We start from the raw sequence: 72,089 nt of genomic DNA on the forward strand, positions 1-72,089 counted from the left end.
CCGTGAATTCTAAAATCAAAAAGTATCATCAATCTACCAAATATCAACCTTCATATGTCCATAAGAAATATGATTCTGTCAGATATCAGGATTTACATTTTGAATTTGGTCTTACATATTTGCATTAGGGCTTCAAACCTCTTGCATTTAAGTGCAAAACTGCAAAACATTTTGTCTTATTTTGAAATATTGCCATTGATATATTTAAATATATAAGCAAAGGATGTATCCAAAAAGATATTTCTTAAAATATGTATTGTAAAAATGGTTATGTGTGTAAAATATCCTTTTTGGTAAGGTCTTTGATCATATTCATGTTGACCAAAACTATACGTGAAATTACCATATCAGGTTAAATACGTCAATTTCAACATGTTTATGACTTCATACGGACATCATATGTGAGCTATCTTCCACTATCAAGATTGTGTCTGTTAAATGAATAATAAAAGTTTCGTGACAATGTTTATCGCAAATATCCCATTTAACCTGAAATAAAGGAAACCACAGGTACAGTTAAGTCTGCTCAATGTCTTGATTTATACCTATAAATTCACAATGAATTTCCGAGTAATGAAATCCAAGCAGCGCATATATATATGGAGTATATATCTCCCAGTTGATACGATATTCCAGTGCTTGCGTTTTCTATCATTATTTTCCTTGATACATATTTGCTTCTTACAATGTTATCCCTTCGAAAAGTATAAGGACACCGTCATGATTTGTTTGACCGTTATGAAAGAACTGAAAAATAGATGACCACGGATATGTTCCACTTGTCGTAATCCGAATTTTAATGGTTGCCAATAGTGGAGCAGGAACTACTTACTCTTTCCTTTTTGTCCATGGTGTTGTCTGTTTTATTTGATATTTGTTTTTTGCTTACCCTTTTGGTGTCTTCTCCATCTTTATTTATGAATGACCATCTTTTGTCTGAAATGTAGTACAAATTGTATCAGCTGTTACCGTCTCTTTTAACTTATACTGATATCAATTATTTACATTAGTTTGGAGTCATAACTGCTGATAAAGGTAAAAAGAAGATAACTATTTCTGTGGATGAAATAATGGAATTGTTTAAAAATGATAAAATACCAAATTTTGTAGGTAAGTATGAACAAAAATGTATCTCTTAATTTTTTAATAAGACCATGCCACTGCTGGTGAACTAGACGTCCCCGACGGTATTGCTAACTGAGTAGCCTATATTTTTTTTTATATTGGGTTAATTTCATTCACTGACATATTCTATAATACGGGTCCAATTCTGACACAGGAAGTTAAATTACGGTGAGATATATATATATTGAAATCATAGTAGAGCAAACTGCAGTGAAACAGCAACACAGTGATACAAAAATCATAAGACATATTTAGGATCATTTGGTCACCAATAATAAACAAGAGTCTATATAAAATGTCAAGCTCTAAAATCCCCTCGAGTCTTAAAAATATATATTTCAAATTGCAGTAAACTAGCTTTTCTTCGTTTCTTAATCATTGATTTGTGTTTTATTCTAAGATCACTCACTGTATTGGTTCCGAAACTAATAATCGTTGTTCAAGGTTTCTAATTATGTGCACACATGTATAGATAATACAACTTTTAAATCGATGAATACAGACTACATGCTTGTATTTCTATAAAAAAATAGATTTGTTTAAATACAATTATCAATAAAACTGGATACAAATGTATGGAAGTGATATGATAGTTTTGAAACTATAACTGACTGCAAGTACATTTATGCTACATAATTGAAGTCTATTTGTATTGTTCTTTGTTGTTCTGCTACAGCGAACATTTTCCACATTGAAATTTTAATATAGAATATTAACATTTTGAATCTGAAGGAAAAACTATAAACACAAAACTTCGGCAGAAAATTTGAGCATCCCGATCTCCATTGAAACAAATGAGGTGAACAGTTTAACACTTAAGTCTGAGAGAACATGAATAATTTATTAGTTGTTTTTGTCTTAAAGTAGCGTTGGCGATCATACCACATCTTCTTTTTTATATTCAGTTACTGTTAGATCGGTAATGTGTGTCTTTTGTCTTTAACTCTGATAACTGTTTTATGTGCTTCGTGTCGATCTGATGAGTTAAGCCGCGAAACTGATTTTCACAGTTCGTTCTTATGCTTTATTTTGCTCTTGCACCATTATCCCAGGTTAGAGGGAGTGTTGAAATCTCACAAACACGTTTACCCCTGCCACATTTTACAGGTGCCTCTTTTCCAAGTCATGGGCCTGTAATTCAGTGGTTGTCGTTGGTTGATGTCTTTCGTATTTGTTCTACATTTATTGTTTTATCATAAATCAGGCCTTTGGTATTTTCGTTTAAATTGTTTTACATTTTGTATAGCTCACTATAGGTATGGGTTTTGCTCAGTGTTGTATGCCGTATTATGACCTATAATTGCTTAACTCCGCTTCATTTTAACTCTGTTGGATTGTTATCTCTTTGACTTATGTCTTTATTTTTATATAGTGTTTACACAGGATAATAAGTATTAACCGAGAAAAAATAAATCCATCAGACTAATCACTTTCAAACATTTATAGTTTTGCAAATCATAAAAGAATTATCATGTTTTAAAGGTAAACCTAAAATGTTCTTCATCCAAAGCTGTAGGGGAAAATCAATCCAGGATACTTTCGTTCAGCCAGATGATGACGACGATGACACGGTAGAGAGAATATCAGCACCAACTGATGCAGACATTCTTATTGCTTATGCAACTACTGAAGGTATAATGTGTATTGTATGATTATTCCACTTTGTAAATATATTTTGTCATTATTCCTTTGCACAACAGTAAAAAGATCTACATTGAACAAAAAAAAAAAAAATACAAGTCGAAGAAAGGAAGACAATACTATGGCAATAAAAAAATCAGAAAAATACAATCATTAGTCTACTAAAAGCAATACATTGAAATCTAAAGATAAGGCAACACACACAACCAAAAATTGAAGTTAACTCAAGTGCTCCGGAGTGTTGGCCAGTTCCTGTCCGATAATTGACATCCATAGTGGTACTCAAATTCCTAACATTTATGCATGGCCGATTTTGAAGTTTTCAAATGAAAAACATAGTTTTTCAGAGCAAATCATAGTTTTTCTGAGCAAATCATAGACAAGCATGTTAACAAAAGGAAACATCACATACATTAAAAAGAAAGTACAACATTGAAATCCAAAGCAAATACAATACCAACTCTACGATATATATAAATAGGGTTGAACTCAAGCATTAAGTTCCTATTCTAACGGGTAATGAAATCGAAAAATCAATAAAACTTCACCACTTTTAAATCGTCATAGGGATATCAGGATCGCTTTTTCTTATATAAGCATTTACTATGATAAAAGACAATAAAACGATGCATTTTGCGCAAAGAAATATTGTTTTATGGATTCACTTATTTCACATACAAATTGGTGTTTTGGTATATTCAAGCAAATTTAGAGTGCACATCAGCTACCTACTATTTTGAAAATAGATTGAATTCGGATACAGCGCTGTTTAAGCTCATGACGCTATATTAATTTTATCTTTCTTAGAATTATAAATGTAAGAAAATAAATAAACTACTTCATAATGTATATTTTCAGGTTATAAAGCTTTTCGACACAAGAATTTTGGTTCTATCTTTATCTATGAATGTATAAAGAAGTTCAAGGAACAATATAGTAAGACACATCTAGAAGAAATGATGATTGATGTCAAAGCAGCACTTGCGCTAGGCTCTGTAGATAAGACAAAGAAGCATGTACAAATGCCTTGCACATGGAGCACCCTTACAAAAAGATTTTTCTTTGTACCCACTGAGTCATAACCTAGAAAAATGCTTGTAACTAATTTAATTGATTAAAATATTTGTCTTTTTACGTAAGGACAAGGTTCGCTTTTGCCAAAATGTAACCTTGAATTAAAGGTTTTTCGTAAAATATAGAAAAAAAAAAACACTCACACTTTGTTTCTTTATCCTTTGTTTGATTAACTTCAAACTCTGTAAAATAATTGATCGTGATATGCAAACATTACCATGTGAAGTTTGTTTGATTCTGTTGATATTATCTAGAATAATGTTCAATGCTCATTTCGCTTTAAAAATGTTTACCCTTTCGGAGCCGACCTCTTCGTCGCAACTCCTCCTACATGAATTTATCGTATCTACAAGAAACTTAGTGCTTTGTTAGATCTTAATATGCAGATGTGCATTTGGGTTGTATGTTCCCGTCCGTTGACTTTTTTTTTTTAGAGTTATGCCCCTTTCAACTTTGAAATTTTGACCCTGTCCAGAACATATCTTTTATTCGCAACCCCGCCTTCATGTTTTATCTTATCTAAACGAAACTGTATATTGTTAAACTAGTATCATAATATACAGACATGCGTAAGGGTCCATTGAGTTTTCCCAGAATCATGTCTCTTTGAGCTTTGAAAAGTTTAGTTTTGCCCGACACCTACCTTGTCATCGAAAATCCTACTTTATGGTTTATTATATGTACATGGCAGTTGGAACATTGTTAGGTATGCTTATGTGGTAGGATATTCTAGTCTAATGAGGTTATGCCAAATAGAAAATATTTACCCTGTCAAAAATCTACCTAGTCATCGCAACTCCTCAAAGACGTTATTTTTTTTTAAATCATATATATAGGATACTTTATACATTGTTAGATCCTGATATGGAAATATGTATGTATGTAGGATGTACACATCAAAAGTAAGAACTAATAAGTCAAAATTTATGATATCAACTTTTTTTATTCCCCATTTTTCAGTCACTAGTATACTTAAACGCTGATCAATGATGCGGTGTATGTTAGTACGGCTTAGCATACAGTTATAGTGTGTACTGTGATATACCAAAAAGAAGCTGTTTCATATTATTCGTTATATCGCAACTATTTCTGCATTTGTAGTAATATGGACATATTGAAAAATCATAAGGCCAATTCTAACCCTGCGTGAATCTTCTCCTTAAATTGTACGAATATTGAATAACGAATTAATGTAGTAAGCTTCCAAATATATGCTAAAATATAAACACTAATGTAATTGATCAGCATTTTTACTGATTCCATCTGCAGTAATTAAGATAAAAAGTGGTATTTCACATCTACCTTAATTTATACGGTAATGTTGTTCATAATGCAACTTTAAGAATTGTCTTTCAAATATTTCGCTAAAGTTTATAATTATACTGTTGTGTTCATCCCTGCTTCTGGTATTTGTTTGTTTTTTGTATGTGTCTTTTTTTAATAAACATCAATTCGTAAATACTTTAAAATCATTTCCTTTGTTTATCTATAGTTTGTTTGGGCATTTCACATGTACAAGATCAAGTATTCATGTACTCTTCATAAAATTGTATGAAATATTTTATGTAGTACATCAACTGATATTAAGTGTAGGACGACATGATTTCACATCAGCAGGTTAAGTACTTTGAGCTCGCTTCTATTAACTACGAGCGTTGCTTATTATTTGTCGATTACTTTGTGTTTTGTTATCTATCCTATCGTTATTTTAGAGTAAAGCGTTCTGATTTTTGTTGCATGTTCTTTAAGTACGTTTTTTTAGTCCACTGGTCGATATTAAAGAAGGGGAGGGTTGAGACATAAACTTGTTTAACCCCGCTACATATTCATGTTCTGTTTTGTTGTTCGGAAAATTATGTTCAGTGGCGTAGCTTACAGTTAATTTCTAGTGAGGCAAACGAATTGATGCTTTAGAGTCACGGTTTCAGTTTTAAAAGAGGGGGGATGGGTTGTTTATGTTTCACTTTGCCATAGTCTGTGTGTACTTGTTTAAGTCGTGCAGGAAACTGTATATTAATTTGTTTTCATTTGTTGATGTCTGTCATATTTGTTTTTGTTTCACTAACATAAATCAGCCCAGTGGTTTTCTATTATGAATTATGTTACTATGTGTTATGATGTTTGCTTATTGCTTATTGTTGAAGGCCGTACAGTGACCAATAGTTGCTTACATTCCCTTTAATTTGGACACTGTTGGATAGTTTTCCCATGTTCAGTCATACCACATCTTCATATTCCCCATTTCCATTCTCAATTTTATTTATAGTAAAAACAGCAAATTTTAAATAAAAAATGAAAAATAGCAGGTGGTTAGGATCCGAGTTTTTCTTTACAAATACATTAATTAAATCATTGAATTATTAAAAACAAGATATGTGTATTTGCGGTGATATTTAATGAATAAGTTGGACATATATATTCTTTTACTCCGTCCGAGGAATATGTATGTATGGAGGCTTATTTCTGCTTTATTTCGACTTTAGGATGAGTTACCGAGATATTCTAAGTCGAATTGTCGAGATAAGTAAGTCGATTTAACGCAAAACGTAAGTCGACTTGTTGAGATATTATATCGGCAAGTCGACTTAATTATCTCGGCAACTCCACTTCACGACGGGAGAAATAAGCCTCCATATGTTTGCTACGGATCGAGAAGTCAAATTTTTGATGGAAGATATGATTTTTTGGTGTCTCACTTTATCCTTTTCTCATTGTCTTTTCTTCGTAAAATATCTAGTGAGATAGTTGCTTCATTGCCTCAATGGAATACATCTTTTTACTCTAAACCTGTGTAACTACCGTCGCAGATAGAAGAAAACGTAAACGTTGGAATGCGCGCATTCATAAACAAGGTATCGTGTGGTTTTCTTGTACTTATGCTGTGTTTTGTCATTTGTGATGTCGATATCGCAGAGGTTATTGCGTTTCAGAACATTTAAGATGTGTCTTTAAATGTATGCTTCTGATTGAGATACAAAAAAGGTTGATTAAAAAAAACTAGTTTGATGACATCGCTGCTGGTTAGTTTGTATATATATACCAAGTCAGTGATTGTCTAGATTATATCTAAATATAAATAAGAAGACGTGTTATGAGTGCCAATGAGACAACTCTCCATCCAAGTCACAATGTGTAATAAGTAAACAATTATAGGTCAAAGTACGGCCTTTAACACGGAACCTTGGCTCACACCGAACAGCAAGCTATAAAGGACCCCAAAATGACTAGTGTAAAACAATTCAAACAGGAAAACCAACGGTCTAATCTATATAAAAACGAGAAACACTTATAAACCACATCAACAAACGACAACCACTGAACAACAGGCTCCTGACTTTGGACAGGTGCATACAAATCCAACCTTCAACCTAACTTGAAACAGAAGTGTAACATTACAACATAAAAAGACACACTATAAAATATCAATTGAAATGGCTTAACTCGATCAAAAAGAAATTATATAAACAAAAACAGGTAAACATACACAGAACGATAAGTTTGATCTATGACACAACATACAATATTAATAAAAAAGTTGTAGAACAATATCAAAAAGACAACTCTAACCTGGGACAAAATGGCGTTGAATAAAATAACGTACACAGGTAAATTTAAATATAATAGGCAGGCAGTAGGATAGTTAGGAGTTAGATTTATTTAAAGTAAGTTTCTTTGGGTAAATTTCGGTAGTATATTTTGAGAACTGGATTATTTAACGAAAACATATCATCAGGATAACGGTAGGTATTGTTGATTGTGTCAACCAAATGTAACAATGACGTGTCTTTACTGCGTTTGGCCATTAACTGTGATTCATAGCAATACAGGAATAAATCTGCTATTAAAGGGGCGCAATTAGTGCCCATAGGAATACCTACTACCAGTCGATACACTTTATCGCCGAAACGTACATATAGGTTGTCCATGAGAAAATTTAAAGCTTCAATAATATCTTCACATTTCCAGTAAGTGTATCTAGCATACTTTCCTTTTTCGTTACAGAAAAAGGCTTTAAACGAGTTACAGCAAATAAATTTGCAATGAGATTTATCAAAAGACCATTTAATCAAAGATGAAAACTTTTGTCTTGATAAGATAGTGTGGAAGTGTAGTGTAGAGAGTAGAAAAATCATAACTGTCAACAAAATTAAAATGACCATCAAAAGCACGTATTTTATCTAAAACCTCTAAAGTATTTTTAACATTTCATTCCGCAACTAACAGTTATACGGACTTTTTTCTTAACGCCTTCACATATGGAGCTGATGTTTAGTATGTGAGTCTACTATGATGAGTTACAGATCAAGTTTACGTTTGGTTCCATTTCGCTGATTTTCTCCGAACTAACGGGCTTTGGACTTTCAAAATTTCGTGAAAATAACAGCTATACGGACTTTTTTTCTAAACGCCTTCACATAATGAGCCGATTTTTAGAATGTGAGTCTGCTATGGTGAGTTAGAGATCGAGTTTAGATTTGGTTCCACTCTGTTGATTTTTGCCGAAATTATGGGTTTTGGAATTTGAAAATTTTGTGAAAATAACAGTTATAAAAACTTTCATTCTCAAATTTCCCCCTGAAAATGGCTTCAAGCGTTTTTTCCAAGCGGGGCCATTCGTGTCGTTTCGACACATCTAGTTTTTTTTTAATACCATCCTATACAGTATAAATTTGTACCACACAAAAATAAGATATGACATGCCAAACCATTCAAAGAAGATGATTATTGTTCAGCTAGCGTCCAGTGGTAAATATAGTATGCATATTCAGGACGAGATCAAATTAACAAATGCAATGGATAGGTTCTATGAAGGGTGTTGACAGGGGGTGAAAGGCGGAATTTTCTTCTGACACAGGAATATGAGGGGAGATTTGACAAGAGCAAGAGGCTTCTGTGTAGTTTTTTTTTGTATGGATAGTACTTAAGATTATTGTTATCCGAGTTGATAAATTCACTCAAAACAAGGTAAGACCAGCATAGTAGTGTTAAGTATGTGGTATAAAACAGAAAATTTAATATTCAGTGCCAACAATGGGGAACATATCCAAATCCTGTACCCAAGCGCCTGCGAAACAAATAAAAGAAAAAAATGAATGAAAAAATGTTCACCTCAAAAACTGAAGAAAAAAACCCGATCCTCATAGAATAATTACAGCAATGTACTACACGGATATATAAAACATTTACGGCACTATAGTTACATTTAATTTTAAAGGTGCATTCATTCGATAATATGTTTCAGTATTTCGTATGCATTTTAGTCTAGACGCCATCTAATTAACCATCTAGATGACGGCCTCCGAAGACTGCCGACGGTCAAATAACCCGTTATTAACATAAATATAAATAGATAGCGAGCGCGTGCAATTGGATATTTCTATGTCTGTTTGATTTTATGTTATAGGTTAAAAATTATGTTAATCATCGTTTTCACCTGTATATAAGAATGTTTTTTTTTTGTGGATCGAAACAGTCAACGAAGTGGTTCATCCTTGTTTCACTTTCAATGTTGACATTTTTTTCCTTTTAATACTAGATGAACAGGCCTAGTACATGCGTGATCCATCTCCAGCTAAGAGGTTTAATTGAAGTTCACACAAACACAGATTCAATTGAGGTAGAATTATTCACTTGCAAGTCAATAATACACCAGCGATGTTTCTGAGCTTATTTTGACAAATTTCGGCAAAACTGACGGCTTACAACGAAATGTTATTTCAAAATAACCCTTTGATTAATACTTGAAACAAAAAGAATCATATTTTAATGCTTTGTCTAAATCGTAGCTAATGTCCATTTTAATTCTCAATAAGACGGATATTTGTCAAGTGTTCTCCGAAATTGACGTATGAGTACGTATTAGACTTCCGGTTGTGGAAAATCAAGAAAAGTAAAACTGTAAATAAACATTGGTTTGTAAAGTATTATGTGATTTCTGCAGAAAAGACATTACATCTGCAACTGTCCTATCTTAATAATGATTTATATGCATTTCATGTACACTGTTTCCTATATGTTATTTTATTTTTCGTTGATGCGCAAAAAATTCAGGTACAACTACAACATGTACAAGTCTGACTTAGTGCTGTCGGGTATAAAATTAAAATCAATATGTACTCTTTATTTACATTATGTACTAAGTTATCATCAACTACCTTATCCCATCTTGAAGCAGATGACCTGATAGAAATAGAAAAACAATCTCAAAATTTCTGTCACCAAATGAATAAGAAACGCACCGAAATACAAACACGATGATATATTAATTAGAGACTGAAGTGAAACTGCTGAAACATCCAGTTATTTCTCTTCAAGACACCCAACAATGTGAATTTACATTTAAACAACAACAATATTACTGTATCCAGCTCTACAAACTAACATAATGCATATACACAAAACAGGAAAGATGGACCAAGCAGTCTGCATGGAATGCCAAGCTAACTGCCTCCATCTACGACTAGATTAGCTGCTTACATCTAATTATATGCTTAGACCTTGGCAGGGGATCACCTTATATTAAAATTTTAAATGATAAATTTTTAGTTACTCATATATTTTATTTTTGGTAATCTCATCTAAAGCTGATACCATACTGACACAATTTAATCCCAATCTTTTTGTTTTGTTTTAATTAACTTATTTTTACCTTTTTATCCTTTTATTTCTATCCTTTTTCTTTCATATTTTAAATCCTTTAACTTATTAAACTTATGGTAGAAACATCCCATTGTCTCATGCATTAAAAGGAATCAAAATGGTACTTAAATCCACAGACACTTAAAAAATTACCTATATACATGTACCTTAATATAACACAAGGTACTTAACTCGCATTTTTGAAAAATGTCAGCCGGTCGCGAAATTCTGTTATATGCCGATTTTTTGGTTGTCAACCCCACTAAAACTTGTTATGTCGTAAATCTAAATTGATTTTTCTACACAATGGTGTATAACACGCCTACTTTTGTTGTCGGAATCATCTGTAGCAGGCCTACCCAAGTATGTCAATCGATATTATTTCGTGTACCGACGCCAGATTGGAAACACAAAACTCGCAGTAAATGATTAATTATAAAAATTATTTAAAAAAAACTTATTTAGTTTTTGTCTGAATAGAACTAATCACCCAGTAAGTAAAATTGTATAAGATACCGTGAATAAAAATCTAACAAGTGTTATTTGTGGTATGTCTAATAAGTTACGAGTTTCTTTTTTTAGACATAAATTTTCCCATTACGTCAATGTCATTCAGACTCTCTCTGGACTTTGCGTATGAAATGAAATAAGATCAGATAACTCCGAGAAACATTAAGACCTTCCCATAAAATTTGACCAATCGGAAACCAAGATATATAAAGAGAGTGGGAAGATACCTTTTACTGCGAGACGTATGTTTCCAATTTGGCGTCGGTAGACGAAATAATTACGATTGACATACTTGGGTAGGATTGCTACGGATGATTCCGAAAACAAAATTAGGCGTGTCATACACCATTGTGTAGAAAAGTCAATTTAGATTTACGACATGAAAGGGGTTAGTGGGGTTGTTAACCGAGAAATCGGCATATAACGGAATTTTGCGACCTGCTTACATTTTTCAAAAATGCGAGTTAAGTACCTTGTGTTATATTAAGGTATATAGGGGAAAAAAATTCTGAGACAAGTGCCTGTGCTTAAATCATAAACTTTAACCTAGGTAGATTTATAAATGATGTAAATAGCACATAATTTTAAACATGTTAAACACTTGTTTTTAGTGGTTATTGTTGATTGCTGTCTGCCATCTTTGTTTTTATTGGCTCACTGGCCAGGTGAGCGTTTGTCATCACTTGGGGTCTGTTTTCTGTCATCCTTCCCTCTGTAGTCTTAAACTTTAAAAAAAAATCTCCTCTGAAACGACTTGGCCAAATGATACCAAACTTTGCCTTAATTTTCCTTAGGGTATCTACTTTAAAAACTATATCTGGGAATTTGATCCATCAACAAACATGGCTGCTGTTGCTAAAAATACAACATAGGGGTAAGATGCAGTTTTTGTCTTATACATGCACATATATGTATCTCAAAAACTAAATAAAAATTGTTAGAGCAAATCTGATGTTGCAGGGGTTCAAATTAGCGGTGGTCTGAGGTCCATGACCTTTCACTGTTGCAATTGGACTTTCGTTTTGGTTACTAGCTACGCACGACGGACCTTCGATTTGAAAGAAAATAAAATTGCCGACCTTTTTAACCATCAGTATCGTCATTTCAAAGCCATATTATTATTGAAATTGAGATAATAAAATGTTTCATCCCTGACCTTGCTGACAAGTGATAAAAGTTATTTTTATATGACCGCAAAAAAATTTTTGTGGTTGTATATTGGTATGACGTTGGCGTCGCCGTCCGAAGACACATTAGTTTTCGCACTCTAACTTTAGTTGAAGTGAATGGATCTCAATGAAATTTTACCATAAGGTTCAATACCACAAAAGGAAGGTGGGGATTGATTTTGGGGGTTATGGTACCAACAGTTAAGGAATTAGGGGCCAAAAATAAGCATTTTTGTAACTTCCAGACATAACTTGTGTGTAAGTGTATGGATCTCTCTGACATTGTACCACAAGGTTCCATATCACAAAGGGAATGCTGGGATTGATTTTGGGGGTAATTGCCTCCAAATTTTAGGAATTAGGGGCCAAAAGGGCAAAAAACAAGCATTTTTCTAGTTTCTTGACAATAACTTGTGTGTAAGTCTATGGATCTCTCTGACATTGTATCACAAGGTTCCATATCACAAAAGGAATGCTGGGATTGATTTTGGGGGTAATTGCCTCCAAATTTTAGGAATTAGGGGCCAAAAGGGGCAAAAACAAGCATTTTTCTAGTTTCATGACAATAACTTGTGTGTAAGTGTATGGATCTTTATGAAATTGTACTACAAGCTTAAGGTTCCATATCACAAAGGGAAAGCTGGAATTGAGTTTGGGGGTAATTGCCCAAAAAGTTTAGGAAAAAGGGGCCAAAAAGGGGCCAAAAATAAGCATTTTTCTAGTTTCCAGACAATAACTTGTGTTCAAGTGTATGGATCTCTCTGAGTTTGTACTGCAAGGTACCATACCACAAAGGGAAGGCTGGGATTGATTTTGGGGGTAATTCCCTCAAAATTTTAGTAATTAGGGGCCATAAAAGGGCAAAAAAACAAGCATTTTTCTAGTTTTAGGACAATAACTTGTGTGTAAGTGTATGGATCTTTATGAAATTGTACTGCAAGGTTCCATATCACAAAGGGAAAGCTGGGTTTGAGTTTGGGGGTAATTGCCCTTAATGTTTAGGAATTTGGGGCCAAAAAGGGGCCAAAAAACAAGCATTTTTCTAGTTTCCAGACAATAACTTGTGTTCAAGTGTATGGATCTCTCTGAAATTGTACTGCAAGGTACCATACACAAAGGGAAGGCTGGGATTGAGTTTGGGGGTGATGAATCATAAGGGGGTTCAAAAAATTTGGGGGGGGATTTTTTTTCTTTAAAATTTTCCATTTTAAATTGGTTATTTCTGATTTATATATTTAAGCAAATAATAATGATATTTTTTGAATAGGTAAATTAAAAATTTTTAAGTTCTTAGACCACTTTCATTCTGTGTCAGAAACCTATGCTGTGTCAAATATTTAATTACAATCCAAATTCAGTGCTGTATCAAGCTTGAATGTTGTGTCCATACTTGCCCCAACTGTTCAGGGTTCGACCTCTGCGGTCGTATCAAGCTGCGCCCAAGCGGAGCATTTTATTAACCATGTATTTCTTGGAAACACAAGGTTATGAATAGTTGTGATAAGTCATGTGACAAATCATTTAGACATTTTTGAACAAAATGAGTCTGTTTCGCTTTGGTGTCATGTCTTCCAAGAGGAAGCCTGAAGATGATGAACGGGCTTCAACATCTTCCTTGGGAACAAAACAAAAGAAATCAAACGAAGATCTCACTATAGACCAAAAAAACAATCGTGAATAACGGGAACGGAAAATTAAGCCCAACTGGAAAATCGATGGACAGTGGCTATATTTTGATGAATAAACTGGTCTAATGTCGTGTACATACTGCCAGAAGTCCCGCCTCCACATTTAGAAAAGAAAGTGCACTTGTAAGGAACACAAAATCTTAAAATAGACCCAATAAAAATACACGAAGTGACACCCCAGCATTTATCTTGTTTAAAGCAGTGGATCCATGAAAGTGACCCAAATTTTAAGTCTTAAGATTTATTGTCAGACACTAAACTTGGACAATGTATTCCCTAGCAGCAATGTAAGCCTGGTCAGTTAAATAGATATAAGGTTCTCTTCAACACTGCATACAGTGTTGCAAAAACAGGGAAACCCTTCAGTGACTATGCATTTATTCTTGAAATCCAGAGCATAAATGGTAATGATGTTGGTAAGCAGTACTTCAATTATAATATTGAATTGAATTTCAAATACATCATACTTCTAAAATTAAAATCATAAACATATGGCCCGAGAACACAGTTATTATACCCCACACAACGAGTTGGGAGGGTATAATGTTTTTGACCCGTCTGTCCGTCCGTCCTCTGTCCGTCCGTCCGTCCGTCAGTCCTGTTTCTTGTCATCGCAACTCCTCTCAAACCACACAACAGAATTTCGTGAAACCTTTTCAGATAATAAGGACATACTACGTAGATGTGCATATCAACAGAAAATTACAATTCAATTTTTTTTTCAGGAGTTACGCCCCTTTGAACTTATTTGCTTCAATATACTACTGCAACGGTTTGTCATCGCAACTCCTCTGAAACCACTGAACAGAATTTCATGAAACCTTTTTAGATAATAAGGACATACTATGTAGATGTGCATATCAACGGAAATTATGATTCAATTTTTTTTCTAGGAGTTACGCCCCTTTGAACTTATTTGCTTCAATATACTACTGCAACAGTTTGTCATTGCAACTCCTCTGAAACCACACAGCAGAATTTCATGAAACTTTGTAGATAATAAGGACATACTATGTAGATGTGCATATCCACAGGAAATTAAGATTCAATTTTTTTTCTAGGAGTTACGCCCCTTTGAAATTATTTGCTTCAATATACTTCTGCAAGAGTTTGTCATCGCAACTCCTCTTAAACCACACAACAGAATTTCATGAAACTTGTAGATAATAAGGACATACTATGTAGATGTGCATATCGACAGGAAATTATGATTCAATTTTTTTTCTAGAAGTTACACCCCTTTGAACTTAATTGTTTCAATATACTACTGCAACAGTTTTTTCATCGCAACTCCTCTGAAACCACACAACAGAATTTCATGAAACTTTGTAGATAATAAGGACATACTATGTAGATGTGCATATCAACAGGAAATTATGATTCATTTCGTAGTGCATTTCTTTTAGACAATAAATTCAAATTAAAAAAATCGCACCTGCTCTATCTCAAAAAGATTTTTACAGTGTAGTGTACTACTATTGATACAAATAATATCAAAATTATAGAAACTTCTACCAGCTCTAACTCAAAATATTGACAATTCTGTGTTAAAGGGGGCTAAATTCAGTTTGACAGCTTCAGACGTTCTAATTTTTGACCTTCTTTAACTGGACCAAATCACTACTTAACATAAAGATTCAGCAACCAAATTTTGTTAACATGTAATTTCATCCCTTTACTGAATATTTCATGCATAAAATATCAAGAAATAAATTGGAAAAGTGTATCAAAAAAATATGCAAGTTATACACTGTTCACACTAGGGACTATATTCGTAGACAACGAAAACCTAAGGACGATAACTGTGTCCTTGGACCATATACAGTGAGAATCTAGAAATATGACAAGGACAAAAGATACAAGGCAAATACGCTTTTACATCAATAACAGATTATGATATAATTGTCAATGATTGAGAGAACACACTCACCCACAGTGGCACGTGCACCCTCCCCAATACAAAAAAAAAATTATTAGAATTCATAATATACAAGACAATTTAACATTTATTAATATACATGTTATACCACAGTGACACTGACAGTTTGGCACTATATATATGGTTGCCTGGCAATATATTTGTAAGCTTAACAAAACATTACATGCAGTTCAAATATGATGAAACAAGCTAAACTTACACCAAAAGCACATTAATTTTGTATCTTGATGAGTTATGAAATATTTCATGTAAAAGTAGGACCTTGGATTTAGGTTGTGGACCTTTCAGTTTTGAGTGTCAAAGGTCCTGGACCTTCCAGTACCAAATTTTAATTTGAACCCCTGTGTTGGAAAAAAATTTATCAGCAGGTCAAGGTGTATCTCTATGGCCTAATCTAGGATTTTGGAGAGGGAGAAGTTACTTCTCCTTCCATGAGAGAGTAGAGAAAAGTGAATTTCCATTACTGTTTCGATTGCGTTGTGTTTTGGTGCTTATCTATGACATATGCATGTACATTAAGGAAATTGTTTGATATATATAATATATATGCATATATAACATGTGTAAGGCTATATGCAAAAAAAATATACCTCCATTGTTTTTAATTGATACTGTGTATATTGAAAACCCTTCATAAAATAGTAATAGCAATTGAGTCATATTATTTGTACTGATAATTTGAATTTAAGTTTAAATAAAATGTGTTGGTATTATATCTCATGTGCATCTATCTCAATTTATTTTAAAAGTCAAGAAACAAAATACTCTCAGTTTGTTTCTGATGACTTGGTTTTTTTTTAATCAAGAACTGCATTAGAATGATTGAGCAATTTAGTTTATATCACCACTTGTCCTAATTTTGTTAAACATTATTGAATGTCCAAGACATCATGTCCATTATAACAGAGACATATATGTATCTCTGGCTGTAATATGAGATTCTCATGAATGATTGTAGACCTATAAATGAAGATATATGTCAATCACATATTAATGCGTTTGATCCATATCATTTCCATTACCAGAAATACTCTTTTACTATACTCTGATTTCTCACATCATTTAAACGTTTTATAGGCTAACTAGATCCCTGCATCTTTGAACTGATAAAATAATTGTGACTGCTTGACATTTTAGCAATTTTCAAATTTTTTTTGGCAATTAAAATCGTCATTTCGCCAGCAGGATTATGGCCTGTATCTCCTGCGAAATAAAACTTGGACTCACTACATGTATGTTATAGAGTTATTGCCCCTGAAATGTCATTTCTTTTGCAAATTTCATAGTTTTTGTTTATTTTCATTTAAACTATTACAGATGGAGAAAAATTTTAAACTGTCAAAATGACCAGAACGATAAGATCTATAAAATTAGTCAACATGGGCGAGTTGTCGGTTGACATAGAAGTTATTGCCCTTGGAAGACTTAATTTTTCTCATTTTTTGCAGTGTTTGTAGAAACTTTATATTAGAGAGAATTAGTAAGAAGCAAAAGTGTTCAGAAAACTTAGATCTTCAATTAAGTCATTATGGATTGATTGTCAATTAACCCCTTACAGGATTTATTGCCCTTGAAAGACTAATTTTACTAATTTTTTGCATTATTTTGTAGAAATTACAAATTTATAACAGATAGAAATTGTGAAGCAAAATAAGACCTACAAGTAAGTAAACACAATTGTCAATTGACTACTTATAGGAGCTATAGCCCTTAAAATGTGGTTTTTAACCGGATTTTCGAAGGAAATATTGGTTATTAAAATGGTGACATACAGCGGGCGGCTGGGCGGATCTACGGCGGCTGCCAAACAGCTTGTCAACAGAATAACATGAAAACGCTTAAACAAATTTTTTTCAAATTTAAATATGTTGTTTCCTGGGACTTAATGGAGGTCTGATTCAATTTTCAAGATATTAGTATATCTCCTTTGTGAGTTATTGCCATTTTTAATATCCAAAAGTGGAATTTTTAAATATTTTACTCTTGTTATCTTTTTTATGACTAAGCATAATGTCATATCTCACAAAAAAATATTGGAGTGACAGATTTATTTGAAAATTATCTATTTCTAAGTGGTAATGATTATAAGCTATATTATTAGACATTTTGAAGTTAATTATTAACCCCGAAACCATATATATTCTTGTATGGGACAATAAAACAAATCAAATGAAATACAAGGCGAGTCCCCTGGGGTCACCCCACCCCCTCTTCTTTTTGATAACTTGTAAACAGTCGAGATCCCCACCCCTTAACCATATAAATTCTTGAATGGAACAATAAAACAAATCAAATAAAATTGAGGGGAGTCCCTTGGGGTCGCCCCCACCCCCCTTTTTTTTGAAAACTTTGTAAACGGTCAAGATCCCCACCCCAAAACCATATATATTCTTGTATGGGACAATAAAACAAATCAAATGAAATACAAGGTGAGTCCCCTGGGGTCACCCCACCCCCTCTTCTTTTTGATAACTTGTAAACAGTCGAGATCCCCACCCCTAAACCATATATATTCTTGAATGGGACAATAAAACAAATCAAATGAAATTGAAGGGGAGTCCCCTGGGGTCACCCCCCACCCCCCCTTTTTTTTGAAAACTTGTAAACGGTCAAGATCCCCACCCCAAAACCAAATATATTCTTGTATGGGACAATAAAAAAAATCAAATGATATATAGGGGAAGTCCATGGGGGTCACCCCCACCACCTCATGTTTAAGAACTTGTAAACAGTCGAGGTCCCCACCCCTAAGCAATATATATTCTTGTATGGGACAATGACACAAATCAAATGAAATATAGGGGAAGTCCATGGGGGTCACCCCCACACCCTTTCTTTTTGAAAACTTGTAAACGGTCAAGATCCACACCCTGAAACTATATATATTCTTGTATGGGACAATAAAACAAATCAAATGAATTACAAGACGAGTCCCCTGGGGTCACCCCACCCCCTCTTCTTTTTGATAACTTGTAAACAGTCGAGATCCCCACCCCTAAACCATATATATTCTTGAATGGGACAATAAAACAAATCAAATGAAATTGAAGGGGAGTCCCCTGGGGTCACCCCCACCCCCCTTTTTTTTTGAAAACTTGATAACGGTCAAGATCCCCACCCCAAAACCATATATATTCTTGTATGGGACAATAAAACAAATCAAATGATATATAGGGGAAGTCCATGGGGGTCACCCCCACCCCCTCCTGTTTAAGAACTTGTAAACGGTCGAGGTCCCCACCCCTAAACTATATATATTCTTGTATTGGACAATAAAACAAATCAAATGAAATACAAGACGAGTCCCCTGTGGTCACCCCACCCCCTCTTCTTTTTGATAACTTGTAAACAGTCGAGATCCCCACCCCTAAACCATATATATTCTTGAATGGGACAATAAAACAAATCAAATGAAATATAGGGGAAGTCCTTGGGGGTCACCCCCACACCCTTTCTTTTTGAAAACTTGTAAACGGTCGAGATCCCCACCCCTAAACCATATATATTCTTGTATGGGACAATAAAACAAATCAAATGATATATAGGGGAAGTCCATGGGGGTCACCCCCACCCCCTCCTGTTTAAGAACTTGTAAACGGTCGAGGTCCCCACCCCTAAACAATATAAATTCTTGTATGGGACAATAAAACAAATCAAATGAAATATAGGGGAAGTCCTTGGGGGTCACCCCCACACCCTTTCTTTTTGAAAACTTGTAAACGGTCGAGATCCCCACCCCTAAACCATATATATTCTTGTATGGGACAATAAAACAAATCAAATGATATATAGGGGAAGTCCATGGGGGTCACCCCCACCCCCTCCTGTTTAAGAACTTGTAAACGGTCGAGGTCCCCACCCCTAAACAATATAAATTCTTGTATGGGACAATAACACAAATCAAATGAAATATAGGGGAAGTCCTTGGGGGTCACCCCCACACCCTTTCTTTTTGAAAACTTGTAAACGGTCGAGATCCCCACCCCTAAACCATATATATTCTTGTACGGGACAAAAAATCAAATCATATGAATAAAGGGAGAGTCCCCTGGGGATCACCCCCCCTTTTGAGAACTTGTTAACGGTCGAGATCTCCACCCCTTAACCATTTAAATTCCTGTTCGTAATTTCAAGAAGATTTGAATGACATACAGGGTATATCCATAGGCGTCACTAATGCATATCATAAACCAATTTGTACTGGACATTGCCCAATTTCAAGTGACAATGGGAATGACGAATTATTGGAGCTTTGTTTGGGAGACTTCATAACAGCATTCTGTTACAATTATTTCTTGTTACTGATAAGTTTTATAGATTTTGAAATGACATTGTATTAATGATAAATAAAATTTTGGATTTTTTTCTTCTTTTCTTTGGTAAATTGTTTGTAGAATTTTGTGGCAAGTTTGTTTGTTATTCTGTAAAAACTAATTTTCTGAATGCTATATATATTTTTTTTTATGAAGTAAACTCCTTTAAAAACTAAGCTTATATTGTCTATTAATAAACATAAATTTAGATTTCTGATTTTGGGCCCACTTTTCAAAGTTGGTCCAAATTGGGGTCCAAAATTAAACTGTGTTTGATTTCAACATAAATTGGATATATATAGGGTTCTTTGAAATGCTTAATCTAAACCTGTATTTCTTTTCATTATTAATAAGATAATACCACATTGAGGTCCAAAGGGTCCTAAATTACACTTTTGATTAATTTCATCAAAAATTGAATTCTTTGGTTCTTTGATATGCTGATTCTAACAATGTTTGAGTGTTAAATCATATCTAATTTTAGAGAACTTAGTCATCACTGGTTGTTGTTATTATATTATTGACTATAATTTGAAAAATTGCATCATATCCAGTTTGAGTTATTTCCCTTTGCACAGAAAATATTATGGATAAAATTAACCTGTGTTTCATTTCAACATAAATTAAATATATATAGGGTTCTTTCAAATGCTGAATCTAAACCTGATTTTAAATATTAGATTTTTGGGCCCAGTTTTCAAGTTGGTCCAAATCAGGGTCCAAAATTAAACTTTGTTTGATTCAACAAAAAAATAATTGATGGGGTTCTTTGAAATGCTGAATCTAACCATGTATTGAGAGATTTTGGATTGTGGGCTCCTTTATCAAATTGGTCAACATTGAGGTCCAAAGGGTCTTAAATTAAACTTTTGTCTGATTTCATCAAAAAGGTGAATTCTTGGGGTTCTTTGAATTGCTGATTCTAATATGTACTTAAATTTTTGATATTGGACCATAATAGGTATTTAAATGTCCAATTTCAAGTATTTCAGTTCTTAAACCACATTCATTTTGTGTCACAAACCTATGCTGTGTCAAATATTCAATCACAATCCAAATTCAGAGCTGTTTTAAGCTTAAATGTAGTGTCCATACTTGCTCAACTGTTCAGGGTTCGACCTCTGCAGGAAAATCCGGTTTGCTGTCACTCTGACAGCCTCTTGTTATCATTTTTTTTCATTTTTTGCAGAAATCATTATAGATAGAGAAAAGTTGAAATAGAAAAGATGTTGAGCAAATTAAAATGTACAAATAAGTCAATAAAAACATGGTGGAAACTGTCAACTGACTGCTTTTAGGAGATATTGCCTCTGAAAGATGATATTTTCCCATGTTTTCAGTTTTTGCAAAAACTATAAAAGATAGTGATAAACAGTAAAAAAACAAAATTGTTCAGCACAATAAAATCTACAAATCAGTCATCGTGGCTGACCTGTCAACAGACTCCTTATAGAAGTTATTTCCCCTAAATGATGATTTTTTTCCATTTTATGAATTTTTGACTTCAATGCAAACCTATTACATGTACTGGAATTAAATTTATACCTGGCATACCTCATTAAAGTACAATTTTAGACCCATCTTTTGCAACAATGAAAACATAGGATCAAGCAGCATTTTTGTGCTATTTGCATGGCCTTGTTTATAAACACTGCATATTTGCACTATATTCCTAAACTGACCCCCATTACTAGTCAACCCTATAGTAAAAAATATAAGTACATTCAGCATTATTTAAAAAAAAAAAATTTTAACTCTAGTTTTGATCCATCTTATCAAAAATATTTATTACAAATATTATCTACCAATCAGTGGAGCACATTGTTATCCAGAAAACTTTCCCCTATATGGACGGTCTTAAATGACGTATATTTATTTACTGAAGTTACACTTATAGAAGTTGGAGAGAAACTTTAAAAAGCGAAAAGGATCAGCAAAAATAAGATCTGCAAGTACATGTAAGTCAACATGGCCAAATTGTCACACTAGTTATAGAATTTATTGCCATTAAATGACGTTATTTTTTTATCTCAAAAACTTTAAAAGATACATGTAGGTATACACTGTAAACATTAAAAATTATCACCAAATGCCACTAAATCAGACCTACAAGTAAGCAAACATAACTGAGATTGCAATAAAGAAAAAAAAAAAACAAATATCAAAATCCCTAGTTTAAACCCTGATTTTAATGGCATATTTTTTACCAGGTGAGCAATTCAAGCGCTTGAGAGCATAGTTGTTGTTTTATCATTACTCAGGCCATTGGTTTTCTCACAAAGATTGGTCTAATATTGTTTGGGAATAGTGTATGGTCCAATTATGAATGGTGAAATGGGAAGTTTACAAGGATCAAAGACAGGGCTTCATCATGCACAGGAACTACATTCATATTTCTTGCATCATCATCAGTTCGTGAAGATTCAAAATGACAAATTAAAAAGTAAATTCATACAACGGCCTAGCCACAATCAGATGTACATTTCATATTAGGTCTATGTTATAGGCTTCTATAGACAAGAAGATGAACTTAATTTAAGTATTACATCTTTGAACTGAAGGAAAGAATATAGGGCTTCACAATGCATATCAAATATCATGTATATGTGTGACCATTTTGAAAAAAAACCACTAAATACACGCTAAAAATGGGCAAAATTTCACGTTATGTTGTTTCATTTAAAAATACACTGTTTTTATAAATTGATAGTTTATAAGTGAACCTAATTTGAACTACATTATTGGTTCACTGTTATAGACAATTTATTCATCTTTCTTTTGCTGGTTGTTGCAACGAAAACTCTTCAGTGGTTACAAAGTTATGATAAAAAGTGGAATACTATGCGTTCGTTATGCAATTTTGTATTTTTGTTTTTCCCTTGTATAGTGTAGTAATAAAAGAGAAAAATAAATGAAATTTATGCTATTATGTGTTTTATTTTCTGTTTTCTCTTCTTGTATATGAATTAGCAACAACTACCTCATATATCTATATTGCAGTACCGTAGCTGGAGATATATGCCATCTAAAATGGATATACAAATAAAGTGAAAAAATGTCTTGTCCGTAGACATGCATTTCCTAGTAAACTTGAAGTGTAATAACATAAATGTTGCATTGCTAAGTTCCTGCTCTTTTGTAGATATGAAAACACTACAAACATTAATTTCTACCATCTTTTAATAGAGGAAGAGTTTAAAAAAATGTCAGAATGTCTTGTCCGTAGACACATGTCTTGTCCGTAGACATGACTTTATATCAATATTGCTTGGCTTTATGGATCTAAATTGTTCCTATGTGTTGTTTAAACTTAGAAATGTATTATTTTTGATTAATTAATGGTTATTTAACTGTTCTCATTTTTTGTAAAATTACTTTACAGGAGTGGATTTTAAAAAGTGGCAAATTGTCAGTCATAAAAAGCATACCTTATTTTACTTCAATATTAGTATTCCAGTTTCTTCACAACTTAAAAGATAAACTTAATCAAATGAAGAAATAGTATTTCGCTCTCTCTGACTTTATCTTTTGCATTTAGGATTACCAGCAGATGAGGAAATGTCTACGGACAAGACACTTGTACATAACAAGTATTAAATTCAATTGTTTGTCTACTTAGGAACTTAAATCTAATTTATAGGTGATGAAAGTTCTTTGAACACATTAAAACTCAGTATTTTCAACATAAATACAATCACAATTATTTCTAACAGATTGTTTATTCAACTGAAATTGTCTTGTCCGTAGACATTACCGCAATCTATTTGTTTCCAATTTCCTTGAGTTCAGCCTCATTTGACAGATAAAATGTATGTTATTTTTTCAAGAGAACACATTCAACTATGTCAAAATTGAGTTTTAACAAAAGCTTGATTGTTAAACAGTCAGACTTATGGATTTCAGTTGAAAGAATGTGTCTTCATTTTTGCTTAATCAATAAAATTTTGAGATATGTAAAGAATCTTGGGTACATTTTTATATTTTCCAAAAATTAAAAAACACAGCTTAAAATTATATGGGTAACTTAATCTTAATTTTAACAAATATCTTTTTAATGCATTTAATTAAATATCAATAAAATGTCTTGTCCGTAGACATTATCACAATGTATTTGTTTCCAATTTCCACGAGGTTCAGCATCATTTGATGGATAAACATGATAAAATGTATGTTATTTTGTCAAGAGAACATATTCAACTATGTCAAAATTAAGTTTTAATGATGCATTTAATTAAATATCAATAAAATGTCTTGTCCGTAGACAAAACATATAAATTGTATTTCTAACTTTGATTGTTTATTGTCAGAATATGCATCAAGTTATTTTAATGTTCTATACACCAAAAGAAAGGTTTTTTTTTGAAGTTTTGTTATTAATAGATTATTTTAGAAATAGTTTGATCAGATCAGAGTAATGATCAAAGAAAGCTACTGTTGTTTGAAATAATTGTGAGTTAAACATGTTCTTGTCATTTTTTTTTCGATTAAAATGTTTGATATTCAATAATTCTAAACATATTTTGTTGTCTTTGTGATTGGCCAAAAATTTGAAACTGGTGACCATGTCTTGAAGGCAACCATTAAAGAAAATTAGACAGTTTTAAAACACCATTTATTTAATAAAAATATTAAATATTTCTTCCCAAAACTGCATGTAATTATATAAATGCTTCAAGTGTTAGCCTTATGATGGCCATTTTTCATAATTTAAACCATTTCTGTACCAAAATATCAAAAGGGTTTTTGCCTGATGTGATCTTCATTTTTGACTTCACGTGAAACACAAAATGTACATCTGATTGTGGCTAAGCCGACAAGGTATTTCCTGCTATCAGAAGCTAGAATGTATGTTATTTAGCAGACTAGGCCAGATGGCACTTTAATTGTGTTATGCTGTTGCTACATATCCCCATTTACTTTTATTCAGCTGTATTACTATAATAATAATATTGATTATCATTAAGGTACATTGTACATTACATTGTGATTATGGTAATGGTAATGATAAAATATTCATTTGAAAAGAAATATTAAATCTAAAGATTTGATTATTTTTATCTTTATGATGAAAGTGTTGCACATATTTAATTACATGTAAAAAAAAAGCCATGCAACAAAATGTTTAATTATTTTTTTCATCAATCTTTCAGAATGATGGTAATTGTAGATTCATAGAACATAACTTTGAAGCACAACTGACCAATCCCATGAAGCTGACAAAGAATGACAAACAACTAACAAATCAGTGAAGCTAACACAGAATGACAAATAACTGACAAATCAGTGAAGCTGACACAGAATGACAAATAACTAATAAATCAGTGAACTGACACAGTATGACTAACAACTGGCCAATCAGTGAGCCTGACTCACTTGAAGATCTGTGTGTGCAAGCATGTGTTAACAATGTGCAAACTTTAGCTGTGAAAACAGATGATCAACAATATGAGCTGAAACCAGGAGTTTGTTTACTGGTTCCCAGTCTATGTGACAAGCTGTTCAAAAATTTATTAGAATCTCAATCAGAGAACACATCCAGAGATCTTTCAAACTTGTTTTCCAGCAATGTACCATATCTGCCATGGTTAAGGATATTTGCTGACACTGAAAACACCAGACTATGCAAAGTATACCTTAGAAAAAGTCTATTACATAAAATGTATCCAAGCAATCTAATAGAACTAGTACTGAATCATCCACTTAAACAACTGGAGTTGGTAAACTGCTCCTTTTCATGTGATATATTTAATTTGATCAGTTCTTCCAAGGCTGGACATTCATTACTGTCTCTGAGTATAGAAGACAGTGTTGACAGTGCTCTGAAATTACATTTCAAAGCTCTAGACTTGCAACCTGGTGACACTATACCCCATATCAAACTTGAATGTCCACATCTACAGAGGTTGGTTCTGCGTGATATGAGAGAACACGATTTAGGTTTACTGCCAGGATGTGAAATTGTGCATTTATTCTCACAACTGACACATTTGGATCTCTCTAGATGTATCTTGTCAAGCACTGCTGTAAAATCAATGACACAATGTCAAAATCTAGTCTGGTTAAATTTAAACTGTGTAGAATACCAATCACATGCTGACTTTGTTACAAGTATATGCAGAATTACTAAACTGAGGTAAGCTTTAGCTTATTGCAACACTGTATATGACTTCATGGTGGTCTTATATACAGTAGGCAAAATTGAAGACTTTGTTATTTACTTTAAGAATACAGCATAAAAATATGTATATGTGGAAAAGACAAAATAAAAATTGCCTAGAAAACATCTCACAACACAATAGCAGTTTCCCAAGTAATCTCAAACTGCATCATGTGATTTGAAATAGAACAGTTTTCCTTACATTATTTTATAGCAGCACATGTACATTTATAAAACTTTTTATTATCAACTTTAGGCACCAAGGCATAATGCTGATATAAGGCTCTTCGGATAACACTGACTGTCTAATCGTAAATTATTAAAATGATCTGTAAGACGTCACATACATTCATGACATTTTAAAGTGCAGGACTACTTGCTGTAATTAAAGCGCAAAATGGGATTATGTTCATAAACATGATAAAGTAATGTATTTGAATTTTGAATTTATAAGTAATAATGTGAATTTTGTATAGATATTATTACATACCAAAGAGAATAAAAATACTTTATTCTTGTTATTAACCAATCTACTTTATAAAAAATTGATTTGCAGTTTTATATACTTTTCAGGCATTTAGATATATCATCTGATGCTGGTATCATTCAGTGTAACTACCCAAACAGTTCTACATTCAATCCAGAATTAATACTTACAACCCTGGTATCTCACCTACCCCATCTGGTATCCCTTGATATATCAGCTACTAATCTAGCAGGTAGAGATACAGCACCAAGGTCATTCAAACTAGAGGCCAAAGCAGCAGGGGACTTCAAGGAGTAAGTTTAACATAGAAATTAATAACCCTCAACTTTAAGTATTTTCTATCAAAGCTCACCATGCTATATACAGCTTTCTCCTCAAAACACCCGAGGTCTCTGTCATAAAACATTACTCAGTACTAAGAGTTCAAAATTTGTGCTCAAATCATCAAAACCAGTATTTTGACTGGATGATTTATGAGTCCGAGTATGTCAAAACAATACATAGCATGACAGATGCCAATGAAATTTGAATTTGGGCGGTGTCACTTTTACTGTTCTAGAGTTTTGCCCCTTTACAAATGGAAATAATGTTGAATTTTTCGTTCCGTTCTTTTACTTTGGTTTGCCTCAACCAAATCTTATGAAACTTATTCACAATGCTTATTACCACAAAACACAGATCAAGTTTGAATTTAAGTGGTGTCACTTTTATTTTCTAGGGTTATGCCTTTTACAAATGGACAAATTGTTGAATTTTTCATTTACGTTCTCTAACTTAAGTTTGCCTCAACCAAATGTTATGAAACTTATACACAATGCTTATTTCCACAAAACTCAGTTCACATTTGAATTTGGATGGCGTCATTTTTACTGTTCTTGAGTTATGTTCCTTTATAACATTATATGCAAGCGGAGGCATCAGCTGTGTCCCATGGACACATTCTCCATTTATTTTTTAAACTACTACAAGACATTTCTTTTTAATTGACTGAAAGTATATCAAATTGTAGACTCAAAACATTCAAATTTGGTAAATTTATCCGTTTTTTAACAAATTGATATCGGTAGTTGCCATTAGGAGAGAATGAGTCTTATTTTGTGTTAGACTAGTGTCAGAGGTCAAAATCACATGATAGTATCATGGACAAAGCTTGTAGCTATCTTGTACAGTAGCTCCAAATCTTCATCAAACATACATTATGTACAATGTTACTAAATTCTTTATCAAGGGCAGAAGTCAAAAGTCAGTTTTACACGATAGCATTATGGAAAATATCCATTCTGATTTTGTGGGATGTTAGTAGGAGATGTTGCGCTCTCTGCTGTGCAACAAACATGATTTATAAAGTTAATGAATCTGTTTTGCTTTTCAGTTCAGAAAGATGTTGCATACCAGGACTGGAAGGACGCCATTTTGAATTTCTTGGCCTATATAACTGTCCTTTTGAGTCATACAGAAGAGAAAATATTCCAGCTCAACAGGTAAAGTAATTATGTCCATTAAAAAGTTTAAAGTTCATTTTTGCTGTGTTGATCCAAATTTTGTTTGTCAATTGTATTAATGATACCAGGCTTAAGTTATATCATACCAAACACACATTTAGTCTACATAAGAATCTTCAGTGGTGCTCAAATAGAATAAATTGGAAAGTTGAAGAGCATGTTTAACCCACTGCATTTGTTTGCACCTGTCTTAAGTCAGGAACCTGTTGTTCAGTGGTTGTCGTTTGTGGATGCGGTTCATAAGTGTTTCTCGTTTTTTATATAGATTAGACCGTTGGTTTTCCTGTTTGAATAGTTTCACACTAGTCATTTTTGGGGCCCTTTATAGCTTGCTGTTCGGTGTGAGCCAAGGCTCCGTGTTGAAGGCCGTACTTTGGCCTATAATGGTTTACTTTTACAAATTGTGACTTGGATGGAGAGTTGTCTCATTGGCACTCATACAACCTCTTCTTATATCTATTGTTATAAATTCCAAAACATTGTGCCAAATATGGCTACAGCCAATGTCTGACGAAAAAGCAAGATTGTGATCTTCTGATCAATTGAAAATGTTTTTTATGCTTGAATGGTACATTTTTACCTGTTTGCATAAAGTAAGGCAAAATATGACATTTATACAATGAAAACATACCGTAGATTAAATAGTGGCAAACAAGCTGAAAGAAGGCCCTTTATCAGTCTAAGCCAAAAGTTAAAGTTTTTATTTCCTTCCACAAATCAAACATCAAAATTTCAATTTATGGTGCTTATGTATTTTTGCATGCTTTTTTTTTCTCAGCTGCTAAAGATACATAAAATGCTGGAACTTGGTACATGTTAGAAAGACTAACAGACTTGCAGCATAAATAGGAAAAAAAACCTCCTTTTGACTCAATAAAAGTTAAGAATAAGAGTGATGTTGATCCAGGGTTTTTATATTAATAACACATAGCTGAGAGGGTGATAGAGCAGATTGTTACCCTGAGAAAACATTGTCAACTGAGGTGAAGCCAAGCTTGACAATGTCTTTTCGAGGGATAACAATCTTCTCTATCATCCTCTTAGATATGTGTTATTTAATTTATTATACTGAATGTTCTGTTATTACTGTCTATAAAATTTCAAGTTCAAAGTAATAAACTATGACGTCTTGTACATACTATTCATCTGTATTTAATAAAGGGCACATTTGATTAAGCGTCTCCATGAAGGGTAATAGAGTATTTGCCATGGGATAGAGTAAACTATCTCCCTCATATTAACCAATCAAAATCTGGCATTTTGACATGAGTACATGTATAATAAAATTTATTATGCCAGTCATAAAAAAGATTTTTTACTGTCATGACTGTTAGCTTCATTATATTTTTGTAATGTTCTGATAGCATTTTAATTGGAACTGTTGTTTCGAGTGCATGTACTATATACAAAAAAAAAAAATTGTCATTAAAAAATAACTTGAATAAGCAAGATTAATTGTTCATAAATTATTTCTTCTACTCTAATTATAGATTACAGGAAGTAAGAATGAAGAACAGCTCCTCCTAGCTTTACGTAGATATGTAGACAGACGTGATGATTTGAATGACGTATTAAACCATCTGTTTACCTTGTTTAAGGAAGAAACAGTAGTAAACCAATCAGTAGCTTTAGAGGTAGAAAAGTATTTTATTATGTACTTTTTTTATCGCTTCAAACATATATATTTAAAATGATTTTTTTCTGTATTGGATAAATTTAATTTGATCGGTAGGACACATTACAAACCATTTTACTTATCTAGAAAATCTGTTGTCATGTTGCAACGGACAGAAACTTAATTGACTCTGCATACTTCATGTATAGTTATGTTAACACTTTTATTTAATGCATAATTATTCCAGTAAATATAGAGCAATTCATTGTTTAAAAACATTGTTAAAACGGAGAATCCAAAAAATCTTATATTTGTGTCATTAGTTTTCTCTAAGGAAAAAGGAAAATGTTATGTAATGTATCTAAAATTTTAAACCATAAGGAAATACAAGACTTGTAAATCTTGTGCACAAATATGTTGGTCAAAGAGAATATATTTTTAGAGATGATCAATGCTCATTTTTACTTCAACTTGTTAAAGAAATGATTTTTTGGTAATTCTTGACTTTCAAACACAATGGAAGGTTGGCACAAATCTGTAGGAATCTTTATTTTTGCAATTCCAAAACCAAAATCTGTTGTTGAAATGGTCACATGATGGCCTCTGTCTGATTCTTGTGTTGGAAGACTGCCTTTTTGTGTATGCAAATTTTGGGAAAAATTTTCTATTGAAGAGATTTTAAGCCATGTTTTTAGACCAAATTTGGCAGCATTGTTAATAACTTATTGCTTTCAAATATAAATTGATGGCCTGCTAGTTATAGATGACTGATACAAATGTTAACACCATCACCACCAAACACCGTTTTAATGTGTACATAAGATTATTCAAGTGCATTAATGTGTTTTAAATATAATCAAATATTATCTAATCTTGGGATTGGTTCTACAGTAACCTCAATATCTACTAAGTAAATCAATAGTATGTGAATATTACTAACTTGGGTTGTACAGCATGCAGACTGAGAGATGTACCTGAGATTACCCCATGGTATTTGGTGGGGTTTGACTCGTATTGCTCAGTGTTTAGTTTTCTATGTTGTGTTTTGTGTACTGTTGTTTGCCTTTTCATTGTTTTTTGCTTCTTACCACTGCATTGTCAGTTTCTTTTAGACTTATGGATTTGAATGCCCCTTTGGTATCTTTTGCCTCTTTTAGTATTATATAATAAGTTAATTCATGTCACCATAATACCCTTTCTAGCAACTTTGGAATATTACTAAGCTTTGCATCTTTCAAATCTATGCATTGTATTTTCATATTTTTTGAAGAGCAGACTTTTAAGATGTGTAGACTTGCAATAGAGCACTGAAGGTGAAAACACATGCTACTGGACAGACAATGGTGTTTTTAATCTTCATGTTTACTGTAAATTCAGAAATTAATGGGATGTTTTATTAATGCAAAAAATGTAACAGTTTCAGGTTCACAATAAATAAAAACTCTCATTCATAATTTCAGTAGTAATTTCATTCATAAAATTTTTGCAATCACATTAATTAGATTTCACATTTTTGCCAGTAGTCAAAGATTTGCAATAATAAATGCATGCATTAATGTCTGAATTTACTGCAATTTGTTTTATTATTCTACCACTTAAAGAATAATTTAATTTTTTCAAGACATACTAAAGTTCAAAGAAGATTATACTATAAGTCTTTTGCTAATTCACTTATTGTTTATATAGATAATTCATCATCCCAAAATATTTTTTTTATTATTTTCAGGGAATTCTAGCAGCAATGAAAAGACATAAAGATGATAAGCATATACAGATATCTGGGAGGTAAGAATACAGAATATTTCTACAATAATCTTGTTACTACTTTTAGCAAGTAATGTTGAAAATACATAGTGAGTCTTATTATATGTCTTGACCACCATCAAAAGAATGGGAGGGAACTAGACCACCATCAAAAGAATGGGAGGGAACTATTTTCCCTATTATAGGGTTGTTCTGCTTATTAATTTGAAAATCAATGGTTAAATTAATCATGTCACTCAGGGTTTATGAAGAGTAGTAAAAGTATCACTGCAGAAATTTAAATGAAGTATCTTAAAATGGGTTTTCAAATTCTCTCTCTCAAAATTTATTTCAGTTCTTTCACAAAAGAAAAGGTTAAGATCAGATTATTTTGTAATTGAGTACAATGTCCTGACAATGAATTATAAAACTTTTGATAAGATTTCAATTGAACTTTGTATTCAACATGAGTTACGGTAGAAATTCAGATTTCACATTTTAGATGACTGTTTGTTAGCTGTGCACAAATAAACAATATTTAAGGCAATGTCTTTATCTACCTTTTATGGATTGGAATGCTTAATCTAAACACAGAGATAAATATGTTCTTGCCTTGTGAAAGAAAATCTAGTTTTCTTCAATAAAAAGGGAAAATAAAATTTGATTACATAGCTAGTAGTTAATCATGTATAAGTAAAGAAATCTAAAATATGTGTATTTTGTTTGTATATTATGTTTTCATGATAAAAGTGTTCAATTGTATTTTCTGGTTTTGCAGTGCCTCACTGTTTTATATAATGAAAGGTGAACAGAAGTCCTACATCACTCAGAAGCAGAAAAGGTATTGCTGATCATTCTATAACAATTATGAATTGAAAAGACAGATATTGTTAGATGCGCACAAGAGATAATCATTTTTCAATTTGTGTATGAATAAAAGAAGATAAGGAGTATACATCAACGAAACAGCACTCCAAAAGTACAAAAAACAAAATTACAAAAAACAAAAGGAAATGTCTTTTGCAAAAAGCAATAAATTCCTCTCAGGAGACTAATTTTTCAGAAGACAATATCCAAAATCTCTAAACATGTTTTTTTGAAGAATGTACACAAATGCCATGAAATATTAAAACTTCAAATTAAACTGTATCTTTCTGACACATTTTGTTATTTATTATTCATCTGATAGTCTCATCACTTCATTATTTAACTTTTGGGCTATGTTTGTCAGGTTACAAGGTAATGCTACAAGAAACTAGGAATGACAAAGGACCATTTTGGCATCATTTTCTTGAAGTTGTTAATGTACATATATACTAGTCTTGAGAGGTAGAATCTATATCACACCATAATTATATGGATTATGCTATAGATTTGAAATAAGTTATCAAAATGTTCATAAAAGGGTTGTTTCTCGGAGAATTAAGTAACATTACAAGTTTGCAACCTTAAAGATATTTTTTGGAATTATACAACAGGTCAGTATAAAGTTATGGGACATTGTTTTTGCTTAAGCTTATAATTTATTAGATAACTATATATAGCTAGCTATAGTTATATCCCCATGCCAAAAGAGAGGTAAACTGTTTTAACCCTGTCTATTTGTCCATGTGTCTCATGAAATTTCTGTCTCATTTTTCTAATTAACTACATATTTCAGCATTTGGTTTCAGGCTTTATATTAGCATGCTATATTTGACATTCATCACTGATCAACTTAGTTACTTCCTGTTTACTGAATACTTATATATTATTGCACAAAATGACTATGAAATGTTTGTCACATTTTTCTCAGAAACTACATATTAGAATTTTCTGAAATTTGGTATCAAGCTACATGTAAACATTCTATACTGTGTGATGCATTTTCAGATTCATAGCTTATCAACTTCCTATTTACTGAAAACTTATATATTCTGATACATAATGGTCATTTATTAGTTAGTTGGAGTGTTTCACATGGTTCCCCAAATCTTAATGTTTTAAGTCAGTCGGCTAGCCTTGAACGAAATTTTGTCACATTTTTTATGTCCCACCTACGATAGTAGTAGGGGCATTATGTTTTCTGGCCTGTGTGTCCATTCGTCCGTCCATCCATCCATCTGGCCATCTGTCCCGGTTTCAGGTTAAAGTACTTGGTCAAGGTAGTTTTTGATGAAGTTGAAGTCCAATCAACTTGAAACTTAGTACACATGTTTCCTATGATATGATCTTTCTTATTTTAATGCCAAATTAGAGTTTTGACCCCAATTTCACGGTCCACTGAACATAGCAAATGATAGTGTGAGGTGGGGCATCCGTGTACTGTGGACACATTCTTGTTTCTCAGGAACTTTGGAGAATAATGTCAGGCTTCCTGTTAGCATACTGTACCGTTTTATTTGTTTTCACGTCAGTTGCTCATCAACTTCCTGTTTACCTATAACAGGGGTATCATCTGTGAGCCTGAGTTTGCATTTCAACTTGTTGTGTAAGAATATTATATTTGTTCATATTCAACAATTTCAATATTTTAGATAAGTTTACTACTCTATATAGGCTTTACTTATTATTTTATTAATGACACCTATCTCTTTATGTTTTAGAGTGTTAATAAATTGTTTACTAGAGGGAATGGAAGATCCAGAGGCTGATAATGTTGTAAGTTTTGAATATATGTAATTTCTTTTCTCAAAAAAAAGCTTGCAGTACTTGGATGATAGATACTCGGAAGATAGATATATGATGAGACAACAACTTTATGAACTATTAAGAAAACCTGCATATAAATATAAGACATCTTATCTTTTTTATGTCCCCGCCGTAGCGGAGGGGGCATTAAGTTTTACCCTTGTCTGTCCGTACGTATGTACGTACGTCCCAAAATTTGTTTACAGTTCTTGAGTTATATCCCTTTATAACGTTATATGCAAGCGGGGGCATCATCTGTGTCCCATGGACACATTCCCCATTTATTTTTAATTTAGATGATCTTTACTTGGTATGTTACAGATGTAGGTGTCATTAGAAAATAGAATTAATGACATTATTAAAAAAATATTTGTTGGATCAGATGTTGCTTTCTAGTTTTAATTATTTAAAAAAATTGTGTTCCTTGCTGCATATTGATGGTTAATTAAAATTTTTTGTTTCAAAATGCCAGATATTCATAAGAGATTTGACCAATCTGTTGTTAAGATTATTTCAAAGAAAGGCAAAGCAATTTTACACATTCAAAAACTTAATTAAAACCTCTGAAGATTCTTGGTTTATATACTAAACAGTCTGTTTGTCTGTCTAGATTGACTTATCTGTATTTAAACCTTTATATGCACAACTCATTAATAGTTTAATTGACTGTAGCTAAACTTTACAGAAAAGTTATAGAATGGCAAGATTGTCTTGTAAAAGTAAAAGGAGTGTAAGCAACTTAATCATTATTGGTCATCTGGGTAGCCATTTTAATTATATATGAATATGTAATAGTACTTTAAATATTGTTTCTATGATCCATCCAGTCAATTTTCATCACATGCAATGTAACATTTAACAACACTGAATCTATGATCTACAGATATTGTTAGTTCATGTATATATTAGATGGACAATTTTCAAAGTTGGAGGTAATATTGGTTTTTGGTTCTTGAGAAAAAGAGGTGGAAGATACCAACAGTGGCAATGAAATCTCAAAGGTCATAGAAAGGCCAACAAAACATATGGCAAAAGAATAAAAGATAAACAATAGTCTACAAATCACTACATAGATTGATTGATTAATTGATTGGTGTTTAACACCACTTTCAGCACTATTGTGCTATTTTGTGGCAGTCAGCTTTTATTGGTGGAGGAAGCTGGAGTGCCCAGAGAGAACCACAACCTTTGGCAGGAAAACTGACAATCCGTGTCAATTGAGATCGGAGTCGAACGCACCTGCCTTGTGCAGGATTCAAACTCACAACCTCAGTGTTGACAGGCTATTGATACAGTAGTTGGACTACTTAAACCACTTTGCCATTGAGGCCCAAACACTACATAGAAAATTGAAGACTATGCAACAGTTGCATTTAAGCATCCAATGGAAAATTTACATTTTGTTGAGCACTTGATTCCATAGCTGTATTAAATTACAAAATCTATGAAAATTGATAAGCCTACCTATCATTGTATTTCACAATCTTCAAAATGGTTACAGTTTTATATGATTTTTTTTCAGATGATAAGAAATTGTTGTTTGACTTTATGCCACCTTACAATGCCACAGGATGTTGTGAGTATATCTGTCTTTTAGGAGAAAAAAGAGGAAATTCAAGAAAACATTAGCAATATTGTCACAAAAAAGTCACAACTCTTTTCTGTAGGTACATTCAAATCAAATGATTATGAGAATTGGACTGTCAAAAGTAAGATATATGGATAATAAAATTATTTGAAGAATTGACACTTTATTACTGATTATCTTATTACGATTTAAAGGATATATGGGATATATCAATGAGACATGCAAAAGGATACAAAAAAAAGGAAATGTACATTGTTATGAACTATCAATTATGAGTGAAACACTAAGCATAATGGTTTGACAATCTTACTTACTATAGTTTACTACATTGTACTTAAAATATAAAAATAAGAAGATATTGTATGATTGCCAATGAAACAACTCTCCACTACAGAACAAATGACGTAGAAGTTAGCAACTTTAGATCACCATACGCCTTCAACAATGATCAAAACCCATATCGCATAACAAGCTATAAAAAGCCCCAAAATGACAAATATAAAACAATTCAAGCAAGAACACTAACAGCCTGATTATGTACATGCAAATAAAAGTACTTCTAGAGACAGTCATTACACTGTAACAAGAGGCAATTTGACAATGCAATGACCAACAAAATATTGACCTTATATAAAGTGAAGCTTGTATCTTCAAATGTATCAATCACCACATTGTAATAGTTTTGACCCATTTAAAAATATTCCAGTAAGTCTTAATATTTTGACCTGATACTTGGTACAATAAATTTCCTTTACTTTACTTCCTTTACTAGACCAAACAGTTTTTTCTGGCTTTACACTGCTTTTTATTGACTTTGTTAAAGTTGATTGCACCCTCGTATTAACAAATAGAAAGGTAGCATTTTAACATGAAGTATAATAATCTAAATTGTTTCAGTTGTATTGTTACCGTAGAATGATTTCAACATTACTAAATTTAAACCATGAAGATGGACAAGAAGAGTTCATTCAAAGAATCACACTGTATATGATCAACCACCTTGCTTGTCAAGTAGACGGGGAAGAGAAGAAAGTTGTTGGGGATTTAGGTGCAATTCAGGTAAAACATACACTTAAACTTTTTGTTAATACTTAAATTTCACCTGGGTACTGGTAGACTGCCAGAAAAGTTAAGTTGAGAAGGGTCCTGATTAATGGAGGGGGTGCGGTAATATAAAAAATATAAGGAAATAATGCAGGAAGTAGAAAGGTACACCTACTTGCCCCTCACTGTTATTCCACAAATAATTTTATGATTGATGTGAAGTTTTTTGGAAAAAAGAGGATAACTTAACAATTTATTTCTCTTTTATTTAGATAATGTTGGATACAATTCTTAATAGACTGAATGACAATAATTGTGATGAAATCATGGAAATGGCATGGAGTACAATGTGGAATGTCACAGGTTAGTATGTAGAATTTGATATGTCATGGAAATGGCATCGTAATAGTTTTGACCCGTAAGAAAATGTGCATTATTACAGGTTAGAATGTTAATTTTGATAAGTCATGTTAATGGCATGGAGTATAATGTGGAATATTACAGGTTAGTATGTAGATTTCGATAAGTTATGGAAATGGCATGGAGTACAATGTGGAATGTCACAGGTTAGTATGTAGATTTTGATTAGATCATGGAAATGGCATGGAGTACAATGTCAAATGTCACAGGTTAGAAGGTTGATTTTGGTTAGATCATGGAAATGACATGGAGTACAATGTGGAATGTGACAGGTTAGTATGTAGAATTTGGTTAGATCATGGAAATGACATGGAGTACAATGTGGAATATGACAGGTTAGTATGTAGAATTTGGTTAGATCATGGAAATGACATGGAGTACAATGTGGAATATGACAGGTTAGTATGTAGAATTTGGTTAGATCATGGAAATGACATGGAGTACAATGTGGAATGTGACAGGTTAGAAGGTAGATTTTGGTTAGATCATGGAAATGACATGGAGTACAATGTGGAATGTCACAGGTTAGTATGTAGAATTTGGTTAGATCATGGAAATGAAATGGAGTACAATGTGGAATATGACAGGTTAGTATGTTGATTTTGGTTAGATCATGGAAATGACATGGAGTGCGATGTCGAATGTCACAGGTTAGTATGTAGAATTTGGTTAGATCATGGAAATGACATGGAGTACAATGTGGAATGTCACAGGTTAGTATGTAGAATTTGGTTAGATCATGGAAATGACATGGAGTACAATGTGGAATGTGACAGGTTAGAAGGTAGATTTTGATTAGATCAGGGAAATGACATGGAGTACAATGTCGAATGTCACAAGTTAGAATGTAGATTTTGGTTAGATCATGGAAATGACATGGAGTACAATGTGGAATGTGACAGGTTAGAAGGTAGATTTTGATTAGATCATGGAAATGACATGGAGTACAATGTGGAATATGACAGGTTAGAAGGTAGATTTTGATTAGATCATGGAAATGACATGGAGTACAATGTCGAATGTGACAGGTTAGTATGTAGAATTTGGTTAGATCATGGAAATGACACGGAGTACAATGTGGAATGTGACAGGTTAGAAGGTAGATTTTGGTTAGATCATGGAAATGACATGGAGTACAATGGTGAATGTGACAGGTTAGTATGTAGAATTTGGTTAGATCATGGAAATGGCATGGAGTACAATATGGAATGTGACATGTTAGTTTGTGTGTTGGTTAGTTTAGCAGTAGAAGCTAACATATTATGTGATCTGTTTAGCAATAAGAATGAATGCTTCCAGGAAAAACTATTAATGTCTAACAAAATATATTTAAAAAAAAACCAAAATAGATGTAAATAAGGCAATAATCCAGGTACATACAGATACATAGAATAGAAATAAGTAAACACTGGGAAATTTGTAGCATCATCTACAATGTAAAGCTTAAATGTAACCTGTACTGATATCTAAAAAAATAATGTTTGGTTTCTGTTATGAATTTAATTTTGTCTTTGTAAGAATGATTTAGATCCATTTAATGCCTTTTGTGTGAACTTGTGTTAATAGGCTGCTGTCTCAATTACATATTCCCAAATCTCCATTTATATAAAAATAAGAAGATGTGGAATGATTGCAAATGAGACAATTCTCCACCAGAGACCAAATGACATAGAAGTTAATAACTACTTTAGGTCACCATACGCCTTCAACAATGAGCAAAACCCATACCGCATAGTCAGCTATAAAAGGCCCTGAAATGACAAATGTAAAACAATTCAAATGAGAAAAATAACGGCCTGATTTATGTACAAAACAATGAACGAAAAACAAATATGATATACCGTACGTATTCCCAAATTTTCAATTTAACCATGCTTTGACTGGTGATGGAAATAAAATCATTAAAATAAGTTTGATTTCAACCTCTACAAAGAAATACACATGTTTGTATGTAGATTTAGATAAGTTATGGAAATGGCATGGAGTACAATGTGGAATGTCACAGGTTAGTATGTAGATTTTGATTAGATCATGGAAATGGCATGGAGTACAATGTCAAATGTCACAGGTTAGAAGGTTGATTTTGGTTAGATCATGGAAATGGCATGGAGTGCAATGTGGAATGTGACAGGAAAGTATGTAGATTTTGGTTCGATCATGGAAATGACATGGAGTACAATGTGGAATGTCACAGGTTAGTATGTAGAATTTGGTTAGATCATGGAAATGACATGGAGTACAATGTGGAATGTGACAGGTTAGTATGTAGAATTTGGTTAGATCATGGAAATGACATGGAGTACAATGTGGAATGTGACAGGTTAGTATGTAGAATTTGGTTAGATCATGGAAATGACATGGAGTACAATGTGGAATGTGACAGGTTAGTATGTAGAATTTGGTTAGATCATGGAAATGACATGGAGTACAATATGGAATGTGACAGGTTAGAAGGTAGATTTTGATTAGATCATGGAAATGACATGGAGTACAATGTCGAATGTCACAAGTTAGAAGGTAGATTTTGGTTAGATCATGGAAATGACATGGAGTACAATGTGGAATGTGACAGGTTAGAAGGTAGATTTTGATTAGATCATGGAAATGACACGGAGTACAATGTCAAATGTGACAGGTTAGTATGTAGAATTTGGTTAGATCATGGAAATGACATGGAGTACAATGTGGAATGTGACAGGTTAGAAGGTAGATTTTGATTAGATCATGGAAATGACACGGAGTACAATGTCGAATGTGACAGGTTAGTATGTAGAATTTGGTTAGATCATGGAAATGGCATGGAGTACAATATGGAATGTGACATGTTAGTTTGTGTGTTGGTTAGTTTAGCAGTAGAAGCTAACATATTATGTGATCGGTTTAGCAATAAGAATGAATGCTTCAAGGAAAAACTATTAATGTCTAACAATATATATTTAAAAAAAAACCAAAATAGATGTAAATAAGGCAATAATCCACATACATACAGATACATAGAAAAGAAATAAGTAAACACTGGGAAATTTGTAGCATCATCTACAATGTAAAGCTTAAATGTAACCTGTACTGATATCTAAAAAAAATAATGTTTGGTTTCTGTTATGAATTTAATTTTGTCTTTGTAAGAATGATTTAGATCCATTTAATGCCTTTTGTGTGAACTTGTGTTGATAGGCTGCTGTCTCATTTACATATTCCCAATTCTCCATTTATATAAAAATAAGAAGATGTGGAATGATTGCCAATGAGAAAATTCTCCACCAGAGACCAAATGACATAGAAGTTAATAACTACTGTAGGTCACCATACGCCTTCAACAATGAGCAAAACCCATACCGCATAGTCAGCTATAAAAGGCCCTGAAATGACAAATGTAAAACAATTCAAATGAGAAAAATAACGGCCTGATTTATGTACAAAACAATGAACGAAAAACAAATATGATATACGTATTACCAAATTTTCAATTTAACCATGCTTTGACTGGTGATGGAAATAAAATCATTAAAATAAGTTTGATTCAACCTCTACAAAGAAATACACATGTTTGATTATGCATATAATTGGAATCTATAAGATAATGGAATATGCTCCTAATAAGAATATCGAAATACTTTTTTCAGATGAAACTGCTGTAAATTGTGACAGATTTATGGAACATAATGGAATGTCTTTATTCATAGAATGTTTAGAGGTATGTTGCTTTACCACTTACCCGGTATCACGCATTTATTAAAAAAAATTAGGATATTAGTTTATTCTTTCAATGGAAAGCTTTAAAAAAAAATGATGATTTAAAGTATTTCCATGGTTTTGTTTTTAACTAAAAACTATTGTATATGCTTATAAGATTATAAGGTTTAAATTTCTGCTTTTATTAGCAAAGAGAACACTTGTTTGTTAGGATAATTTGTTTTCGGGGTTGACTAAATAGGAATATTGATAAATTATAACAAATATTTGATAAGATTTAATACCGTAAATTCAGAAATTATTGCTAGGTTTTTATTAATGTGAAAAATGCGACTGGGTGAGTATTGCAATGATAAGAATGCACATTTTGATACAGGATACATCGCAAAAATTGATCTCACATTTTTATCCATTCTCCAAAAATCGCAAAAAAAAAAATGCACACAATAATATCTGAATTTAACGGTAGTAGTTTAACTTTGTTAAAGTAAAAGGCATTGGCCTTTCAGATTTACAATTGGCCAAACACTTTTTCAGGTTGCAATTTGAATTCTTTCCTTGAAACTGCTCAATGATAAATGATTTCTTTGTAAGAGAAAGGTTGTTAATATTATGCATGTGCAATATAATTAAAGTATTTTTACCATCAAATTCAATGTTTTCTTTTTGTTTTGTGTGAAGATGGGAACTTAATCAGCAAGAACACATATATAATAGAGGTTTTAACAAAACAATTGATAATCTTTTTGCAAATATGAAAGAGGTCATACTTTCTTGAAAATTCCCAAATAGAAAGGTTCTATCATCAAAAACTTGTCCTATCATGTTAGGTCTCTTTAGTCTAGTCTTGTAATTTCTCATCAGAGAAACAAATTAGCCAAAACAAATAAAGGTAGTCCTTTGAATGTCAGTGAATGTTTTAATATATTTCTGTTGTTATTTATATTGTAGACTTTCCCAGAAAAACCTGAATTGCTTAGAAATATGATGGGACTTATGGTATGTTTCCTTATTTTAGTCTTTTGAGAATCAAACATTTAATTATATTTTAAAATTGTATTTAGAATATGCTATACTGCAGAAAATTAGCATTGATCTTTTGAGGTTTGAATTTTATTGTATAAAAAGGGCTATTCTATTAAAATGTATGTGGGAGGGTAGGAAAGGAAGTTTAATTATTGAATGTGGGTCATGGGTCTTTTTTCAGTATGCGTCTATTACCATTATGCAAAATTATCTAAAAAATGGTTCTTGGTTGTAGGGATATTTTGAAAGTCCCTTCCTACCCTCCCACATACATTTTAATGGAATAGCCCTAAGAAAGGGAGATAGCTCAGTAAACAACCAAGTTCTCTTTATTGTATTGGGTGATAACTTAGTAAACATTTAAGTTCTTTTTTGTCGAGCCTTCGACTTGAGTCGATAAAGCGAGACATAGCGATCCTACATTCTGTTGGCGTTGTCGTTGTCGTCGGCGGCGGCGGCGGCGTCCACAAATATTCACTCTGTGGTTAAAGTTTTTGAAATTTTAATAACTTTCTTAAACTATCCAGGATTTCTACCAAACTTGGACAGAAGCTTGTTTATGATCATAAGATAGTATCCAGAAGTAAATTTTGTAAAAATAAAATTCCGTTTTTTCCGTATTTTACTTATAAATGGACTTAGTTTTTCTGCCAGGAAATATTACATTCACTCTGTGGTTAAAGTTTTTAAAATTTTAATAACTTCCTTATACTATTTTGGATTTATACCAAGCTTGGACAGAAGCTTGTTTATGATCAAAAGCTAGTATCCAGAAGTAAATTTTGTAAAAAAAAAAAATCCAATTTTTCCGTATTTTACTTATAAATGGACTTAGATTTTCTGCCAGGAAACAACACATTCACTCTGTGGTTAAAGTTTTTAAAATTTTAATAACTTTCTTATACTATTTTGGATTTGTACCAAACTTGGACAGAAGCTTGTTTATGATCAAATGCTAGTATCTAGAAGGATATTTTGTTTTCTTCCAGTTAACATTACATTCAGTCTGCAGTTAAAGTTTTTAAACATTTATTAGATTCATAAACTATCCTGGATTTTTACCAAACTTGGACAGAAGCTTCTTACAATCAAAAGATAGTATCAAGAGGAATATTTTTATTGATTTACTTCCTCATTTTTGTTGAGCCTGCGATTAACAGAAAAAGTAGGCGTGACACTGGGTTCCGCGGAACCCTTACGAGGGGTGATAACTCAGTAAACATTTAAGTTCTTTTTTTATTATATGGGGAGATAACTCAGTCAACATTAAAGGTTTTTTTTTATTTTATGGGGAGATAATTCAGTAAACATTTTTTTTGAATGAGGATATCATTGAAAACATTACCTTGAAATACCAAGTAATTTGAAATAATGAAAAGACAGAATAAGATCAAATAAGCACGCTGAGTTTTGCAATGTATGGTAACACTTATTTGCAGAATTGTTTAAAATTAACTGATTCTTTCTATGTGTACTTAGGAAAGAAAGTAAGAAGATAAAAAACTGTAAGCAAAAAATGATCACTAGGATATTATAAACAATAAGATAAAGACAAGATCATATGTTAACCAATAAACATCAGCTAACTACAGAAGTCCACCAGAAATAGAAAACAAGTTGATATATATACCCTAGTGTGTTTTTTGAGGAAGTTAATTGGATTTCAAGTCTCAAACTGAATTATTCCACCAAACACATTTACAACAACCAAAACTAACATTTACCTCTAAAAGTACTAAAATGCAAGTAACTTCCTTACCATAGCAACACAAGAAATCCCACAGATATAGCACCACCAGAAATAAGATATTTAATTCTTTCTTTTTTGTGTGTCTGGAAATGGTTTGTTGCCTGCGGTTTGCCATTGCCATAAAAAAAAAACAATGGATTTTAATCCTGTTCATTTTAGATAGCTGTAAAGAGAGCATGGCAGAACATTGTTATTTTTTATAAAACAGACATCTATGAAAAGCCATCTGTTATTCTTGTAATGTTTTTAACTGTAAAAGACTTCATGTAAATGTTTAAACATTTTATATCTTCTAGGGCAACATTGCTGAAGTACCATATTTAAGACCAAAACTGATGGAAAAATCATTTATTGAGATATTTTGGTAGGTTTCATATATAATCAAAAAGAAGGGAGATATATAACATTAGCAATTAAGTTTTAAATTTTGCATGTGAGTAAACCAGCTCTTTCGGCCTCTAGCTTATTTTTTTAAAGAATGTTTGCTGATTGAAATTAAATTAAGTACTGATTCATAAATATTATGCTTGTATTGATACTGAAGTAATTCAGAAAACAGTTGTGACAGTTGAGATCTAGCTGACAATGAATCAATTATTTAAAGTACTTCTCTTTATTATTTTATGAAAATAAGGAAATGTGGTATGATTGCAAATGAGACAACTATCCACCTGAGTCCTTTAGAAACATGCACTACTTGACACAAAGTGAAGTAAAGAACAATATCATACTGTAAAAAAATCAAAAGCCTTATCTAAATCACAGGCCAAACTAAAAAATCTTTAAAAATGATCTCCCTCAAAGAAAGCTTCTTTGATAAAAAATTTTAGTTTTGAACTTGTGACCAGCTGTTTAAAGTCTTTTCAAGATTAACGTAAATTTGGATTGTCTCATTGGGTTGTCACAGGCCAAAACAAAGAAAGTTGTCTTTCAATGAAAAGGTTTTGGATACATTTTTTAGCTGTGCTCTTGTGACCAGCTGTTTAGAGAATTTTTAAGGCTAACATGATTTTTTTATTGTTTCAGTGAGTTGTTAGACTCAGAGAAGGATGGAATAGAAGTCAGTTATAATTCTGCTGGTGTATTTTCTCACATGATGGCAGATGGTCCTGCTGCCTGGACAATTCAGTCTCCTAGTCGAGATCATGTCACTGAAAAAGTCATTTCTGCAATACAGCGATGGCCTCTAAAAAGTACAAGGAATATAAATTACAGGTACAATTGTCAATATATATATATTTACTTTAAAATGGGGAATATTCATGAGTGGTTAATTTTTCGCAATTAACAATGAAGATAAAAATGTGAAAATATTCCCTAGAGGAAATCTTATCCTCAAGGAAGAGTAAAATCTGTAATGAAATTAAAACCTCTTGAAACAGTTGTGTCTATAAAATCATTAATTTTAAACTGGCAAAAATTAATTATTTTACAGAATGTAATTTGAAAATATTGCTATTAAAATGTTTTAAAAATACAGACTTCAAAGTCATCTCCTTACAACTCTGCAAATGTAATCATAACTCTTACATCAATGGCAAAATGGACAGGTTAAATTTTCACTGTGTATAATTTTCACTGAATGGGAAAATACACACACAAAAATAACTGTATCGTATTGTTCAAGTTGTAAACAACATTAACTTAATTAACTAACAGTTTATCGATATCAAATATATATGAGTTCTACAAACGAAAATATACTTTCAAGGAACAAAAAATATTTACATTGGAGTATGATAAAAGTTGAAGGTTTTGATCCTTACAGGTATACAAATATCGTGTAAATATATAATATTAGGTCAATGTCAGAAAAATATAAACTTTTTTGTATGAGGCTGAGAAACTGGGGAAGGGAGAGGTTTTACCGAGCCCTTCTTCAGTTTTGTGCCGAATACAAAAAAGTTTATATTTTTATGACATTGACCTAATATTGTTTTTATACTGCAACTTTAATTAAAACATTGATAGCTATTTAAATTGTTGCACAAATTTTAAACTTATTTTCATCCAATATCAATGCAAATAAGGGTGAAATAGTTGGTGAGAAAGGAAGTGGTCTGCAAATTGAATGCAAACGCATAAATGATCCTAAATTGCTTAATTCATTTGGTCTTCAAAAAAGGGGATTAAAAATTGCTAATCTCAATATTCAGCACATATTGCCAAAAATTGAGGAAATAAGACTCACCCTTAATGAAAAGAAAAGTTTACATATTTTGGGCCTATGTGAAACATTCTTAAATCCAGAATTAGGTGATAATTTAATTGAAGTAAAAGATTATGACATAATAAGAAGAGATAGACATGAAACCCAAGACAAAACAGGGGGTGGGGTATTAGTTTATATAAACAACTTAATGGCATATGAAAGGAGAGAAGACTTAGAGATTGGTAATGTTGAATCAATTTGGCTTCAGATCAATTTTCCATCCACAAAACCTATTCTTTTGTGTTCAGTTTACAGACCACCTGATATGAAAGTAGACTGGATAGATGCTTTTGAATTAGAAATAAGTAAAGCATCAAGCTTAGATTTAGAAATTATTATTATGATTGATATAAATATTGACTATGCTCAAGGATGTAGTAACAACAAATGGTCCCATATGATACAGTGCTATGGTCTTACACAACTTATTGATAATCTAATAAGAGTAACAGATAAAAGTAAAAAGATCATTGACCATATATATACAAATAAGTCCGATAATATAATTGAAACATATGTACCTTATTTGGCATTAAGTGACCATTACCCAGTATGCCTTACAAGAAAAACAAATGTTAAAGAAATACCTGATTCTAGCCACAAGATCATAACTTATAGATGTTTTAAAAAGTTTAATGAAGAGAATTTTATAAAAGAACTTCAATGTAAACCATTTAATACTGTGAAAGAAGAACATGACACAGACAAAGCTTTAAATATCTGGTATTCTCTTTTCAATAATGTTTTAAATAAGCATGCTCCAACAAAAACAAAGCGAGTCAAAAATGTCCAAAGGCCAGAATGGTTAACCCCTGAAATATTAACTGCCAGACAAAACAGGGATTATTACCATAAAAAGCATGATCTAGACAGATACAGGTTCTGGAGGAACAAAAGCACATCACTTATAGATGATGCAAAAAACAAATTTTATAAAACATCTATTGAACAGGCTAAAAATCCAAAAGAATTATGGAAATATGTCAAGGGGCTCAACCAAACTAAAAGTTCTCCTTTTCCATCACAACTTAAGATACACAATGGTGTTATCACAGAAACTCAGCATATAGTTCATGCTTTAAACAAACATTTTATAAATATTGCCCCGAAAGATAGCCTATCAACATCTAAATCATACAAATTTGATAGTAATAAGATTTATGAGGAGGTAGCAGCAAAAGTACCTCAAGATACTTGGTTTTACATCCCCTTGATTACAGTTGCTGAAGTTAAGGACTGCCTTAGCAATTTAAATGTTGCAAAAGCTACAGGCATTGATCAGATCAGTCCTCGCATACTTAAACTATCATCAGAAGTTATTTCACCGTCAATAGCTTATATTATAAATAGGAGTATCACTGCTGGTATATTTCCTTCTGAGCTTAAAAATGCCCGTGTCATGCCAAGTCATAAAAAGGGTCCTAAAGATACTGTCGACAACTATAGACCAATATCTATTTTGCCTACTCTTTCAAAGATTTTTGAAAAGCATGTCTGCAAACACCTATACCTATACCTATTAAAATATAAGCTCCTTCATGCAAGTCAGTCTGGATTTAGAAGCCACCACTCTTGTCACACTGCTTTACTAAAACTTATTGATCAGTGGTTGAAAGCCATTGATGATGGAGAAATTATAGGTATTATCTTCCTAGATTTTAAAAAAGCATTTGATCTGGTAGATCACATTATCCTTCTTCAAAAACTGCAGTGCTACAAAATTTCAAATTTATCATGTAACTGGTTTAAATCATATCTATCTCATAGATTCCAACAAGTTGAAAATGGGACAATCAAGTCAAGGGCACTAGAAATAAAATCTGGAGTACCTCAGGGCTCCATATTAGGCCCCCTTTTATTTTTATTGTTCATTAATGATTTGCCCCTTCATATAACCTCATCTGAAGCAGACCTTTATGCAGATGATACTACCATTCACTGCACAGGTCGTAGTCTAAATACCATCCAGGACAGCATTACAAATGATTTAGACAGAATTGAAGAATGGTGCAAGGGAAATAAGATGTATATAAATCCAACAAAAACTACATCTATGGTTATTGGTTCTAGACAGAAACTAGCAAAAACAGACCATGTTCTTAATTTGACTGTTGGTAACTCCCACATTAGAGATGTTAATGGCGAAAAGCTCCTAGGGGTTTTTATTGATGAAAATCTTGAGTGGACAGCCCAAATTGACACTTTGTGCACAAAAATCAGTACCAGGCTAAATCTTTTGTCTAGGATAAAGAAATCCCTCCCCCAGAAACACGAAAGTTATACTTTAATGGTTATATTCTCCCTATTTTGGATTACTGTTGTACAATTTGGGGAAACACCAGTGACCAAAATACAAATAGATTAGATAAACTTCAAAAACGAGCAGCTAGAATTATTCTTGAACTTCCTTATGATACCCCATCTAATACAATGTTTAAAAAGTTATCATGGCTTCGATTTACTGATCATGTAATTTACCACAAGGCCTTATATGTTCATAAATGTTTATATGGATCTGTCCCAGAATATTTGTCTAACAAAATCTCCTATGTTACAAATAAAAATGGAATGCAACTTAGATCAAATACTACCCAATTACTTAATATACCAAAGGCAAGAACAAACACATTTAGAAGATCTTTTTCATATTCTGGCCCAACTTTATGGAATAAACTACCAGAAGCACTAAGACACATGTCAAACATAAATACTTTTAAAACAAACTGCTTTGAGTTTTTACTTGAAAATCCAGGAATTATTTAAATGATTATGTATCAATTTTGATTATGTTTTCTAATGTTTATCTTTGTTATGAAGAAATTGTGAGATGCATTGTGAGTGGAGTGTGAGGGCCTCAAGGGAGAATAGTGTTTGTACTAATTGAGCATACCCTCTTGAAATAAAGATTATTATTATTATTATTATTATTATTATTATCCCTTAATGAACCCCTGATTGTGGAAAAAGTGTTCCATGATGAAATTGACATGGCACAAAATATAGCTGTGTTACTATAATTAGGAAATAAACACAACTGGTTGCAGTATAAATATGATTTATTTTATTTTTATATTACATGCAAAATGTTCGGGTTATGACACTAATCAATATGGAACGTCGCTAATTAACATTTTTAACAAGTCAATGATTGCTGTGTTGTCAAAAGGTGTGGTCTTAATTAAGTATGCATATTCTTGTGATCTGTCGAATAACACAAAATACTCGATAATTAACAGTCTTTCAAACAACCATAAATCTTGGAATATGCAGGAAAATTTACGCGGGGTCAAATTTACTTGTTTCTTTAGGTGCCGCGAATACCGTAAAACGAAAATTAAACACTAGTGAAAAAAAAACCCGATATACGGTATTATGAAATAAAAAATAAATAATTTTATACACTATTACATATACATGATGTTAATCATTTAATATTTTTTATATTGCAGATCCTTTACACCTATTTTAAAAATAGTAGATGCTTACCATGCTCTTGGTGCTCAGTACTGGGCTGTTTGGGCTCTATGCAATTTGACAACAGTTTATCGTGAGTACATTACTTCACCTTCAAAACTTCAAGTTATTTTTTTTCTATCAAAATGATTATCCTTAGATATCCACTTTCTTTCTTAATGATCTATGGTTGTTGACTGTTGTGTAGTTTATTATCTTAAAAGCAGCAAAACTTATGAATAAAGTGCATTATTAACAATGAACCATTGAACCAATCCTTTTCGAGTTTTAATGTGTTGTTACTGATGTTTCACTTTTGCCATTTAGGAGTTATTGTCCTTGATTGATTAGAAAAAAGTTGTTAATGTCATTTCTGTGCAATAACTTATTAACCCTTCAACCAATGCTTTTCAATTTTTTCACATGTATTTACTTATACATGTATGTATGAAAAAATGGAGGTCAAGTTCAATATTGACCCTACGCTTTTGCTGTTTAGGAGTTATAGTCCTTGATTGATTGGAAAATCAGAGGAGGAATTAGGGTTTTTTTCAGGGGGCCGGGCCCCCCTTTTGTGGGAAAAATTTGGTGATTATTTAGGGAATCACTGAAGCATGACTGGAGTGGGCTCCCTCTTAGGCAGTCAGTGAAACCCCCTTATGAAAATTTTTGGATCCGCCACTGAAAATGGCACTGTATGTCTTTTCCATGCAAAAAAAAATGTGAACGGTTGTACCAATGCTTTTCAAATTTTAACATGTTGTAACTGTGGTCAAAATAGAGATAGGAATGCTTTTCTCTTGATTGATTGCAATAATTTAAAAACCTATCAACCAATGCTTTTCAAATTTTAACATGTTGTTACTGATGTCAAAATAGAGGTCACGAATGATATTGACAAATTTAACTTTTGTTAATCAGGAATTTCTTTAACAATTACACTGATAATGTAATTAAAGCCAGGTTTGCTGTCATTTTGACAGCCGCTTGTTGATATTTTCTCATTACATGGCATCAATAACATATCCCTAAAAAAACTTGCTTTTCATTTTTGCCGAAATTTCAAATATCTTCTTTAGAACTGCAGAATTTATTTATGCCATTTGGTGAGTCAAGTACCTTGGATGATACAGTCCAAGTGTTATATGGGACACACACATGTAAAAGTTTTCCATTAGAAACAAATTAAAACTAAGTAAAAAAAGTCTCTTGTTATGTTTTGTAATTTGGATGACAAACTAGTATGGCTGCAACATGTGCAAGTGGAGGAGTCAATTGGATTTAATCAGAAGAAAACCCCTTTTTGACACCAAAATATGACAGACAGGTTCCTTGAACGGTACTTAAAGTGTTTTGTTACTTTACTTTTGTATTGATGGGCCAACAATACTTCATTGAAACATATAGGAAAATATACAGAAAACTTTTCGTTTAATTTTTGATACAAATATGACAGACTGGTTCCTTTTGTTTTCTTACCGTGTGTTGTAACTAACATTTGGCGCCAGTCATCCAACCGATATGATCATTATTGGGCCTGTATTTGCACTGGAACTGCTTAACCAGTTGACAAACAAACCAGCAAGCAAATAATAAAATAAACAACAAGAATGTGTCCATAGTACATGGATGCCCCACTTGCACTATCATTTTCTATGTTCAGTGGACCGTGAAGTTGGGGTAAAAACTCTAATTTGGCATTAAAATTAGAAAGATCATATCATAGGGAACATGTGTACTAAGTTTCAAGTTGATTGGATGTCAGCTTCATCAAAAACTACCTTGACCAAAAACTTTAACCTGAAGTGGGACAAACAACAAACGGACGGATGAACAGACGAACAAACGAACGAACGCCCAGACCGAAAAACATAATGCCCCTAGGTGGGGCATGAAGAGGCATCCAGAGGGCAACATTCAGTTTTCAACAACATAGAGGTGTCTATACAATGTTTCTAGCTCTAACATCTGTATTTAGATGCATTTGTTAACATAAGTTTTATGATCTCAAATGCAGATGGTGTTACTGCAAAAATGCTTCTTTCATAATTTGAAACATCTTGCAAATTGAAAAGAAAAAAAAATTCACACAACATCTGAACTTCTAAAGCAGCTCAAGTGTTTACACATGTATATGCTCAACAATATTATTTTTCAGTAAAAGATATTATAATGATTCTATCATTTAATTCATTGTTTTAACATTCTTACCATTTTACAGCCAAGAAATATTGTCCACTTTTAAAAAAAGAAGGTGGTGAAGAAAGAATAACTTCAATTCTTCAAAATCCACAAACAATTGTTAAGATAAAGGATCTGGCTAATAAAATAATAAAAAACCTCAGCATGGATCCTGATAAAGTTCATGAAGCCAATAGTAATGCAGCTGAAGATTCTGAAAGTAGTGACCTTGAAGATTGAGTTCAGGATTCTGATAGTAGTTACCTTGAGGATTGAGTTCAGGATTCCGAAAGTAGTTACCTTGATGATTGAGTTCAGGATTCCGAAGAAATGACTTTGAGGATCGAGGTCAGGATTCTGAGCGGATTGACTTTTAGGGCTTAGTTCTTTCAAATTCTCAAAGTAGTGACCTTGAGGATTAAGTTCATGGTTCTCATAGTAGTGATCTTGAGGATTTAGTTCAAGATTGTTGAAGTAGTGATCTTGAGAATTCTCAAAGGAGTGACTTTGAGAATTGACTTCATTGATCATATTTTCTGTTTAGCCCTTAATATACCTTAATATACAATTAAGTTAATATTTTATGTGAAGGAGTAGGCCCGCTAAGACCCCTTTTTGGCCACAAAATATAGCATTTTCACAAATTTGTTAAAAATGTAAACTTCTAGCTATTATTGAAAAGTAGAATACTTTTGTTACATAAGTATGGGCTGTTTTTGACAATACCATGCACACCCATCAGATACTAGCATCATTAGTTCATGCAAAATAACTGAAATCTTCACAATTTTAGCATTTGTGCTAATTTTTAGACAGGTTTTGTTCAAATGGAAGTGGCCGATTTTGTGTTCAGACTTAATATTTATATATATGTTATATTTGATGATAATACATAACATATATAAAGGTTGAGACTGAACTGAATGTGGCCACTTACATTTTAGACAAAAACCATTTCAAAAGTGACGTTTTATGGCATACTTGATAGATTTTTCATATTTAAGCTTGAATTTTAGCGTTTTTAATGACCAAATCAGTTCAAATCTTTTACATAAACTAATTTAATCGACTGAAGTAGACACTTAAAGAGTTAAAAAAATGACAAAACTCTTTCATCAGATGTACTTCAAATTTTAGGCCAAAATAAGCCGTTACTGGACCTTCTCCTTTCTATTCATTTGTTAATTAGCCTCTCATCATCTTCATATCATAAGTCTCATATTCAAATGATCATTTTCTTTTATGAACAGCACATTCATGTCTGTTTTTACTTTTAATATTGCTCGGAGCATTTGTTGCAGTCAGGATACTACTGTGTCAAAATTATCTCCCCATTACGCTACCTAAGTGTTTCAGTTGCGAAAATGGAAGCCATTGTAGGAATGACGCGCTGTCATTTCAGCTCTTGAAAACCGATAAATTTATCCAGATAGCATCATTATCATTCTTACATGACAGTTGTATTTTAAAAAACATGTATATTCTAGCTGTTAAGCCTCATGTAAAGTTCCATGAGAATTTTTTGAAGATATGTATTTTTAAGATCCACTTGTAAAGTCTGTCATCAAGGGGTTTTTGTTATTTTGTATTAAAAATTTGTTAATCATACACACTTACTCTGTTGTTGTTACTCATTAGAAAGGTATTTCGCTTTTATTTTTTGGTACTGTGAATTTTTAAAGTTATTATGTCAAAATGTAGCCTTAATATATAAAAATAATAGAATCTGAAGCCAGACGGTGTATCAAATATTGTTGCTTTATATGTTTTCAAGACAAAACTCAAACACGCCTGAATATAAATAGGGGTACCTGACTTTCTCTTTTCGATGAGATTATTGCCTTTTTTTAGGATTTTTTCCCAAAAAACTTTTGCCGGGGGCAGGGATGCAAATTAATGTTTTTAAAAGATCAATATTTTATCTTTCTGTGGAATTTTTTTCGGTGGAATTTATGCTTATGTACAAAAAAGATCCACAAGTATTTGCACCTTCCATAATAGACTGTTTAGTGAAAATTTGTCTTTTATTTAAAAGTTTAGAAATATCTCGAAGCTCCATACTATGAATTACATGTAAGTATAAACATGTATATGAGATGCAAAAAAATCATAAATAAAGCACCTACATTAAACTTTTAAAGCCCATAGAAACAGATGTAAACAATTCAAATATACCAACTTGGCCATATTTACTTTCTCTAATAAAGAGTTCCATTTCTTTTGTTTAATTTCAAGTGGATATCAGCCTGATAGTGCTGTAAATCTATTGAATATTTGTGCTTTATGATTATTTGTACTATAATTGATTACTTTTTACACATTGTGACTTGTATGGAGAGTTATCTCATTGGCACTCATACCACATCTTCTTATTTATATTTATGTTATCAGTCTGTGTCACAGACAATTTGCAAAAATATTTTATGTAATTTGAGTGTATTTTTGTAATGGAAAATCATGCTTGAAAAGAATTAGGTCTAGTTATCTAGTGAATACAAAAATTTGCCCACAGCATACTCTTGAAAAGAAAATGTTCACTGTCAAAATGAAAATTGTATGATATGTGTTTTAATTCAAAAGGTTTTGTTGATAAGAACATTAACTATCAACTAGAAACTCTTGTAGTTTATGGTGTATGAAATGCTAAAATTTAAAACAAATTTTGTGCAGTGGTACTTTATATATCATCTCAAAACCCAAAAATTCTGCATTTTTTAAATAATTAAGGGACAGAACTCTTGGTGTTAGATAGTTAAACTGTAAAAATAGATTTTGACCTGTATTTTATGAACCCTGAGATTTTTTTAAAATCTTAAAAGATTTTGGTAGTGGCGCTTTAATTATCATCCAGAAACCACCCAAAAATCCCAATTTTTCAGATAACTGTTAGGGGTATAACTGTTGAATGGTAAATGTTAGAATGTTAAAATTCAAGAAGACTTTTATTTTATGGTCCATGACTTTTTGATCAAGCTGATCTTTAAATATTATCCAGAAACCAGAAATATGACCAAAACCGCCAAAATCGAACTTAACCTGTATTTTATGATCTATGATATTGAATTAAAATTTTGAAAGATTCTGTCAAACTGTACTGTAACTGTCATATCAAAACCAAAAGTTTAACCAATGATTAATCAGATGGACAGACATTTGCATCATTTTATACCCAGCCATGCCACTTCAATTCAGGGGTTATTAAACTGGCCAAATATGTCACAAAACAGTTTTTCTAGAGGTTATTGATGTGTAAACTGGGTTGCTTACTCACAAGTTTAGATAAAAGTCCTTCACACTTTTATTCAGTTTGTGAGTTAATCAGCCCAGTCTACACAGCAATAACCTCTAGAAAAAATATGTTTAATCCTATAGTAACATCTAGAAAAAATATGTTTAATCATATAATTCTCAACCCAAACATTTATAATTTTTTCTTTTCATGTCAATGTTCTTAGAAACCCAGGATTCCAAACACTATGTATAGTGCATGAATATATCAGTGAAATCAACATAGTATTTGGATAGGTTACAAAATTGGTTCAGTCAACCAAGAAAAAATTTCACATTCAAGTATTTATAGATATGCAAATCATATAAGAATGTTTGTTTACTTTATTATTAAGTTTACAGACTCCAGGAATATATTGTTCCTATCAGAAACATTACAATTTTGATGTGATTTGTATACCAAAATACAGGCCTGCTACATATATGTTATTTTAATGCAATTATTTTGTATCAATGGTTGGATGACAATAAGCTTAAAATTCTCTATCTCCCTGTCAGTAACTAAGGAAGCCGACATTTTGAATTCCGGAATGTATTGACATGTAATTTCTCCAATAATAAGCATAAAGACTCACATTTTGTACAAAAAAATCTTCTTTTTATCAAGTTTAATTATATTCTGAAGCGGACAAGAAGCCAGAAAATGCCAGGTGTTTACGTTTGATGCCGAAAGCATACTTATGACGTCACCTAGTTTAGGCGCCAATGAAGATAACATCATTTCACGGGATTTTTGTTTAATGAAAATTTACACTAAAATAATGACTAAAATTGAATGATTTGTTTATTTTGCATTAGAATAGAGATAACTGTATTGTATTTGAAGCTTTGCGGACGTCCATCAGTAGTTTTACTGTCGCAAATAACCTTTTACCTGTCTCCGCTACACGTCGCCAGGTAAACTAAATTTGAGACAGTAAAACTACAGATGGATGTCCGCAAAGCTTCAAATACAATACAGTTATCTCTAAATTACCATTGTCTTTTATTCTTTACTTACCGATATTGAGCTGAATTGTTCATGTAGTTATTTTTGGATAATTTACAAATTAAATTTGTGTGTGCGATCATACTGACTTATTATTTACAGAATTATGTCAGGCTAAGGCTGTTTCACATTAATAATGTTAAACTTTATGCAGATTATACATTTTCAGTTAAAATATTATGTAATAATGAAATAGTCCTTTGATTTTATATGAAACACATTATTCATATAATGTTTAGAAGCACATCAGCTATGCTGTTTTTTTTCAGAATTTCTTCTCTTATAAACATTTGTTAATTATGAAACTATGAAATATCTAGCAGGTTTTTTTCTGCTGTATAAATTTAAAATTTTTTTTTTTTAATTCTTGAGTATGCAACGAATGTTTTCCAAGAGTTAGCAAATTGGTAGAAAGCAAATGCAAAAGTTTGTGACATTTAAGGTTTTTCTACACCAAGGCATAGAAAGCCTTAGCCCTATTATAAGCACAACTTTTCAAAATGTGTAGTTTAGTTTTCTATACTTTTAGTTTTATATAAGCCTGGTATACTTGATAAGTTTTCAAAGAGAATCAGCTTTGTGTATGGCATGTCATAACGACTATTTTGAAGTTGTTTAGATATAATCAAATGGAAAATATATGGTAATAAGTCAATGGGTATGTAAGTCATATCTATTTATTTAATTCCCAATGGAGCGAGACTGTGTGCGTTGATATGGTAAGTGTCTCCTGATATGCAATCATATGTTACGATGAGGAATAGGACACAATCATTATATTTACCAATCAGACAACTATTCTGGTATCCAAAGATCTAAGAAATTAAAGCAAGTGAGATGAGATACAGACATTTCGAATCAGTTAACAGTTTTTTTGTCATGAGCACCCCCATTTGATTAATTCCATATGATGTGAACATGCCAGAGCCGAACACATCAATTGTGATATGTAAATGCCAAACGATGGGACAGAGGATAAGTTACTACTGAGATATTGAGAAGTTGACAGTTGTAAAGCTGAAATCATCACGTTTTTCATAGATTATTTTTTGAAGTCTTCAAGCTGTGTCAATATCAAGGAAAAGATCAAGATATGAAACAGACCTTCTAGCTAGTTTCAGAAAATGTCTGTACCAAGTCAGGAATATGACAGTTATTTTCTATTCCTTTGATGTGTTTGAGCTTTTGATTTTGCCATTTGATAAAAGGACTTTCCACTTTGAATTTTCCTTGGAGTTCGGTATTTTTGTTATTTTATTTTTTTCAGTAGTATCCTTAATTTCAAGTTCACCAGGATATATGAATTGCAAACATTCACTCAATTGTGGGTCTTTATATGTGAAATTAAAGAACTTAGCAGATTAAAGATGTGTTATATTGGTTTTGAGAAGGTTTTTAAAAAAATTAAATTCTGCTTCATATGAGTACAAAAAACAAGTCAATTAGTATGGGTCCAAAATTAGTACATATTGGAATACCGAATTTTATGCCCCCGCCCTTGTCCGTCTGTTTGCACATACCTACGTACGTACATCCCAAAATTGGTTTCCGTTCTCTAACTTGAGTTTGCCTCAACCAAATGTTATAAAACTTATACACAATGCTTATTACCTCAAAACACAGATCAAGTTTGTATTTTGGTGGCATCACTTTAACCATTCTAGAGTTATGCCCCTTTATAAATGGAAAAATTGCTAAATTTTTAGTTTCCGTTCTCTAACTTAAGTTTGCCTCATCCAAATGTTATGAAACTAATACATAATGCTTGTTATCACAAAACACAGATCAAGTTTGAATTTTGATGGCATCACTTTAACCGTTCTAGAGTTATGCCCCTTTATAAATGGAAAAATTGCTAAATTTTTAGTTTCCGTTCTCTAACTTAAGTTTGCCTCAACCAAATGTTATGAAACTTATACAGAATGCTTATTACCACAAAACACAGATCAAGTTTGAATTTTGGTGGCGTCACTTTAACCGTTCTAGAGTTATGTCCCTTTATAAATGGAAAAATTGCAAAATTTTTATTTTCTTCTTAAATATCAAGTATTTTTAAAATTGGAGTTATCTTCCTTTGTCCATGATTATAGTTGAATCAACTACAATCAATGCTTTATACAGTGCAATGTTTAATTTTGACTTCCACTGATAAAACACAGATCAAGTTGAATTTGGGAAGTGTCACTTTAACCATTATTAAGTTATGCCCCTTTATAAATCGAAAGATTGCAAAATTTTTAGTTTCCGTTCTGTAACTTAAGTTTGCCCCAACCAAACATTATGAAACCTATACACGATATTCATTACCACAAAACTAAGATCAAGTACAAATTTTTGTTTCCGTTTTCTAACTTTAGTTTGCCTCAACCAAACGTTATGAAACTTATACACAATGCTTATTACTACATAATACAGATTAAGTACGAAATTTGGTGGCAACACTTTTACCATTCTTGAGTCATGTCCCTTTATAAACATAAAAATTGCTGAATTTTTCATTTCTGTTCTCTAACTTTAGTTTGTCTCAACCAAATGTTATAAAACTTATACACAACCGTTCTAGAGTTATGCGTGTTTACAAATAGAAAAATTGCTGAATTTTTAGTTTCTGTTCTCTACTTAAGTTAGCCTCAACCAAATGTTATGAGACTTACACACAATGCTTATTACCACAAATTTCAGATCAAGTTCAAATTTGGGTAGCGTCACTTTTACCGTTCTTCAGTTATGTCCCTTTCTAACTATATGATATGCAAGCGGGGGCATCATCTGTGTCCACATGTGGACACTATCCACATTTATTTGTTGAAATATCAATCCACTAAACTCAACAAATAGGTTGTCTATAAAAAAATTCACCATTTTTAAGATGTTTCTGGTGTAATTATTATAGGAATCCATGTGTTTCTACACAATGCTAGATTTATTCTTGACCTGCAGCAAGGAATTAGTTTCTACGATACTCTTTTGTAGAATAAAGAGCTAGGCATGATATGCCCTTTGCTTTTTCAACGAATAAAGTTCCATTATTCCTCAATGTCATATCAGAAATTTATAATAGATATAAACCAGTCACCAAAGTTTCATGAAAACTGCTTAAAGCATTTTTGAGTTATTGTTCAAAAACTGGAAAAGCCCCCCTTTTTTATGAATGAAATCCCATAACTCGGAAAAGTAAAATCTAAAATTTAAAAAAATTGAAAGGGGGCTTACGTCAATAGATATAAACAATTCTTCAAAGTTTCATGAAAATTGGTTAAACGTTTTTTGAGTTATTGTCCGACATGTTGAAGACGGTAGGACGGACAGTCAGACGGACAGACATACAGACGGACAACGGTATACCATAATACCTCCCGTAAACGGGTGTATAAAAAATCAGTTTAATTTGAAGATGAACTTGATCTTTCGACTGAGCAAGCGGAATAGTAGTATAGAATGTAGAAAAATCAAAACTTTTGATATTACTGCGAAATCAAAATTATTTTGATTGAAGATTTTGTTATAGAATTTCAGAATTTATGTGAATCCACATTTGATTTATCTCGCTGGTTCAATACTCATCGCAATATTTTTGAAGGCCATCTTGTACTGTAGAATGAATGGTAGTAAGAACTTTAGAAATATGTTTTGTCAAACATCTATATAAACAACCTTGTTACATATCGTTCTTTATTAGGATTTTAGTGATGGTGAGCTATCCAGTATATTAAGACGCGCAAGATTTTCGAATACTTTTTTTAATATGTTAATGCAAGAGTAGAGATTTGTTATTTCTCCTCTTTCGTGAATGATGTAGGTTTCTCAGAAAATTCCAAATCATTTAGTTGAGCATTCCAAATTATGATTTTGGATATTAAAACAATATTGTATGGGGCTTTGTCTGCTGGAACAACAAAATATTAGTCATGAAGAGAGGGCACACATCTACAATACACATTTTGACAGGATATTAAAGAAACCCATGTACTCATGGTACAACAAAGTTTTTGAATGCATGACCGAACAGCCTTGATCCTTTAAAGTGTCCAGTTTTGCAGTTTTGGTTAATGGGCCATTTACCTGTTTAAAAGCTGAGTGTTCAATTCATGGACTATTTCAATATTGTTAATCAAGCTCGAGCAACACCATTTTTCTCTCATGTCAAATGGGACATAGAGAAGCGGTCTTCTTTATATTACGAAATGAATGGAGCAGACACGGCCCTCTGTACAAGTGAAGGAGATTTGTTTCGGATGGGTTATATATTTTTGTGGACCAAAAAGACAGATTATTTATTTTCTGCACTGTTCAGGATTTGTAGTATACAAATCCTTGCACTGTTGAAGCATGATTTTTCATTTTTATTAAAACAAGGAACTGATTATCTATTTTCACAATTATATTTATAATATTTGAAAACATACAATATTTAAATTCTTAAATAAATAACATAGTCAATTAAGTCAATCAGAATTAATCATCATCCTCTTGAAGTTAATCTTCTGAATTGCAAACTGCATATATTGCATACGTACAAGGTATTAAAGCTGGGCTGTAACTAGTCTCCTTTAAAAAGTGTCAAACGTTTTTGGAAAAAAATCAGCAAAGAGTCTGGGGTTCGCTGAAGGCCCCAAGAAGCTATAGAAAAAATGGCGCAAAATCATGCATTATGCACGTTTCCCAGACCCTTTCTTAATCTGAAACGCAAGTTCTGTTTTATTTTTTTGACAATATTCTGGTCTCAAAGCAAAATATATAGATTCAGTGTAAGACTTTTAGTTTTTAGGGACAACATGAAAAGACCAATATGTAGGACAAAGCAAAAAATGTTTCAGTTTACAGAAAAACCTTTTATGCCTGTCAATTATGTTTTTTTTCAAATTAAGTTAAGAGGGGGCTGATTATCATTGATATAACTATGTCAAGTCAGTTTTTATAACACATTTCAATTACAACTTGATGTAGTTCCTAACTGGGATACAATTTAAAGTAGTTTGTAATAGACAAAAGGTCCTTAAGTATAATAAAACTCAAGTTTAAAACATAATTACTAAATTACAAATAGAATGCAACACTAAGAGAATAGTCATAAAGAAGGGCAATCAATGAACAAAAGACAAACCCGGGAACAGATAAAACACAAAACGACAAACATTATAGATAATCAACACTGAAAAATAAAAATAAATGAGAAACATGGATCTCAAAAAACAGGGGCTACGTCAGAGGGTGAACAGAACTTGCTTCTTGCAAGACACTTGCCGTGAAAACAATTTGCCATGATATGAAGACAAGCTTTTGTTTTGAAATTTCCAACATGAGTCATTTGCCTCAATGTAGTTACGGCCCTGTAATAAAAGTGAGGTAAATGTTCACGAGACAATATACCTCAAGTGAAATGAAACCCATTTTCAAACATTTCAAATACATTAATAGATTTGGGAAGTTTTTCCTGAAAAAAATATGAAAAAAGACGAATTTTGGAAGAATCTGGTGCAATCTCATACTTCAGAATAGCATTTATAATATGGCTTAATTTATTTATTTTCAAACTACCACAGAACAAACCATTCATTTTTGTTATTATCAAGGCTGAGTTATTTATTTTTAAAATTCTCCTGCCCCCCCCCCCCCCCCCCCCCCCGAATATCAAATGGTCGTCCCCTAAGGGGGATTACATTACATGTAAAAAAAAAGGTCATGAATTTTAAGATAAAGTAGTGATTTAGTCCAGTTAAAAAAGCTAAACAGTTACGGTATGTCTGCAGCTGTCACACTGAATAAAAGTCCCCCTACACACACAATTTTCCATATTTTGAGACTTCTATAATTTTGATACAATTTGTCCTAAAATAAGTACACGTACTACACTGTAAAAATTTCATTGAGAAAATGCAAGTTAGATTTTTTTTTTATTTTGCATTTATTGTTTTAAAGAAATGCACTGCAAAATAACTGTATTCTCGACATAACATTTAGTGGGTGTTAAATACACCATATTCTACTCTGTATCAGAGGTGTGCCTTTGAAAGGCAGGATCTTTACACAAGACAAGACAAGACAATAGCAACACCTTTTTTAACCAAGAAGTTAAGTTGTGTTTGATAACTGAACTTCAACACAATCTTTCATAATTGGAAGACTTATTTTTAAGATGTTTATTACATAAAGAACATTGACACCTACTACATTTCATTCAGACATACTCATTGACTTCAATATATTTTCACCTTTCACAGGCTACAATGACATTTTCATACCACTTGTGTGTGTTTTACTGATGTTCGAAAAAACTCTGAAACCTATTTTATTAACTGCTATATTATGAGGTCAGTTCGTAAGGTTTTTGTCCTTAATGTCACTTCTGTTTCCGATACAACCCCTCGCTTGATTTTTATGGTTTATCCCTGAATAGATTTGATGTATCACGTCTGGATGTCGCAGCTAATAAAGTCATTAACGCCAGTCAAGTTTCTAATGCTTTATTTATCGTAGGTATACGAATGTTAAAAGGACTGTAGTGAACTAAAGATTGCACGACATGCGACAAAATCGAAATATTGAACACATTTCTTAAAAATTTTGTTTAAGTAAGCCATGTCGAGCTCTATAACAATTTATTCAGAAACCGCATAAGATGGAATTTTGAATTACAAAAAAAGAAAAAAAAAAAAAAAAAAAGCATGTAAACGACACAGATATAATTCTTCAAAGAGCTCAACTGGTTGAAATAATAAAAGTTTGTCTTTTATTTCCTCATGAGAATCCATCATGACGGCATTTTACGAGTAGTTTCAATGGTTACCTTTTCATACCGATCTATAATCTTTGATGAATCAGCACAACTATTGTTATTTTTATACGCCCGTTTTACGGGACGTATTATGGTATACCGTTGTCCGTCTGTCCGTCCGTCCGTCTGTCCGTCGTCAACATGTCGGACATTAACTCAAAAACGCTTTAACCAATATGCACGAATCTTTGGTGAATTGTTTATATCTATTGACGTGAGCTCCCTTTCGTTTTTTTATAAATTTCGGATGTACCGTTTCCGAGTTTTGGGGTTTTATTTATTAAAAAAGGGGGGATTTTCCAGTTTTCGGACAATAATTCAAAAACAATTTCACCAATTTGCAAGAAACTTTGGTGAATTGTTTATTTCTATCGACATGAGCTCCCTTTTGATTTTTATGAATTTTAGACTATACTTTTTCGATTTTTATATTTGAAGTAACATCGAAGGTGAATGTATGACAAGGCCACTTTTGTGTCCCTTAAATACGAAAGACAAAAATTGTCAACATAAACATGCCAGACGGGTGCTGTGCTGGTGATAATATCATACTAAGTTCGACGTCTTTTCATTTTTCGTAAAAAGTAGCTGAAATTTTATTGTTTAAACACTAACTTTATAAATACGCAGTGATTGCGTTAAAATGTCAACAAATTTGAAAAGAAAACAAATATGCAATCAAACAATATGTTCTAATTTTGAGAGAGAGAGAGAGAGAGATTCAAGTTTTCTTTGTTCAACATTTTCTGTAAAAGTATACGTTTATTGAATAGTTCATTGCTATTTTAGAACGATAAGAAATATAAGTAGAATCTTGAACGAAATATAAATCTAAGATTTCTTTGTTCTCATATGTGCGGTTTTTGAATTAATGTGAAATGGAATGTGTTCTTTCCTGCAAAAAGAAATAGGAAATTTCAACATAATGATTATAAACAAAAAGGAGTACCATCATAGATGCACAAGAACACAATTGTGTAAATGTAAATATTCATTGCAAGAATGGGCAAATGTAAAAGAAAATGAGTATTTTGTTGTCGAAATGAACACCTGTTTTGTCCACTCATTTGCATCACTTCATCCAATCAAATATACAGAGGAAGACCTTTGAAGAACAAGTTGCAAACATATTTTCTCTAAAATTGAAGGAATATGTCTAGTGGATGGAATAATTTACACAAAAAGCTGAAACAGAAGAAAACTTAACTTCACATGAAAAGTCTGCAAATATGAACACAATACTATGAACACCACAAATGGTATGAGATTCAAATCGGTTGCTTATTAATGTATTGCAATGAAACAATATACAAAGAAAACAATACCTCAAGAAAAGAGTAAACTATATACTGTGCTTTGTCAATTTGTTCTTTCTTTTATGTTCAAATATCAGTCAGAATATGAAATATTTTTCAATTCTAGATCTCATAATGAAATAAACAAGACAAAGATTTCAAAACCGTAATTATTTCTTTTTAGAAAAGAATATGTAACACATGCATTTGACATGTCAAAGTATCATTTTATTTCAGTTAAATGATTTTATTTCATTGACTTCAATCCTTTTTATTGTAGTTTATTGACTTGCATGTCTAATATCTCATTAACTATTTTATAAATGTAAAACAGTTCACTTCCAAACAGAATTCATTTTAACATATATGTTACTGTATATTTATAATTTGAATCCCAAGGGATTCTATTTTGTCCCATATAATTTTATTTGTCCCATGGGATTTTATTTGTCCCATTGGATTTGTTTGGTCCCATGGGATAAAATAAATCCCATGGGATAATGCTCAAATTGCAAAAAAAATCTAGTCTAGAGCTTTAAACTTGGTATTTTATGAATCCCATGCTTGATTTTTTTGAATTTTAGATTTTACGTTTCCGAGTTGTGGGGTTTTATTCAATAAAAAAGGGGGATTTTCCAATTTTCTGACTATAATTAAAAAAATGCTTTGAGCAGTTTTCATGAAACTTTGGTAAATTGTTTATATCAATTGACGTGAGTTCCCTTTCGATTTTTATAAATTTTAGATTTTACGTTTCTGAGTTATGGGGTTTTATTCATTAAAAAGGGGGATTTTCCAGTTTTCGGACAATAACTCAAAAGTGCTTTGAGCAGTTTTCATTAAACTTTGGTGACTGGTTTATATCTATCAAAATAACCTCCCTTTAGTTTTTTTTATAAATTTCTGATATGACATTGAGGAGTTATGGTACTTTATTCTTTGAAAAGCGACGGGCGTATCATGCGCTCATGGCGCAGCTCTTTATTTAATTGAGTTTCGGGATGTTTTGTAGTCTGTTGTTTGTCTTATTTCTTTTAGCCATAGTGATGTATATCTATCGTCGACTAATGATTTATAACAAACCTTTGTTAAATTGTCCATTTATAAATTCATTAATTATTAAGAAACTTAGGTTTCAACTCCCTCAAGCAAAGTTGACCTTAGATGGATTTGACTTTTATTTTATGTCCATTTTGGTCATATAGCTCTTCAACTCTTTCGGTTCTTATACATCATTGGCTTTCAAATATTCGGCTTTAAGCGTTCCTGATGAAGGTAAATCAAGAAAAGCGCTTCGGACGCATGAAATTTAGAAAGTGTTGTTTTCATTTTTTACTGATTTACCCGTTATTTGTATCTTCCCCTTTTTACTAGAAATTCGTTGTATACATTTTTGTATAGATAATTTTTAGATATACTAAGTTATGAATTGTCCTTATAATATAAGGTTTCATATCTAAAGCAAACTTTTTTATACTAGTGTGCCTGATATAGAGGTGTTTAATTTTTCCATACTAAAAAAAAGTCAACAATTGAAACTGAATGGTAATGCTATGTTTCTTCTTCTTTTCAGGTAAGGAACCGGATTCAAAACTGAATGTGATTGGTTCCGCGCGAAAACTTTGCGCAATGTCGGGCAACACAGAAAGTTCTCTCTTGGCTATTTACATTTAAAAACGTTCGCAATATTATACAATTAAAATTATGTACAACTGGTGTTGCCTAGTTCTTTTCAGAGCATGCCTTTAGGGCAGCCCCGAATTCCTCAACTGTGTTGGCCGATGAAACTGATGTTGGTAAATTGTTCCAATCCCTCATGGTCCTTGGAAAGAAAGATTGACCGTAGGCCATCTGTACATGTTCTTTCTTGGTAGAAGTGGTTTTTACCTCTGGTCCGGTTATCATTTGGGGTCAAATATTGGTGAGGTCTATGTCTACAAGATTATGCTGGATCTTGAATAGCAAACATAGTCTGTTTGTTTTCCTCCGTTCTTCGAGGCTTTTCCATTTTAGAGTTTTAACCATGTTTGTGTCACAGCCAGGTGTTCGGTCTGTGTAGTTGTTGTTCACAAATCGTGCTGCTCTTTTCTGTACCTGTTCTGTTGCTTTGATCTTATTTTGGGTTGTTGGATCCCATACTGTGCATGCATATTCCACTGCAGGTCTTACCATGGATACATATGCAGCTGCCTTTACGGATTTTGTACAGCCTTTGAGATTTCTGCGTATAAATCCTAAAGTTCTATTACCTTTGCCAACTGTACTATCTATGTATTTATCCCAGATTAGGTTGTTGCTGATTGTTACTCCAAGGTATTTGCTAGCTTCATTTTTGTCTAGAGTATGACCGTGTAGTTCGTATGTTGTTTGAATTACTAGTAGATTTTTCGGTGATATTCGGAACCAGTGGTTTTATGAGGTTTCGAATTTTTAACAGTTTGTGGACTCCGTTGGTGCTAATTTTTATGTCCTTCATGGTGGAGTATGGACTTCTTCCTTTATTTGGGAAGTTATTAAGGTTTTCTTTGGTAAATCTTGACTGAAATTGATAGTTTAGAATGTCAGTTTTACTCTTGTTGTCGCTTTGAAGAAATCCAATTTTGTTTTTTTAACGGTGCAACTCCTGTCCATTATTGGCCTTTGCTCTTGATATATGACCTGAATTTCTTTGCGTTGTCTTTATAGTCAGAGCTGACTTCCTCCATATATTTCTTGTTGGCTTGCCTGATTTCCAACTGTACTTCTTGTTATAGCCATTTTATACCTGTCCTTGTCTCTTTTCTTTTTAGTTTTTCTAGCCTTCTTGTGTGCTTTTTGTCTCTGGTTTATTTTGCGTCTAACAGTTGTGTTTATCCATGGATGGGTGTGTTTTCCTTGAGTCATTTTTGATGGTACTCTTTTCTCTATTGTGGTTTTTATGGCTGTTTTGAATGCCTGCCACAAAGACTCAACATTTCTGTCGTTTATGTTTTTGAATGTTCTTATGAAGGTTTGAAGATCTTCCTTTATTTTGTGTATTTCAGCTTGTTTCCATATGAATATTTTTCTTCTAACTGGTTTAGGTTTAAGTGGTTTACAAGCCATATCTAGGAGGACGATGCCATGGTTGCTGTTTATTCTACTGTACTTGGCCTAGGTTCTCTAGCAATAGGATCAAATTTACAGTTCAAAGAGACAATAAAGCAAACTGCATCTCGAAAAAATGATCAATTGGTATTGTGAATGAGTAAACCATTTCGAATTAGCACAATGGTATCTCAAAATAGATATAATATATAATAGTTAGAAAAACTTAGTAAATAACATGATGACTTTGCATGTCAAAAACAATAATTAATCACTTGACCTTATTTTGTTACAAATGAAAGATGATGTTTACTAGGTTGCAGAATCTTGTAAACAAAATTCTTAGGATTTACTTTAATTGAAAAATAATTGTGAACAAGACCAAGGAACATGTAAAACGTATTATATTTAACGTTTTTGTGTGTCAGATAAACAACATAAGATCATTATGTTGAGAAGTCGTGTAACAGGTTCGTGGACTAAAGGTTATAATTTTAAGTATCATACATTAAATCTCTCCGGAGAATATCCTGTTTAGATATAAGTTTTCTAATAATTTATAATAAATACAAATACAAATTTATCAACTGTCAGTAGCATGATACAGTAACATGTTTGAGTAACACCTTTTATGGACTGAAAAATTCATAAGAAATTCAGGGATCGGAAAGAATGTCACGGTTGTTTTCAGATGTGGTTTCGTTCTTTCATGAAGATTCGAACAAATAATGTACAATTCATCATCCGAACCAATGCATTGATATTTTATAATTTACCTATCAAAAGATTGCACAAATAAATACATGTGTCAAATTCCTAACTTCGTACAGTAGGCCAATGGAGGAACGTCAAGAACTAAAGTTTTAGCAGTCTTAGATTGCACTACTATAGCTCTTAAACGTAAGGGACATCAAAGAAAAAAAAACATCTTAGGTCAACAATGGTAAACATTGCTCGAGGAGTTCTAAATCATATGCAACATTGACAAAATATACGTTAAGGAGGCAAAGTATAACCACACTGCATGAAAGGATTACATTGAAATCATTATCTATAATTTGAATGAACTATGAATGTACAAATAGGAATCATTTAACTTACATCTTACCCATATACAAAATGATCGTTAACGTTATAATCTAGATATATGATCCCTTTTAACATACGTGTATTTAGAATCTTCTAATTGTGAGTTAATTGTATTATTCCTCTGAACAATATAACACTCTACATATCTTACATTATATAAGTGTTGCTGAAATTTTAGTTGATTCGGCTAAACAGTCGTTACCAATTAACAACCTTATCGGACGACATTGGGCAAAACAAGTAAAAGAGATATAACTGATTAAAAAGAAAAATGTTGCAACTTTTTATTCGATTCTTCAAGCTTACAGAAATATAATAATGATTATTTCTCAAACAACATAAGGTTATAAGGCAGAACTACATTATTAATTAGGGGTATTACTGATCATAAATTTTCTTTTATGCGTGTTCACACATAGTTGATTATGGCACCCTATTGAGATCAGACATCGCTACGACACGAAAAGTGAAAAAGTCGGATTACTATAATCATCAATGATATGGAATGTTCTTTCATTGTCTGAAGTAGTAGTATACGTTCGTTACAGAGTCCCATAGATCGGGAATGGTCCGGAGAGTTCGGCCAGCACTCCCGTCCCGTAACAGTATGAGTTTTATTCCCACTCTTTTAGACTGGGGACGAATTTATATCTGACATAAAGCGTTGACACCAATCTCATTAAAATATAGACCTCTGATAAGCCGATATATACGAGCACGCGAGTTAATATGGATCAGAATTTTTATCAGATTGCGTTGACACTAATGTATTGTTTAATATAAAAATTTGTAAGGGTTCCGCGGAACCCAGTGTCTCGCCTACTTTTGCTGTTAATCACAGGCTCAACAAAAATGATGAAAAAAATTAATAAAAATATTCCTCTATATACTATCTTTTGATTGTAAGTAGCTTCTGTCCAAGTTTGGTAAAAATCCAGGATAGTTTATGAATCTAATAAATGTTTTAAAAACTTAAACTGCAGACTGTATGTAATGTTAACTGGAAGAAAAACTAAGTCCATTTATAAGTAAAATACGGAAAAAATGGAACAAAATTTAATCAAAAACTTCTTTCTAGATACTAGCTTTTAATCATAAACAAGCTTTTCCATGTTTGGTACAAATCCAGGATAGTTTAAGAAAGTTGTTAAAATTTTAAAAACTTTAACCACAGAGTGAATGTAATGTTAACTGGCAGAAAAACTAAGTCCATTTATAAGTAAAATACGGAAAAAATGGATTTTTGTTTTACAAAATTTACTTCTGGATACTATCTTATGATCATAAACAAGCTTCTTTCCAAGTTTGGTAGAAATCCAGGATAGTTTAAGAAAGTTATTAAAATTTCAAAAACTTTAACCACAGAGTGAATGTAATGTTTCCTGGCAGAAAAACTAAGTCCATTTATAAGTAAAATACGGAAAAAATGGATTTTTTTTTACAAAATTTACTTTTGAATATTATCTTATGATCATAAACAAGCTTCTGTCCAAGTTTGGTAGACATCCAGGATAGTTTAAGAAAGTTATTAAAATTTCAAAAACTTTAACCACAGAGTGAATATGTGGACGCCGCCGCCGCCGCCGACGACGACGACGACGCCGACGGAATGTAGGATCGCTATGTCTCGCTTTTTTGACAAAAGTCGAAGGCTCGACAAAAATGAGGAGATGGTGTATGATTACCTAAGGGACAACTATCCACCAGATTTAAAATGAAGTGGTAGTGAGCAATTATAGGCCACCGTACAGCCTTCAACAATGAAAAAAACGCACACCGCTTAGTCGGCTATAAAGGCCCCGACATGAAGAGGGTGTTAAACAATTCAATCGAGAAAACTAACACCTAATTTATAACAAAACGATTTACGAAAAACAAATATGACAGACATGAACCTAAGACAATCACTCAACTACAGGCTCCTGACTTGGGACAGACACATAAAGAATGTGGCGGGATTAAATATTTTTTTGAGCGCTCAACAATCCCCTAACTTTGGACAGTGGTGTAACAGCACTACATAAGAACAAACTGTAAAAATCAGTAGCAATGGACCTAACTTTAAAGGTCGGTACGAGGAATAAAAACAACTAACTTAAAATCGATAGACACAAAGCACTGAAATAAGAGTACTTATAGTTACTGAAAGTTAGCTTAAATAAAAATAAGGAGATGTGGTATGATTGCCAATGAGACAAATGTCCACAAAAGTACAAATGAAGTGGATGTAAGCAATTATAGGCAACCGCACGGCTTTCACCATAGGAAAAATCCATACCTTATAGTCGGCTTTAAAAGGCCTCGACATGAAAAATATGAAAAAATTCAATTGAAAAAACTAACAAAAGCCAATCACAAGTAATAAGTAAATCATGTTCTCCCAGACTTAAGTATCAATCATTACACATCCAACGGATTTAGTGTAAAGACGTCATAAACATTCTGAGAAACGCATGACATTGTGCAATGCCAAAATTTAAGTCAACAGTATCAACAGGATGTGGGACCATGAGTTCTCATAACTGTAGACTGGTTCCGATCGCAATATTCAGTATGTTACACATATACCAATACCTCGTGACAGCGTATGGCTATCAGCTAATACCTGGAACGTAGTACCGGGAACCAGAATATCATAACTGTACACATATAGCAATAAATATCTAGTTATGTTTTAAAATTAAAAAAAAAAACGAATTTAATGTCTAAACCGATAAAAACAGTATTCAAAGATTTTACTACTGACAGTTTTATTACCTCTGGATGTCTTTTTTGTGTTAATGCGTTGTTGGGTTGCTGTCTCATTTATATACATACATTTTTCATTTAATTAGTACACGTTATAGATGCATGAAGTTATCATATATCATATTCTGACTGAGTGTAAAGCTTTCTGAAGCTGGTCATAGTCCAGAAGTTCAGGCAGGTTAAGCAGGTTCACAGATGTTCTTTTAAAAAAGGACATCTCTTTTTCTCTCTCAATTTCTGCTTATCTGAAAAAAGAAGAGAAAGTTGATAGGGAACTTCTACATGAAAAGCCTACATAGAATCATATCAGTACCCTGTAACATACAAAACATGACTAAATTAAAGAGTGAAGCTGCAATAATTTTATCTATGTTTACGTTGGACTATCGTTTACATGATACTTTTATTTTTATTTTCAAGTGGAATTGGGAAAAAGGAATTTCTTTCAATGCTTCACAGTGAAATTGCTGCAGAATGTTCGTGTACAGACCTAAAAAATGTAATCTCGCCCTGTCTCTTGTGGATAGTTGTCTCATTGGCAATCATACCACATTTTCTTTTTTTATATTCATGAACTAATTGCTACTTGATGCTTACCAAACACCATTAACTGCTTCTTGCTTATCAATCAATCAATCAATCAATCAATCAATCAATCAATCAATCAATCAATCAATCAATCAATCAATCAATCAATCAATCAATCAATCAAGTGAAGCCTGTGTTAACCGAAAGACAAGATTGATTATTGCAAGGACTGTAGGAAACAAAAGAAGTAATACATTTAAGCGGCTTTAGGTAACCTAAGGTAGGTGAAGGTAGTCAACTTTTGAGCGCTATGATTGGATGTAAGGGTTAATTCCTTTTTTTATTAATGAATAACTGCAGTGTGTATATTTACAATATCAATTTTGAAACACAATGAAATATTTTCTTGAAAATTATTAACAAAGACTTCCTAATTTTTCTTAAATTTGACGTAAAATGACGGGGTCATGGATACTACAAACAAGCTCCGTTCGAAGATGGTCATGGTACTATTTGACTTCAACTTCTTAAACAGAATAGTTCTAATATCACACATAACTGTTTTGTCCAGAATTTTATTATAAAAAGTGTCAAATTTAAAAAATGTTAGTAATGTCGCCAATGGACAGTCTTACATCCAAACCCTTCAGAGTGAAAATTTCATATCTTCTCT

General features: G+C 32.3%; 2 protein-coding genes across 3 annotated transcripts in view; both read left to right on the plus strand.

Moving 5' to 3' along the window:
- The window catches only part of LOC127728889 (caspase-3-like), a 9,766-nt gene extending 5,790 nt beyond the window's left edge, over positions 1 to 3,976 (plus strand). The window contains exons 5-7 of the mRNA XM_052236475.1: positions 1,011 to 1,110; positions 2,608 to 2,757; positions 3,625 to 3,976. Coding sequence (XP_052092435.1) covers positions 1,011 to 1,110; positions 2,608 to 2,757; positions 3,625 to 3,848 — 474 coding nt within the window. The 3' untranslated portion in view covers positions 3,849 to 3,976. The remainder of the gene's footprint in view (positions 1 to 1,010; positions 1,111 to 2,607; positions 2,758 to 3,624) is intronic.
- Positions 3,977 to 9,700: 5,724 nt separating this feature from the next.
- On the plus strand, positions 9,701 to 55,997 carry LOC127729253 (protein zer-1 homolog). Of its 2 annotated transcripts, none has more exons than XM_052236992.1 (18): positions 9,701 to 9,752; positions 17,397 to 17,448; positions 25,249 to 26,231; positions 26,829 to 27,035; positions 28,115 to 28,223; positions 29,735 to 29,878; positions 31,586 to 31,644; positions 32,381 to 32,443; positions 34,188 to 34,242; positions 35,795 to 35,848; positions 36,758 to 36,919; positions 37,177 to 37,267; positions 40,948 to 41,018; positions 41,969 to 42,016; positions 44,090 to 44,157; positions 44,820 to 45,008; positions 49,455 to 49,552; positions 51,680 to 55,997. In XM_052236992.1, exons 3-18 carry the CDS (start codon positions 25,435 to 25,437, stop codon positions 51,877 to 51,879), a joined length of 2,415 nt encoding a protein of 804 aa, XP_052092952.1. In that variant the 5' UTR covers positions 9,701 to 9,752; positions 17,397 to 17,448; positions 25,249 to 25,434; the 3' UTR covers positions 51,880 to 55,997. The 2 variants fall into 2 exon arrangements, with proteins under 2 accessions (XP_052092952.1, XP_052092951.1); XM_052236991.1 differs by having other exon boundaries at positions 9,707 to 9,738.
- The last annotated feature ends 16,092 nt before the right edge of the window (positions 55,998 to 72,089 follow it).

The sequence above is a fragment of the Mytilus californianus genome, unplaced genomic scaffold (assembly GCF_021869535.1).
Source record: "Mytilus californianus isolate M0D057914Y unplaced genomic scaffold, xbMytCali1.0.p SCAF_2, whole genome shotgun sequence".
In the NCBI taxonomy this organism is placed as follows: Eukaryota; Metazoa; Mollusca; class Bivalvia; order Mytilida; family Mytilidae; genus Mytilus; species Mytilus californianus.

Bases quoted from the DNA above. Each gene is read 5' to 3' on its own strand.
- LOC127729253 (XM_052236992.1), top strand. From the start codon at position 25,435: ATGACTAACAACTGGCCAATCAGTGAGCCTGACTCACTTGAAGATCTG. The intron at 35,849-36,757 runs GTGAGTATATCT...AAATTGTTTCAG, and splicing joins TTACAATGCCACAGGATGTT to TTGTATTGTTACCGTAGAAT. The intron at 44,158-44,819 runs GTAGGTTTCATA...TTATTGTTTCAG, and splicing joins TCATTTATTGAGATATTTTG to TGAGTTGTTAGACTCAGAGA.